The sequence below is a fragment of the Bufo gargarizans genome, chromosome 6 (assembly GCF_014858855.1).
Source record: "Bufo gargarizans isolate SCDJY-AF-19 chromosome 6, ASM1485885v1, whole genome shotgun sequence".
In the NCBI taxonomy this organism is placed as follows: Eukaryota; Metazoa; Chordata; class Amphibia; order Anura; family Bufonidae; genus Bufo; species Bufo gargarizans.
In genome coordinates, this window is record NC_058085.1 from 161,350,407 (window position 1) to 161,422,495 (window position 72,089).

Here is a 72,089-nt window from a genome sequence, read left to right on the forward strand (position 1 = left end):
TGGCCATTTCAGTACCCGGATCCTTCTCCTACGCAGCCATGATGTTGTGATTGATGCAGAATGTGGTCTGGCATTATCTTATTGAAAAATGCAGGTTCTTCCCTGAAAGAGATGACGTCTGGATGGGAGCATATGTTGTTCTAGAACCTGAATATATTTTTCTGCATTGATGGTGCCTTTCCAGACATGCAAGCTGCCCATGCCACACGCACTCATGCAACCCCATACAATCAGAGATGCAGGCTTCTGAACTGAGCGTTCATAACAACTTTGGTTGTCCTTGTCCTCTTTGGTCCAGATGACATGGCGTCCCAGATTTCCAAAAAGAACTTCGAATCGTGACTCGTCTGACCACAGAACAGTCTTCCATTTTGCCACACTCCATTTTAAATGATCCCTGGCCCAATGAAAACGCCTGAGCTTGTGGATCTTGCTTAGAAATGGTTTCGTCTTTGCACTGTAGAGTTTCAGCTGGCAACGGCGGATGGCACGGTGGATTGTGTTCACTGACAATGGTTTCTGGAAGTATTCCTGAGCCTATTCTGTGATTTCCTTTACAGTAGCATTCCTGTTTGTGGTGCAGTGTCGTTTAAGGGCCCGGAGATCACGGCCATCCAGTATGGTTTTACGGCCTTGACCCTTACGCACAGAGATTGTTCCAGATTCTCTGAATCTTCGGATAATGTTATGCACAGTTGATGATGATAGATGCAAAGTCTTTGCAATTTTTCGCTGGGTAACACCTTTCTGATATTGCTCCACTATCTTTCTGTGCAACATTGTGGGAATTGGTGATCCTCTACCCATCTTGGCTTCTGAGAGACACTGCCACTCTGAGAAGCTCTTTTTATACCCAATCATGTTGCCAATTGACCTAATTAGTGTTAGTTGGTCTTCCAGCTCTTCGTTATGCTCAAATTTACTTTTTCCAGCCTCTTATTGCTACTCGTCCCAACTTTTTGGGGATTTGTTGACACCGTGAAAATTTGAATCAACGTATTTTTCCTTTAAAATGATACATTTACTCGGATTAAACTTTTGATCTGTCATCTACGTTCTATTACAAATAAAATATTGACATTTGCCATCTCCACATCATTGCATTCAGTTTTTATTCACAATTTGTTTAGCGTCCCAACTTTTTTGGAATCCGGTTTGTAGAAATACAGCCATAATTTTCAGTTTTTTAAAAAACACACTTTTTTTTGGCCAAAAACCACTATTTTACAGCAAGTGTGAAATTCAAGTTTAATATATACAGCTTTCATATTCTTTTAGTAAAAAAAACACACCACTTTTTTGGCAATATACAACATCTCTATTAGTTAGTGTGCAATTTAAGCTAGAAAAACAGCCATAATTTTCAGGGTTTTTAAAAACAAACTTTTTGGCCAAAATACACCATTTTACAGCCCTTGCAGCATCAGCACGTGTGAAATTCAAGGGTTATATACTGCTGTCATATTCAGTCATTAAACAAATACCCGTTAGGGCAAAAAAGTTTATTTGGCAGCCTTTGCTGCATATGTCATTGTGAGATACACTCTTTATATATTTGGGTTATATTCAGATATTTGAAATACCGCCATTTGATGCACAAATCATTAATTGAGACCTAGTGTGGGTCAGGGCGTGTGAGATACACCCTTTAAATACAGGGGTTCTATTCAGGTATTTGAAACAGCCATTTTGTGCACAAACCTTTAATTGCGGCCTAGTGTGGGTCAGGGTGTGTGAGATACACCCTTTATATACAGGGGTTATATTGCTCTATTAATAAAACACTCTTTTTTGGGCAAAATACACAATTGTTGCGCCCTTGCAGTATTAAGACATTTGAAATTCCAGGGTTATATACTGCTGTCATATTCAGTTAATAAACTAACACCCGTTTGGGGAAAAAAAGTTTATTTGGCAGCCTTTGCTGCATATGTCATTGTGAGATACACCCTTTAAATACAGGGGTTCTATTCAGATATTGGAAATACCGCAATTTTGTGCACAAATCTTTAATTGCGGCCTAGTGTGAGTCAGGCCGTGTGAGATACACCCTTTAAATACAGGGGTTCTATTCAGGTATTTGAAATACAGCCATTTTGGGCACAAATCTTTAATTGAGGCCTATTTTGGATCAGGGCATGTGAGATACACCCTTTATATACAGGTGTTATATTGTTCTATTAATAAAACACCCTTTTTTGGGCAAAATACACAATTGTTGCACCCTTGCAGTATCAAGACATTTGAAATTCCAGGGTTATATACTGCTGTCATATTCAGTTGTTAAACAAACACCCGTTTGGGCAATTTTTTTTTATTTGGCAGCCTTTGCTGCATATGTCATTGTGAGATACACCCTTTAAATACAGGGGTTCTATTCAGGTATTTGAAATACAGCCATTTTGTGCACAAATCTTTAATTGCGGCCTAGTGTGGGCCAGGCCGTGTGAGATACACCCTGTATATACATGGCTTATATTCTATTAATAAAACACCCTTTTTGGGGCAAAATACACAATTTTTCAGGCCTTGCAGCATCAAGACATTTGAAATTCCAGGGTTATATACTGCTGTCATATTCAGTTATTAAACTAACACCAGTTTGGGCAAAAAAAGTTTATTTGGCAGCCTTTGCTGCAGATGTCATTGTGGAATACACCTGTCACGGAAGGTGTGCAGGAAACTAGAAAACACAAAATGAATATACGACTGACTGGATCCAAAACTAAGGAACAAAAAGGGAGAGCCCTGCATCAGACCTGGCTCTCTCCCTGACTGCTCAGCCTATGCGAAAATCCCAATGGTAGATGATCGCATATCCTCGTACCTCGACTGTATAACACCTGAACACCCTATAATAGTGAGGGGACACGACAACCGGCTTCCTACTCTAGATACGGAGGGAGTCAGGGTCACCTGGGATCCAGCAAACAGAAAGACACAAATAAATGAACAAAACTTATCTTGTAGAAGACTCACAAGTAGGAACAACATGCACACACTCCAGGAAGTTGTATAAACCGCAAAGTGATGCACTATGGGAAAAGGATTTAAAGGGATGCAATCAGTGCAACTACATGACAGCTGAGAGAGGCTAACGAGATGAGAAAATGAAAGCAAAGCAAAGGAACCTCAAGGAGGAGGTTCTAGACGTCTGTCAGAGCTTCTCAGATGTCTGGTGGTGACAACACTCTTTAAATACAGGGGTTCTATTCAGCCATTTTGTGCACAAATCTTTAATTGCGGCCTAGTGTGGGTCAGGCTGTGTGAGATACACCCTGTATATACAGGGCTTATATTCTTCTGTTAATAAAACACCCTTTTTGGGGCAAAATACACAATTGTTGCGCCCTTACATCATCAAGACCTCTGAAATTCCCTTTAAATAAAGGGGTTTTATTCAGGTATTTGAAATACAGCTATTTTTGGCAAACAAATTTAATTGAGGCCTAGTCTGGTTCAGGGCGTGTGAGATACACCCTTTAAATACAGGGCTTCTATTCAGGTACTTGAGAAATACAGCCATTTTGGGCAACAAATTTAATTGAGGCCAAGTCTGGTTCAGGGCGTGTTAGATACACCCTTTACATACTGTCGTTCTATTCTACTATTTATTAAACACCCATTTAGGGCAAGATCCTAAATTCGAGAAATATGAGCAGAGCGTCAAATAAGGGCTGTGGCCCAGGTCGTGGTGCTGCTGGTGGAGCTCCTGTTGCAGGGAGAGGACGTGGTCGATCTGTGCCAGCTACACGCACAAGTAAAACCCCTTTCTCAGGTGCGAGTAGGAGACAGAACCTGCAGCGGTATTTGGTCAGGCCTAATGCGGCTCTACGAATGGTGAGGCCTGAACTACAGTAGTACAGGCGATAGTAGATAAGATAAGATGCCTTTATTGTCACTGTACAATACAATGTAATACAATGTACAATACAATGAAATGTTGTTTGGAGCAATCCTAGATGCCATGGACAGAGGAACAAGAACAGACATTTAAACTAAAGCATTACACTAGAAAAAAAAAAAACATTGCACTAGAAGGCATTGCTATTCACAGTTCACAGCATATATATAGTAAGTGCTTTTGAGTGTATATATATACACTGATTCAGAAACCACTGCAGACAAGAGGTCATCATGGGTTTATGAATGCAGCAGTCACTTTCAGTCTGTGGTAGTTTCTATCCTAGGAAGGGGCAATAATCTCTGAGCATTTAGGAGACTGATTGCTTAGGGGTAAAAGCTGTTCTTCAGCCTAGTGGTGCGGGCATGTAGGGCTCTAAGACGCCTACCAGAAGGTAGGGAAATGAAAAGGCTGTGGCCGGGGTGAGTTGGATCCCCGCAGATAATTTTTGCCCTGTTGCTGCAGCGAGCAGTGAAGATGTCATCCAGTGATGGTATTTGAGTACCAGTAATTCTTCCAGCCATTCTGATGATGCGCTTGAGGGTCTTCTTGTCCTCAGAAGAGCAGCCAGAGTACCACACTGTGATGCAGTATGTGATAACAGATTCTATGTTGCACCTGTAAAAATTGTCAAGCAGCTGTTTTGGGAGTTGTGCTTTCTTCAGACTCCTCAGAAAATAAAGCCTCTGAAGGCCTTTTTGGTAATTTCTGTTGTGTTTTTTATCTATGACAGGTCCTGACTAATATGAACTCCCAAGAATCTGAAACTTTGAACTATCTCCCCGTTTCCACCATTAATGCTAATGGGATGGTGTCCATTTTGTTTCTTCTTCCTAAAATCCAGAATTAGCTCCCTTGTTTTCTTGGTATTGAGTATGAGGTTGTTGTTCTTACTCCATCTCTCTAGGTTCTCAACCTCTTTCCTATAGGCTGTTTCATCATTGTTGGAGATTAGGCCTATCACAGTCATGTCATCTGCAAATTTTATAATGTTGTTGGTATTGTGAATAGTTGCTGACAACATAGTTGTCTCCCACCCAGTCTCATGCTGAAAGACCACAGTTGGCACCTGCAGCCAATGTCCATCAGTCTTTCATCTCACCCCCTTGCAAATCAGCCAAGCAGTCTGAGCCCCAAGTCATGCAGTAGTGTCTTCTGCTTTTTGATGACTCTGTTAGCAGGGCTTCCCAGGGCCATCCACCTAGCCCTGCCCCAGAAGTGGAAGAGATTAAGTGCAACGATACCCAACCACTTATCTTTCAAGATGAGTACATGGGAGGACCATCGCAGCACGTCTTGGATGATGACGAAACACAAGTGCCAACTGCTGAGGCTTTTGAAAGTGTGCAGACCGAAAAAGAGGGCAGGGGTGAAGACTGGGTGGAAGAGGATGTGGAGGACGATGAGATCCTCGACCCCACATGGAATCAAGGTCATGCGAGTGACCTATGTAGTTCGGAGGAAGAGGCTGTGGTCGCACAGAGCCACCAGCACAGCAGAAGAAGGAGCAGGGTGCAAAAGCGGAGCGGCCATCCTCTAGACAGTACGCCTGCTACTGCCCACCGCAGCAAGGGACCGAGCACATCGAAGCCAGCTCCAAGGAGTTCCCTAGCGTGGCAGTTATTCAGACAATGTGCTGATGACAAGACACGAGTGGTTTGCACGCTGTGCAATCAAAGCCTGAAGCAAGGCATAAACGTTCTAAACCTGAGCACAACCTGCATGACCAGGCATTTAAGTGAAAAGCACGAGCTGCAGTAGAGCCAAGAAAGGTCTCTGGCTCCTCCTGCTTCCTCTTCTGCTGCAGTCTCGGCCTCTTCATCCACCTCTGGAGTGATAGTGCCACCAAACAGAGGATCTTCCAGCAACACCACCACCTGGGTCACCAAGCATCTCCACAATGTCCCACGGAAGCGTTCAGCTCTCCATTTTCCAAACGCTGGAGAGGAAGAGGAAGGACCCCCCTACCCACCCGCGATCACTAGCCCTGAATGCCAGCATTTCTAAATTACTGGCCTTTGAAATGCTGTCATTCCGTCTGGTGGAGACGGATAGTTTTAAAGACCTTATGGCGGTGGATGTCCCACAGTATGTCGTGCCCAGCCGACACTACTTTTCCATGGGACCCTTCCCTGCACAACCAAGTAGGGGACAAAATCAGGTGTGCACTGCGCAATGCCATCTGTGGCAAGGTCCACCTGACTACGGATACGTGGACCAGTAAGCATAGTAAGGGACGTTATATCTCCATAACAGCACACTGGGTAAATGTAGTGACGGCTGGGCCTGAGGCGTATAGCAGTTTGGCGCATGTCCTTCCACCACCGAGGATTTCAGGGTGCTTCAGTTTTCCTCCTGATGCTTCCTCCTCCTACTCTGCTTTCTCATCCTCTACCAGCTCCTCATTCGGTCAGCAAAACACCTTCACCACCAACTTTAGCACAGCCAGGCAGTTTTAAAACTTATCTGTTTGGGGGACAAACAGGAGCTGTGGATGGGCCTTGAACAACAGACCGATGAGTGGTTGGTGCCAGTGAGCCTCAAGCCCAGCCTGGTGGTGTGCGATAATGGGCTAAATCTCGTAGCAGCTCTGGTACTAGCCGGTTTGACGCACATGCCTTGTCTGGCGCATATGCTGAATTTGGTGGTGCACAGGTTCCTTAAAAACTACCCCGATATGTCAGAGCTGCTGCATAAAGTGCGGGCCGTCTGTGCGCGCTTTCGGTGTTCTCCCCCTGCTGCTGCTCGCCTGTCAGCGCTGCAACGTAACTTCGGCCTTCCCGCTCACCGCCTCATATGCGACGTGCCCACAAGGTGGAACTCCATCTTGCATATGCTGGCCAGACTGTGGGAGCAGCAGCAGGCGATAGTGGAGTTTCAGCTGCAGCACGCACGGATGAGTCGTTCGGCGGAACAGCACCACTTCACCACCAATGACTGGGCCTCCATGCGAGACCTGTGTTCCTTGTTGCGCTGTTTCGAGTACTCCACCAACATGGCCAGTGCTGATAACGCCGTTCTCAGCGTAACTATCCCACTTCTATACCTCCTTAAAAAAATGCTGCTGGCGATGATAGAAGAGGATGTGACACAGGAGGAGGAGGAGGAGGAGGAAGAGGGATCATTTTATAGGGTTTCCGGCCAGTCATTCCCAAGTGGCTCCGAGGGTGGGTTCCGGCACCCACAAACCCAAGGTGCACAATTGTCAAGCCAGGGCACAGTTCTGGAGGATGACGAGGTGCAACATGAGGAGGAGGAGATGGAGGAGGAGGAACCATGTTCACAGCAGGGTGGCACCCAGACCAGCTCATGGCCATCACTGGTGCGTGGCTGGGGGGATACAGAGGACACAGACGATACACCTCCCACAGAGGACAGCTTTTCGTTGCCTCTGGGCAGCCTGGCACACATGAACGATTACATGCTGCAGTGTCTCCGCAACGACCGCCGAGTTGCCCACATTCTAACTTGTGCTGATTACTGGGTGGCCACACTACTGGATCCCCGTTACAAGGACATCGTACCGCCCGTAATTCTGTCACTCGAGCATGATCGTAAGATGGCGAGTACAAGCGCACGCTGGTAGACGTGCTGCTTGTGGCATTCCCACCTGACAGCGGGGGCACAGTGTAAGCACAAGGCGAAGGCAGAGGAGGAGGAAGAGGTCGCCAACGCTGTTGGGGCACTGCCAGCACCTCAGAAGGCAGATTTAGCATGGCCGAAATGTGGAAAAGCTTTGTCAGCACGCCACAACAACCAGCACCACCAGCTGATATGGAACGTCTTAGCAGGAGGCAGAATTTCAGCAATATGGTGCAGCAGTATGTGTGCACACGGCTACACGTACTGAATGACGGGTCTGCCCTCTTCAACTTCTGGGTCTCCAAATTGGGCACATGGCCTGAGCTTGCCCTTTACGCCTTGGAGGTGCTGGCCTGCCCTGCGGCCAGTGTATTATCTGAATGTGTGTTTAGCACAGCAGGGGGCATCATCACAGACAAGCGCAGCCGCCTGTCCACAGCCAATGTGGACAAGCTCACGTTCATTAAAATGAACCAGGCATGGATCCCTCAGGACTTGTCCGTACCCTGTGCAGAATAGACATGTATACCGGCACTAACCAGCCATTGTTATACTGCAGCGCAATTGCTAATTCTTGTATTTTGTATATTTCACACTCTTTTGGAGTGTACCCTAATTTAAAAAATGTTAAATTAAAACCAAAAACCTGTGTTGGCTACCTCGTCCTCCTCCACCACCGCTTCCACCTACACCGCTACGTCCACCGCCTCCTCAAACTCCTACTCCATATGGAACTTCACCTCATAAATAAAAAAAACAAATTTTTTATTTGTACGTATTTTATTTTATTTCATTTCACTACTTTGTCAGTTACATTTTCTGGTGAAATTCACCAATTTTTGGGTGTGAAGTACCACTGCTATACCTGGTAGACTGGAAAAAAAAAATATAAAGTTTGTCTGTTATATTTTCTGGTGAAATTCAACAATTTTTTGGTGTGATGTACCACTGATATACCTAGTAGACCGGTAAAAAAAATACAAATAAATTGGTCAGTTACTTTTTATGGTGAAATTCACCAATTTTTGGGTGTGATGTACCACTGCTATACCGAGTAGACAGGTAAAAAAAAAAAAAATGTCTGTTACATTTTGGGGTGAAATTCAAAATTTGTTGAGTGTAATATACCCCTCCTCTACCTAGTTGACAGCTTAATACATTTCAATAATTTTTCTTTAACATTTTCGGGTGACATTAAACAATTTTTTCCTGTCATAGACCCCTGCTCTACCAAGTAGACAGGATAATAAATTTCACTATATTTTCTGTTACATTCTTGGGTTGACATACAATTTTAGACGTGAATAAACCCCTGCTCTGCATAGGTGACAGGGAATAAAATATCTGAAATTCTTCTTTAATTGATGTGCGCCACCTCCTTTTATTCAATGCTCAAACTTTAACAAGTTGTACCATATTTGCGCTTCAATAATTTGTCCCACAATTCCGCTTTACTCTTTTAGCCAACATTTGTTCTTCAATACTTTGTCCCACATTTCCGCTTTACTCTTTTGGCCCACATTTGGGCTTCTGTAATTTGTACCACATTTGCGCTTTACCAGCTTTTCCCACATTTCCGCTTTACTCTTCTGGCCCACATTTTGGCTTCTGTAATTTGTCCCACATTTACGATTTAACGTTTCCACATTTCCGCTCGATCCCCCTCCCGAAAATTATAAATTTATCTCCCTTAAATTTGGTCTCTTTTTCTCACGCTCCCTCTCCGGCGTGGAACCCTGATTTGCCGATAGCCATGATCAACATTGTAGGCTCAGAAAAGAACATTGAAAGTTGATAGAGAAGATATCGAAATGGATGGTGGATGTCACTGGGGCACCTCTACATAGGTGACAGGAGCATAAATGTAAAAAAATCGTCAATTACATTGTCAGGTGACATTTTTCAAATTTTGCCGGATAGAAACCCCTGCTCTGCATAGTTGACAGGGAATAAAATATAATAAATTCTTCATTCATTAATGCGCGGCACATCCTTTCATTTAATGCTTAAACTTTAAAAAATTGTCCCACTTTTACGCTTTAATAATTTGTCCCATAATTCCACTCTATAATTAAAATTTGAAAAAATTAATCCTCCCTTGGATGTGGTCTCTCTTTCTTATGCTCCCTCTCCGGCGTGGAACCCTGATTCCCCGCCACCCGTGATCACCATGGTAGGCGAAGAAAAGAACATCCAAAGTTGATAGAGGAGACATTAAATTGGATCGTGAACATCACGGGGACGTGCAACATGGTGGGGCAGTAAGTGTGCACAGGCCTACACGAACTGACTGACAGGGGTCAGCCCCTGCAACTTCTGGGTCTCTAAATTGGGCACATGGCCTGAGCTTGCCCTTTACCCCTTGGAGGTGCTGGCCTGCCCTGAAGCCAGTGTATTGTCTGAACGTGTGTTTAGCACGACTGCAGGGGGTTATCACAGGTTATATTTCCCAATGTTTTGGGGTGTACCCTAATTTAAGAAAATAAAAATAATTTTAAAACCAAAAAGCAGTGTAGGCTACCTCCTCCTTCTCCACCGCCGCTTCCACCTACACTGCCACATCCACCACCTCCTCAACCTCCTACTCCATATGGACCTCGTCCTCCTAGATCAAGATTATAATTTTTTATTTTTATGTATTTTATGTTATTTAAAGTCATTTCCCTATCCACATTTGTTTGCATAGCGCTTACCATGCTCTTAACCACATTTTGATGCCATTTGCAGCCCTCTAGCCCTTTCCATGACATTTTTACAGCCATTTTAATGCTCCAAAGTTCGGGTGCCCATTGACTTCAAAGGGGTTCGGGTTCAGGGGTCAAGTTCGGCTCAAGTTCGGGTCCCGAACTCAAACTTTTTTCCGAAGTTCACCCGAACCCGTCGAACCTGAACATCCAGGTGTCCTGGTAGTAAGGCTGGGTTCACACCTGAGTGTTTTACAGCGCGTTCCTACACGCTGTAAAACGCTCAACAAGGAGAAACCAATGATTCCCTATGGGAATGGTTCTCACCTGGGCGTTTGCTTGTCTCTGTATGCGCGATTGCAAACGCCGGTACAATCGTGCATACAGAGCGCTCCTTTCAGAACACTCTGGTGTGAACCCAGCGTTAGGGGTAGGCAATAGAGTGCATTCCGTGCATAATAGAGTGCATAATGTATTCGGTAATAGAATTGCGTTATGGTCCGTGGTAACGGAATCCATAACACAATTCACCTTTTATCACCAAACAAAGCGTGAACGAATTTTATAAGTGAAAATTCATTCATCTCTAGTGTTAAACATGGATAAAAAGTATGCATCTGACACATGCCTTAACAGATGCCTCCCATCTGCATTTTTAGATAAGGATGACCCTTGGATTTGGGCCATTTGTGTGCTGTTTGCACAATGGGGCTAATCTGCATGTGGCTACCAAGCATAGTTTCTGCCACGGTTTTTGTGCAAAATCCAGACCAAGAAAGCAAATACCCTTTTTCCCCCCCTGTAAAGGGGGAATATTAATCACCAATATTTATGTAAATATCGATAATTACTATTCCTAAATAGGAGGAATCGTCTATTGATGACTCTGCCTATTTATACCTTTATATAACAATAACACAATACTTTCGCTATGCTTTACACTAATTACTACGCTAACTGCATGCGCCTTACTAAACTAACTATCGTTAATAACAACACGTTACACGGATAGTTATACATAAAACACAGTATTTATTAATACCTAATACACTAAGCACGCAATACACTAACAATACAGCACTAAATATACAGTACTCAACTACACTACACGGTTCCCAAATTCCACCCACAAACTAACTATACAATACACACACACATTTATATTAGCAGCCCACCCACCTGGTTCTACTTACTGTCCCTATTGGGTACGACAAGGGAATAGGGGTGAGGTACAGTGGGGGGGTGATCAGGGCGTTGGTGGGACAGGGTAGGTAAGGGTTGACAATGGGGGTGTTCAGGGCTGTACAGCAATGCAGGGTTTAATACCCTACAAGTGTACGGTGAGGAGGTGTATGCAGGCCACAGACACAAATACCAAGGCTGCACAGCAATGCAAGGGTTAACCAGGGGGGGATATTCATACAAATATGGCACTGCAGGAGTTAATACATACAGGCCAAGGAACACGGGGTAGTAACTATGCAGGGGTTAACCGGGGGGGGGGGGGTATAGGGGTAAACCGGGGGGGGGGGGGGATAATCGTAATCTAATTATACGCTATATCTATATATATTTATAGATCAATGGTTATAAATATATATATACATATAGACGTACACACCACAATACAAACCTAGCTACACTAGACAATTCCCAATTCCACCCCACACTCTAGCTGTACATACATTCCTTAGCAGCCCACCCCAAAACACACACTCAGCTACTACTGGAGTAAGCAGGCAGCAGTGAAGGGATAAGATTACAGGGCGTTTCCAAGAGACCGCACCTCTGTCCGGTTTGGGTTATTATAGCCCAAAAACAGCCCCCTCCTCCTTCCTCAGGCATATGACATCATAGTGTGCCTTCCTACAATCCCAAAAGTCCTCCCCCTACTCCCAAAAATGCTGGGAGTAGGGGCATGGAGTTTAGCCATGGGCAGAGGTGTGGAAAACAGGTTTTTGATGTCTCTGGTTAGAAAGTCCCCTCTCAAACGGTGCCAGAGAGTCTGATTGTTTGGGGCCTGAACAAAAGAGGACTAGATGCTAATCAGCTGTTATCCTACAGGCTATCAGCACAAGTTTTTTTCTAAACAACTCTGTTGATAAGAGTTGGAATTGCATATATACATAGTACATATTACATATATATATCCATAGATGCTTGGGGCACATCTATAAACACATACACATACAAAACCGGGGGTATGAATGGGCAGCAATAAGCCCACATACATGCTGTCATCAGGGCCGGCGTCATAACCCGGCATCCCCGGGCAAGTGCCGGGGCCCAATGCTCCTGGGGGGGCCCACTGAGCTGCTATGAGCACTTCCATCAATACAGATGGGAGCTCTCACTGCTGTCGATTCACTTACGCAGTACCCCCTGGTGGGCCCCCTGAGCTGCAGAGACTCAGAACACGCCCCCTCTACACAGGACATATGCTGTCTGAGGAGAGAGACCGGAGGGCTGGAGCTGGAGCAGAGAAGTGTGTAGACAGTCTGTGAGTGAGTCTGCACTGTGACTGTCTCTTGTCTGTGGGACAGAAGGGGGGGGACTCTTCGATCGGCTGCTTAATTCTATTTAGTTGTATTACTGTTTCATTAAGCAGTTTGTCTCCATGACACCTGCCCCCCCCCCCCCACATATCCTGTCCTATCTCAACCTCATGGGGCCCCTGCTGTCTCCTTTCCTCCCTCACGTATCCAGAGCTCCTGTTTCACCCTCCTATCTCCTATTGCTGCCCTGCACAGACCTCCTGCCACTACTTGTTGTATGAATCCCCCTCAGAGCCCCATCAACCTACTTGCTGTGTCCACCCCTCCTGTCCATCCAGGGCCCCTGTCTCACTCCTCTGCCTCTCATTATGGTGGCATCTGAACAGCATTCACCATAAGGACCTTCTAACGTCACAGGGTCATGTGACTGTGCCCCCCACCCCGTACTGTGCCCCTTTATACCCTGCATTGTGCCCTCTTACCACACCCTGTGCAGTGCCCCTAGTCATTCCCTGTACTGTGCCCTCTTATACCCTTTTATCCGGTCACTGTATGGTGGTTTTATCATTGTATGGCGGTGTTATCACTATATGGCGGTGGTATCCAATAACTGCATGGCCATAACTGTATCCCCTTCCATGCCCACACCACTTTTTTTAGACCTGGCATGAGCGGGAAAAGATACAGATTGCGGTGCTAAGGACCTTTGCGCCACAATCTGTGTCAGAAATACGCCTAATATAGACGTATTTCTATATAATAAATGACCCCCTAATTGTATTATTATTTGGGGGTACGGCTAATATCTTTATAATATATAGATTCTAGTGTATTATACTGTGCCCTGTATTTCCCTGTAGAAAATGATCCTTGGGAAGCAGTTCTCATCCCTCACCACCAGGTAACCAGGTAGCGCTCTGTCAGTACATAGCGGCCTCCCCTCTCCGCCACGCTGCTCCGCGTGTAACTCTGCTTATTCTGACAGTAGGGCTGAGTTCACATCCCATTTGTGCCATCCATTTAATGTATACCAATGTATGCGTTAACAGATGCCTCACACTGATGCCGTACAGTGGCGTTCGTTCACCGTACAGTTCCATTGTAAAAAAACATGTAGGTTAACGTATGCATTTTTTACTTGACTCTGCAGGATACAAAAACATGGAGTGCTGCACATTTGTATACATCAAACCGATAGGAAAAACGTGATGTGAACACACATTGGAGGGGAGGGGGGCGTACAAAAATTTCCTGTGGGGCCCAGTCAGTTCTAGCTACATCACTGCACATCTCCTTCTCTCCTCCAGGCCTGGCTCACTGCTGCAGCGGCCGCCGGAGAGAAGGAGCGCAGGGAGCTGCGGTTAGTGAATGACAGGACCACCAGCTCCCCTGCAATGATAGGTATGTGAGGGGGCTACTGGGGGGGTCATTCATCACACTGTGAGGGCCCCTTACACAGTATAAAGACTCCCAGTGCCCCCATTTAGTATAATGCCCCCATAGACCCTCTATTTAGCATAATGACCACCAGAGCCCCCATTAAATATAGAGCCCCCTCCATACAGTATTCCCCCAGTGTGGGGGCTACTGGGGGGTCATTATTCTGAATGGGGGCGACTGGGGGTTATTATTCTGAATGCAGGGCCACAGGTGGTCATTATACAGTGGGGGGGGGGGGGAAATTGGGGGTTCATTATACTGTGTGAAGGGCCACTAGTAGTCATAATACTGTGTGAAGGGCCACTAGTAGTCATTATACTGTGTGAAGGGCCACTAGTAGTCATTATACTGTATAGGGGCCACTGGGGGTCATTATACCAGTGTGGGAGCCACAGGGAGACATGTCAATGTAAAAAAATGCCTCATGGGGGCCTACTGGGATTTATCGCCCAAGGGCCCACATGAACCTGGAGCCGGCCCTGGCTGTCATGCTGACATAAGTGTATATACATAGACATGTGTGCAAATACATACACACATATCCATATATACACACACCCTCGCATATATCTGGGGCATCACATACAGGGGACATACATATGTCCCCACTTGCCATACAGGGCCGATATATACACGGTCATACAGGAAATATATACTAACTATAAGTGGACACATATAAGGGGGCACATATATATATATATATATATATATATATATATATATGAAAGGGACATAAAGACATAAAGGGGGCACATTTTCCCCACAGGGGCCACATATTTCCCACAGGGGCCACCATGAGCCCCTATGGGCCACTAAGGGCAGATGTGCGCAGATGCTGGGCACATCCGCGCACATCATCCTATAAAGTGACCATTAATGCATGTATATATATATATCATACATGCATGCATGTGTTTGCATGCATATATGTATATATATGCATGCATCTCAACCCTTCCTCAACACCCCCAAAGTTGATTTAAACTATGAACTATGATGTGGATTCCAATTTAAAACAGTAGGAGGCTAATGTTAAAGAGAACCAGTCATCATCATAATGCACCTGCATTGTGCAGGCACCAAAAAGTGCAGAGGATGGCACATGTACTGGATCTCAGGCACATTGCATCTGAAGCATTGACATGAACCTCAATATTGGTGTTACATAATACCCTTCAGGAACATTAAAATATACAAAAAGTCACAATTTAGACCCTGTGGTGTCATCTGTGATGCATTTTACCTTCCTTTATTTTATACAGTCCTAAAATATTCTGCAATACAATGTGTCATTCCATAAGAAGCATCTTGACCTGTTATTATTTGCATTATTTGTGGCAGGGCTCCATAGGAATACAGTGCTAATGCACTGGAATGAATGAGAAAAGCAATCTGATGATTGCTTGTTATAGTTCACAATGGTAACTATAAAAAAGTGTAAACAAATATTTTAAAAAAAAAAATAATTAAAATTCAATTCAACTCCTTTTCTCCAAAATCAATATAAAAATACATAAACAATAAAAAAATACACATTATGGGAATTGCCATGTGTGAAAGCGTCCGTACCATTAAAATATAAAAATATTTATCCAATATGGCAAAAGGGAAATGGGAAAAAAAAGTCAAAAGCCGATACACAGTTTTTTGGTGCCTCATCTTCCACAAAAAAATTTAATAAAAAGTGATCAAAATGTCTCACACCCCCCAAAATAGTATCAATGAAAGCTACAGAAAACATAACAAAAAAAAAGTTATAGGGGTCAGAATATGGCAAAAAAAAAAAAACATTTGCAGGGTTTTTATTTATTTTTTGTATTAAAACGCAAAAACAAACTATACATTTGTGATATCACTGTAATTGTACTGACCTGGAGAATAAAAGTAACAGTCAGTTTTACCGTATAGGGAACGCCGTAAAAATAAAACCCATAAAACTGTTGTGGAATTGCGTTTTTTTCCAATTTCACTCCATTTCGAATTTGTTTCCAGCTCCCCACTACATTGTGCACAATATTAAATGATGGGATTAGAAGTGCAACCCTCAGAAAACAAGTCCTCATATTGCTATGTGAACCGAAAAATAAAAAAGTTATGGCCCCAGAAAGGCACGGAGTGAAAAACGAAAAAACCTCTGGGGCTGAAAGGGTTAAAAATCAGCCTTTAAGTCGCAGGTAACTCTTATGCTAGCTATACACATTAGATGTATAGTGGCCGAATTTGTGGTTTTGACTGGACCAGCTGCACGTCTGATGCATGCTGTGGCCTCTCGACTCTCCTATGATGGCAGATGGCAGGAAAGATAAGCTGATGAAGGGTGTCTGGCAGTAGCTTTGTCCATTCTGCTTTAGAGAAGACATGCATACTCCACTGAGCATGCATGTGTGTGGAAGGATCGGAAGTCAAAACTGTTGGCCAAACAAGCGTTAGGAATAGTTGTAGTTAAAACTGATCATTTATGATCGGAGTAGACAGTTTTTCTTGACTAAAGATGAAAAATCTATTTCACCAGCTTTAGAAAACTTCAGCTGGGTTTTCAATGGTGGTCAGTAAGATTTTATGGTGATTATATTGTCTTCTCTGTAATCATTAGTGGAATGCCTTTCTTGTTGCTTTGAATATGTTTTCTGAAGTGCTGTCCCTTTATGGTTGACTCCGAATTAAGTTGCTTTGGACAGTAATCAAACTAATGTGATGTCTCCCTTATTGAAATAGTTTGGCCTGAGTCTGAAAGGTTAGACGTATTTGAGAAGATCATGGAGGTCTTGGTGTGTTCAGTAAGAGAAAAGGCTTCCTCTGGGTGCAGCTGCCTGCTGCATGAAAAGTTCCTCTGCTCCCCCAAGAGACAACTGGATTCTATTTGAACTGAATGGGCACCCACCAATATAAATGACATTTTCATTGCCACCTAACAAGGGGAGAAATCCAATTAAATCACAAAGGGGACTCACTAATAGACTATTTTCTGTGTGTGGGGTTGTGTTGTTGAGCTTAAACACTGGATGCAGATAGCACATTGCAGAAGTAATCAATCAGAGACACAAAGCAGAAAGAGAAAAACCTTATATTCGCATTTGTCACGGCTTCTAAGTAAAAGAACAACATGCCGTTTTGTGAGCCTATAAAAGGAGATATGACCACATGGTACAAAGAGATCAAAACCAACTTGTATTTTTCATAACTTTGGGAAAACTTTAAACTATATATTATTGGTATAGATGCTTAGAAATGCATTCTACCTCCATACAGTTTGGTAAGACATGAAGAGATGTGTAGGAATTACAGGATTTGGGGTTTAAATTGACTTTTAAGAATCAGCAGCCCAGTAATGTAATGTGGTGATGTGTACAGTATAAGTGCTGGGAGGCGTGTATATCCCACCTAGATACCTCAGCTGGGTGAAATCCAGAAAGCAGCAGTGGTTTCAGAAAAGTGTAGTTTGCTGAGACAGTTTTGTCTAGATGTTGTTCTGGGCTGGATTTCATGTGGACTGGGGGATAGGTTTGTTGGTGGGATCTGCCAGTCCACATCTTTCCACTACATGTATTGTCTTTTGCCAGAGGTGATCGCAGGTGAGGCCTGCTGCTGTAATCAAGGAGAGATAAAACAACCCTCTGTGTATGACTTGGAGGGAGAAAGGCTGAGGAAGCCTGAGAGGCTCTATGTGGTTTTAGCCAGCAGGGCTGAGGGGCCACGAGGCTTTGTAAAGCCTGAAGTTTTGGGGGGCCAAGCGATGCCTACGGAATGAGGGTCGCTCGGTCAGAGTCGGGAGGACTTCTGGACCATGTCCCCCAAGGGTGCTGGTGTGGTCACAGCCTGGAGGCTGCTGGACCATACATGGCTGTGGAAGCCGGATCTAATCCCGTGTGTGAACGGCGCTCTATAGGTGAAGTAGAGACAACACATGTATTAGGTAGAGCCCAGACGGGCAGGTGTTTACTTTCAATGTTTATGTATGTGATGGTGCTGAAGTGCCAAAATGAAGCACCTTTAGGACTTGAACGCCGTTGTCAGTAGAGATGTCGCGAACATAAAATTTTCCGTTCGCAGACATTGACAGACCAAACTCCCCTTTTAATGCACCGCAAACAGTCCATTTGTCCAACAGCAAACCTCCCATTTGCACAAGGTTGGATACCAAGCTAGCCATGTCCCATTGATGTCATTGAAGGTTTCTTCCTCCACCCAGCCACGTACAACACCAAGGGTCCCCGAAAGGTGAATTGAATTGATTTTTAAATGGGGAGATGGTTAAAAAAACGCTGGCTCCCTCCCCTTTGTTTGAATCCATGCCACGGTCACTGCGTCTGCGCCGTGCAATTTATTGTCACGCCCGATATGAGTGGTATTTTCTGTAGTACTATTCTCATCAGTTTAATCCCTGTTACGTGACGTCCCCAATCTGGGGTCCATTTATTAAATAGATTTTTCGAACGGGGAGATGGTTAAAAAAATGCTGGCTCCCTCCCCTTTGTTTGAATCCACGCCATGGTCACTGCGTCTGCACCGTGCAATTTACTGTCACACCCGATATGAATGGTATTTTCTGTAGTACTATTCTCATCAGTTTAATCCCTGTTACGTCCCCTATGTGGGGACGTGTGTCGAATTGATTAATCATTGTCGAATTAACGACATCCTGAAATAATTTTGTTCTGAGCTCTGTACTTGCTTTGTATTGGAATTGATGGGGATTTTTTAAATTGTCTGCATTATTTCTAATAAAAAAATTATAATAAAGTCTCTTAATAGTTTATTTTATGTATTAAAAACCCATACAACTTAAAAAAAAAAAAGAAAAAAAAAAAGAAAAATAATGTTTTTTCTATGAAAAATTATCCAGCCGATCGCTTTCAGTCTGATCATAATGAAGCAACGGCCTTATCTGGGGTGTGATAACATTGCCAACACACTCATAGAGGTAATGATCGCTTCATTGTGATACGCAAGCCCCTTCACCACAACAAGGTACCGATCACGAAGGGGAATTGACACATGTATGTGCCTTTTTTTAGTTTTGTTTTTGCAGCCACAGTCAGCACTAGAGGCCAGAAAAATTAGGCATGTACACATGCCTGAAAAATTAGGTATTGTTGCAGCCGCTGCTGTACTAGCGGCCGGAAAAATTTATGTTTTCCAGGCAGAAAGGTGACTAAAACATTGCGGCTTCAACCCTAGTTGGTGGCGGAGAATCCATGAAAGTCATCCGGTATGCAGACATTAAATACAGCAGCGTGGGGACCATTTTGAGGCCAAGGCATGTCATCAGGCCTTTTGTTAGTCAAACGTATCCCCCACTGTCAGTCCCTTCGGGATCCATGCCTCATTCATCTTAATGAAGTTGAGGTAATCATCACTTTTTTGACCGAGGCGACTTCTTTTGTCAGTGACAATGCCTCCTGCTGCACTGAAGGTCCTTTCTGACAGGACACTTGAAGCGGGGCAGGCCAGAAGTTCTATCGCAAACTGGGATAGTTCAGGCCACAGGTCAAGCCTGCACACCCAGTAGTCAAGGGGTTAATCCCTCCTCAGAGTGTCGATATCTGCAGTTAAGGCGAGGTAGTCTGCTACCGGTCGGTCGAGTCGTTCTCTGAGGGTGGACCTCGAAGGACTGTGGTGATGCGTAGGACTGAAAAAGCTCTGCATGTCCTCCATCAACAACACATCTGTAAAGCGTCCTGTCCTTGCCGCCGTGGTCGTGGTAGGAGAAGGATTACTTTCACCTCTTCCCCTGTTAGATTCCCGTTGTGCTGTGACATCCCCCTTATACGCTGTGTAAAGCATACTTTTTAACTTGTTTTGGAACTGCTGCATCCTTTCCGACTTCCAGTAATTCAGTAACATTTCAGCCACTTTCTGCTTATACCGGGGGTTTAGTAGGGGGGTCTAGTAGGTTGTTCTCCTTCAGCCTTTTTATACGAGAGTCCCTCAACAGGCATGACAGCATGAAAGACCCCATTTGCACAAGGTTGGATGCCGAGCTACTCATGTCCCGTTCCTCGTCCTCACTGATCTCATTGAAGGTCTGTTCTTCCCCCAGCCACGTACAACACCACGGGTCCCAGATAGGTGACAACGAGCACCCTGGGATGCCTGCTGTGGTTGGTCTTCCTCCTCCTCAAAGCCACATTCCTCCTCTGACTCCTCTTCCTCAGACTCCTCTTCCAGCGTTGCCGCAGGTCCAGCAAGCGATGATGATAAGGCTGTTTCTGGTGGTGATGGTGACCACAACTCTTCCTCTTCACGCTCATCTACGGCCTGATCCAGCACTCTTCGCAGGGCACGCCCCAGGAAGAAAATAAATGGGATGAGGTCGCTGATGATGCCTTCGGTGCGACTGACTAGGTTTGTCACCTCCTCAAAAGGACGCATGAGCCTACAGGCATTGCGCATGAGCGGCCAGTAACGTGGCAAAAAATACCCAGCTCTGCAGAGGCTGTCCTAGCCCCCCGGTCATACAAATACTCGCTGACGGCTTTTTCTTGTTGGAGCAGGCGGTCGAACATTAGGAGTCGCAAATCATGGGCCTCACTGGCATGTTTCACCGCTGAATATCGGAAAAGTGCGCCATGGCTGTGTAGGAACGCCTGAAGTGGCCACACACCTTCCTGGCCTGCTTGAGGACGTCCTCTAAGCCTGGGTACTTATACACAAAGCGTTGTATGATCAGATTCAACACATGTGCCATGCACGGCACATGTGTCAACTTGCCCAAATTCAATGCCGCCAACAGATTGCTTCCGTTGTCACACACCACTTTGCCAATCTCCAGTTGGTGCAGCGTCAGCCACTGATCCACTAGGGCGGACAGGAGTGCTGGTCCGGTGTGACTCTCTGATTTCAGGCAAGTCAACCCCAAGACGGCGTGGCACTGTCGTATCCGGGATGTGAAATAGCCCCTGGGGAGCCGGGGGGGTGCAGTTGATGTGGAGCAAGACGCAGCAGCAGAAGAGGACTCAGCCGAGGAGGTTAGCGAAGAGGATGGAGTAGGAGGAGTAGAGGAGGTGGCAACATGCCTGCCTGCAAGTCATGGCGGTGTCACCAACTCCGCTGCAGAGCCACGCATTCCATGCTTGGCAGCCATCAGCAGGTTTACTCAATGCGCAGTGTACGTGATATACCTCCCCTGACCGTGCTTTGCAGACCAAGTATCAGTGGTCAGATGGATCCTTGCCCCAACACTGTGTGCCAGACATGCCATGACTTCCTTTTCCACAATAGAGTACAGGTTGGGGATTGCCTTTTGTGAAAAAAAAAATTCGGCCGGGTACCTTCCACTGCGGTGTCCTAATAGCTAAATTTTTTTTGAAGGCCTCAGACTCCACCAGCTTGTATGGTAAAAGCTGGTGGGCTAAGAGTTCCGACAAGCCAGCTGTCAGACGCTGGGCAAGGGGGTGACTCTGTGACATTGGCTTCTTACGCTCAAACATTTCCTTGACAGACACCTGACTGTGGGCAGATGAGCAAGAACTGCTGAAGGTGAGAGGCGGAGTGGCGGGTGGTTGAGAGGGGGCAAGGAGGACAGCAGTGGTTGACGTGGCTGAAGATGCTGGACCAGGAGGAGGATGGTGGTTTTGAGTTTGTGTGCTGCTTGTACTCATCATGTGTTGATCCCATAGGCGTTTGTGATGTGAGATCATGTGCCTTTGCAAAGCAGTTGTACCTAGGTGGTTGTTGGACTTCCCACAACTCAGTTTCTTTTGGCACAGGTTGCAAATGGCATTGCTGTTATCAGAGGCAGACACACAAAAAAAATGCCACACTGCTGAGCTTTGCAATGACAGCATTCTGGATGGTGGCAACAGCATGCGTTGATTGGCGTGCTGTCTGGCTGACCCCGGGTGCCGATACATGCTGTCTGACTGTGCCACTAGCTCCTTGCGACGACTTCCCCCTGCTTCCAACTCGTCGTCTCCTCCTCCTCTCTGTCTCCCTATCTGAACTTTCCCCCTGTTCTTCTTCTCTTAGAGCGGGCACCCACGTGACATCCACGGACACATCGTCATCATCAAACGCTTCACTTGTGTCTGACAACTCAGCAAAGGAAGCAGCAGCGGGTACAACATCATCATCATCATCACACCGTACGTACATGTGTGTAATGCTGCCTGACTGAGACATATCCCTGTTATCTACATCCTCTGGCAATAATGGTTGCGCATCAATCATTTCTTCCAACTGATGTGTAACTAACTCCTGACAGATCAAGTGAAGCGGCTGTGGTGTTGGTGGTGGCGGCAGGCGGGCGAGTGGTAACTTGAGAGGTGCCCGAAGCTGAGCTGAAGGAGGATTTTGCGTCAAGGTTCCAAGCGGAAGCTGTAGAAGATTGGTTGTCCTGTGTAAGCCAGTCAACTATGTCCTCAGAATTTTTCGAGTTCAGGGTACGTGGCCTCTGAACACTGGGCATTATTCTAGGGCCAAAGTAAGTCACAGCACCACGACGGCCACTGCGGGGTGGCCTGCCTCTGCTTGTCATTTTTTTTTTATTAGTGGTACTATGCGTGCAAGGTACTCTGCCACCCTATATGAGTGGTGGGCAGTGGGCACAGTACAGTCTGTGGGCCTGACACACACTGGCAGGCAACTGCAATTATATTACAGAGGGAAAATTAAATTACTTTTTTATCTGCAAGGTACTGTGCCACCTTATATAAGTGGTGGGCAGTGGGCATAGTACAGTCTGTGGGCCTGACACTCACTGGCAGGCAACTGCATTTATATTACAGAGGAAAAATTAAATTAATTTTTTAACAGCAAGGTGCTGTGCCACCCTATATGAGTGGTGGGCAGTGGGCACAGTACAGTCTGTGGGCCTGACACTCACTGGCAGGCAACTGCATTTATATTACAGAGGAAAAATTTAATTAATTTTTTTAATAGCAAGGTGCTGTGCCACCCTATATGAGTGGTGGGCAGTGGGCACAGTACAGTCTGTGGGCCTGACACTCACTGGCAGGCTACTGCAATTATATTACAGAGGAAAATGTAAATGACTTTTTATCTGCAAGGTACTGTGCCACCCTATATGAGTGGTGTGCACACAGTACAGTCTGTGGGCCTGTGGCCTCTCACACACGGGCAGGCAACTGCAATATATATATAAACAAATAAATAAAAAAGCAGAGTGATGTACCAGCACTAAAAAGGGCTTTTTGGGGTGCTGTCAGGATGCTGTCCTTACAGCAGATGAGTCTTTGAGGACTGGAGTGGACACAGAACACTTGCCTAGCTAACGATTTCCCTATTAATTCAGCAGCAGCAGCACTCTCCCTGCTCTAACTAACACTGCAGCTTCAGAATGAATTGCTTTTTTAGAGGAGGTGGGAGGGTCTGGGAGGGAGGGTATGCTGATTGGCTGGAATGTGTCTGCTGACTGTGAGGTACAGGGTTAAAGTTTGCTCAATGATGGCGTATAGGGGGCGGACTGAACATCGCATATGTTCGCCCGCCGCGGCAAACGCGAACAAGTGATGTTCGCCGGCGAATGGTTCGGGACATCTCTAGTCACAGCTATTTGGGATGCGCAAAAGTTATGCAGGAGCTGTAGCGCAGGTAATGTAACTGTCCGCAGCAGACACCGTCTACGGAAAAAGTACACTGGATGTCACAGATATTTTTAGTATGTGCACACGTTAAACAGGAGATGTAGCGCAGGTAATGTCACTGTCAGCAGCGGACACCATCTATGGAAAAAGTACACTGGATGTCACAGATATTTTTAGGCTGCACACACGTTCCACAGGAGATGTAGCGCAGATAATGTCGCTGTCTGCAGCAGCCAAACAATTGCACGCAATTTAGCGCAGGTTGCACTAAAAATATATATTGCTGCCAGACACAACAATAGTCCTTAAAAGGACTTTTGGGTCTCTAACAGCAACCCTGCCTAACAAAAAAATTAAATTAAATTCCCTATACTATCTGTCCCTTCTACAGCACAGCTCTCCTTGACTAAGACTGGCCGAACCAAGTGTCATCGTGATGACGCATTCCGGCCAGCCAATCACTGTAATGCCAGTAACCAACATGGCTACGGCATTACAGTGAGTGGCATCACTTACTTGGCATGTTTATTGGCTGCGTAGCACAAACAAACAAACGTGCGGGGAGGAGGCTCAAGGATCAAGCTTGAGCATATGCGGTATTCGGCCGTATACCGTGATGTGCCGAGCATCGCAATGATCGAGCCGAACTGGTGTCCGGCCGAGCATGCTCAATCAACACTAGTGATTTTTTAAATTGCATTAATAAAAAAGTGCCTGAATTTGAATTCAATACATTGGGCCCCAAATTTTTTTTCTTATTGTGGTGAACGGTAACAATGAGGAAAACATCTAGTAAGGGACGCGGACATGGTCGTGGTGGTGTTAGTGGACCCTCTGGTGCTGGGAGAGGACGTGGCCGTTCTGCCACAGCCACACGTCCTAGTGTACCAACTACCTCAGGTCCCAGTAGCCGCCAGAATTTCCAGCTATATTTGGTGGGGCCCAATGCCGTTCTAAGGATGGTAAGGCCTGAGCAGGTACAGGCATTAGTCAATTGGGTGGCCAAAAGTGGATCCAGCACGTTCACATTATCTCCCATCCAGTCTTCTGCAGAAAGCGCACAGATGGTGCCTGAAAACCAAGCCCATCAGTCTGTCACATCACCCCCATGCATATCAGGGAAACTGTCTGAACCTCAAGTTATGCAGCAGTCTCTTATGCTGTTTGAAGACTTTGCTGGCAGGGTTTCCCAAGGGCATCCACCTAGCCCTTCCCCAGCGGTGGAAGACATAGAATGCACTGACGCACAACCACTTATGTTTCCTGATGATGAGGACATGGGAATACCACCTCAGCACGTCTCTGATGACGAAACACAGGTGCCAACTGCTGCTTCTTTCTGCAGTGTGCAGACTGAACAGGAGGTCAGGGAGGAAGACTGGGTGGAAGACGATGCAGGGGACGATGAGGTCCTAGACCCCACATGGAATGAAGGTCGTGCCACTGACTTTCAGAATTCGGAGGAAGAGGCAGTGGTGAGACCGAGCCAACAGCGTAGCAAAAGAGGGAGCAGTGGGCAAAAGCAGAACACCCGCCGCCAAGAGACTCCGCCTGCTACTGACCGCCGCCATCTGGGACCGAGCACCCCAAAGGCAGCTTCAAGGAGTTCCCTGGCATGGCACTTCTTCAAACAATGTGCCCGAGTGGTTTGCACGCTGTGCCATCAGAGCCTGAAGCGAGGCATTAACGTTCTGAACCTTAGCACAACCTGCATGACCAGGCACTTGCATGCAAAGCATGAACTGCAGTGGAGTAAACACCTTAAAAACAAGGAACTCACTCAGGCTCCCCCTACTACCTCTTCTGCTGCTGCCGCCTCGGCCTCTTCCTCCGCCTCTGGAGGAACGTTGGCACCTGCCACCCAGCAAACAGGGGATGTACCACCAACACCACTACCTCCGTCACCAAGCATCTCAACCATGTCACACGCCAGCGTTCAGCTCTCCATCTCACAAACATTTGAGAGAAAGCGTAAATTCCCACCTAGCCTCGATCCCTGGCCCTGAATGCCAGCATTTCTAAACTACTGGCCTATGAAATGCTGTCATTTAGGCTGGTGGACACAGACAGCTTCAAACAGCTCATGTCGCTTGCTGTCCCACAGTATGTTGTTCCCAGCCGCCACTACTTCTCCAAGAGAGCCGTGCCTTCCCTGAGCCGTGCCTTCCCTGCACAACCAAGTATCTGATAAAATCAAGTGTGCACTGCGCAACGCCATCTGTGGCAAGGTCCACCTAACCACAGATACGTGGACCAGTAAGCACGGCCAGGGACGCTATATCTCCCTAACTGCACACTGGGTAAATGTAGTGGCAGCTGGGCCCCAGGCGGAGAGCTGTTTGGCGCACGTCCTTTCGCCGCCAAGGATCGCAGGGCAACATTCTTTGCCTCCTGTTGCCTCCTCCTCCTACTCGGCTTCCTCCTCCTCTTCTTCCACCTGCTCATCCAGTCAGCCACACACCTTCACCACCAACTTCAGCACAGCCCGGGGTAAACGTCAGCAGGCCATTCTGAAACTCATATGTTTGGGGGACAGGCCCCACACAGCACAGGAGTTGTGGCGGGGTATAGAACAACAGACCGACGAGTGGTTGCTGCCAGTGAGCCTCAAGCCCGGCCTGGTGGTGTGCGATAATGGGCGAAATCTCGTTGCAGCTCTGGGACTAGCCGGTTTGACGCACATCCCTTGCCTGGCGCATGTGCTGAATTTGGTGGTGCAGAAGTTCATTCACAACTACCCTGACATGTCAGAGCTGCTGCATAAAGTGCGGGCCGTCTGTTTGCGCTTCCGGCGTTCACATCCTGCCGCTGCTCGTCTGTCTGCGCTACAGCGTAACTTCGGCCTTCCCGCTCACCGCCTCATATGCGACGTGCCCACCAGGTGGAACTCCACCTTGCACATGCTGGACAGACTGTGCGAGCAGCAGCAGGCCATAGTGGAGTTTCAGCTGCAGCACTCACGGGTCAGTCGCACTGCGGAACAGCACCACTTCACCACCAATGACTGGGCCTCCATGCGAGACCTGTGTGCCCTGTTGCGCTGTTTCGAGTACTCCACCAACATGGCCAGTGGCGATGACGCCGTTATCAGCGTTACAATACCACTTCTATGTCTCCTTGAGAAAACACTTAGGGCGATGATGGAAGAGGAGGTGGCCCAGGAGGAGGAGGAAGGGTCATTTTTAGCACTTTCAGGCCAGTCTCTTCGAAGTGACTCAGAGGGAGGTTTTTTGCAACAGCAGAGGCCAGGTACAAATGTGGCCAGCCAGGGCCCACTACTGGAGGATGAGGATGAGGATGAAGCATGTTCACAGCGGGGTGGCACCCAACGCAGCTCGGGCCCGTCACTGGTGCGTGGCTGGGGGGAAATGCAGGACGATGACGATACGCCTCCCACAGAGGACAGCTTGTCCTTACCTCTGGGCAGCCTGGCACACATGAGCGACTACATGCTGCAGTGCCTGCGCAACGACAGCAGAGTTGCCCACATTTTAACGTGTGCGGACTACTGGGTTGCCACCCTGCTGGATCCACGGTACAAAGACAATGTGCCCACCTTACTTCCTGCACTGGAGCGTGATAGGAAGATGTGCGAGTACAAGCGCGCATTGGTAGACGCGCTACTGAGAGCATTCCCAAATGTCACAGGGGAACAAATGGAAGCCCAAGGCGAAGGCAGAGGAGGAGCAAGAGGTCGCCAATGCAGCTGTGTCACAGCCAGCTCCTCTGAGGGCAGGGTTAGCATGGCAGAGATGTGGAAAAGTTTTGTCAACACGCCACAGCTAACTGCACCACCACCTGATACGGAACGTGTTAGCAGGAGGCAACATTTCACTAACATAGTGGAACAGTACGTGTGTACACCCCTCCACGTACTGACTGATGGTTCGGCCCCATTCAACTTCTGGGTCTCCAGGGGGCGTCATTACAGACAAACGCAGCCGCCTGTCTACAGCCAATGTGGACAAGCTGACGTTCATAAAAATGAACCAGGCATGGATCCCACAGGACCTGTCCATCCCTTGTGCAGATTAGACATTAACTACCTCTCCTTAACCATATATTATTGTACTCCAGGGCACTTCCTCATTCAATCCTATTTTTATTTTCATTTTACCATTATATTGCGGGGCAACCCAAAGTTGAATGAACCTCTCCTCTGTCTGTGTGCCGGGGCCTAAAAATATCTGACAATGGACTGTTCCAGTTTTGGCTGACATGAAGCCTGATTCTCTGCTATGACATGAAGCCTGATTCTCTGCTATGGGACCTCTCTCTTCTGTCTGGGTGCCGGGGCCTAAATATATCTGACAGTGGCCTGTTCCAGTGGTGCGTGACGTGAAGCCTGATTCTCTGCTATGACATGAAGCCTGATTCTCTGCAATGGGACCTCTCTCCTCTGTCTGGGTGCCGGGGTCTAAATATCTGACAATGGACTGTTCCAGTGGTGGGTGACGTGAAGCCTGATTCTCTGCTATGACATGAAGCCTGATTCTCTGCTATGGGACCCCTCTCCAATTGATATTGGTTAATTTTTATTTATTTTATTTTTATTTTTATTAATTTCCCTATCCACATTTGTTTGCAGGGGATTCAACTACATTTTGCTGCCTTTTGCAGCCCTCTAGCCCTTTCTTGGGCTGTTTTACAGCCTTTTTAGTGCCGAAAAGTTCGGGTCCCCATTGACTTCAATAGGGTTCGGGTTCGGGACGAAGTTCGGGTCGGGTTCGGATCTCGAACCCGAACATTTCCGGGAAGTTCGGCCGAACTTCCCGAACCCGAACATCCAGGTGTTCGCTCAACTCTACTCACTTGGACTGCCTCTGAATGCGGCTGGTACGCACCAATCAGGCCACACCTCTTATTGCTCATTATGGACTGCCTCTGAGTACAATTATAAAACTAACGCTCCTCGTCCTTAAAAGAACCGAGTGGTTATGTACCAAGCAGGGTTAAGGGTGACCTGCTGCTAATATGTGTTTTTGAGGGAGTAATTAAACCTTAAATGGAGAGAAGGGACGATACCGGCTCCTCTTAATTTGTACCTTGTGTTTAGCCAAGGTTGTGTATGTCCTAAGGCCTTGTGAGAAATGTTTTGCTACCTGTTTCATTCATCAAGGCGATGTAGCGTAAAGCATAATTAGGCTTTGCTGTTGGAAGGGAATACATGATGAAGCCACAGTTTCCTATTTCCTCTCAGTTGGCGTTCCTAAGAGTATGTGATAAGGTGAGTTTCACACCTGTTCACATGGTGCAGTGCTGCATGGTGGCCATTGTTGCTTTGGTGCTGTGCTGGTGGGTTGGTGGGGCCCAGTGCCAGGGTGGCTTTGCCAGACAGCAGGGGCGCTGTTTGACTGCTGGGTCCGCATTCAAAGACACTTGGTTGTCTTGGTGAATGGGCCTATGCTTTTTGATCAAATTATATACTAATGCCTCATGTACAGATTGCCACATAGGGGTAGGTATACGATATATTGCGCTGAGAAGCTATGTTAATTATGCTGAGAACCAGTTATTAGATAAAAGCATAGTATTGAGGATGTGCGATCCAGTTTCACTCTTATATTTTACACAATGTGCATATTTATTCCTATGAAACTTGTTATGTTAAACTGTAATGTGCCTGGTTCACCAGCAGATGGCGGCATCTAAGGCAGAGATAGTTACCCTGGAGAAGAACCTTCTGGTTCCTTCCAGCCCTCTCTAGAGAGGGAGGAGTTAGTTAGTGTGGGTAAGTCTAGCCTATCCCCTCCTGGGGAAAGTTTGTGTGTTGGCTAGCAGAGCACTGTCTTCTCTTATAGTCCCAGAGGCCCAGCCTCTGAAGTCCACATGGTTGCTTGTCCCTCTCCTAGGCTTGCATTGCCTTAACTCCAAGCTAAGAAAGCTTGATGCCAGGAAGAAGTTCCTAGGATTGAAGTAAGAGACAGACTACAGACCACTAAGCTAAGCTCCAGCAGAAGAGAAAAGTTCCTATTTACTCCAGCTAGTATAGCAGAGCTGAGAAAGCTACAGCATAGCAGAGCTGAGATAGTTGCAGCAGTGTTTGCCTGCCAGAGTTAGCCAATACCTGCTGATGACCAAGATACCGTTTGGAAACAGTTTGGATTACCGTTTATGCCAAGTAAAGTTGTGTTCAACGTTAATACAAAGTCTAGACTCCGTTTATTTTACCCATTCATCACCCAAGTTCAACAACCCTTTTTTGCACTTTCTTCGGAGTACACCACATCTGGGATCCAAGAATATCCAGGTAGGAGCACCGTGACACGTGCATACAACATCTACAGAGACATTGTAGGCCACTCTACACCACTCTGGCAATCCTACCCTGGGCACCAACACTAGAGTCTACAAAGGGGACTCCATGTCCTCGTTGCTTAACCGAAACTGGTGTCACGATTACTTGCTCTATAAGAGGAACATATTTCTTAGAAACCTCCTAAGGGGCAAGGGATACCCCAGATGCGGGCAGTGGGCCACTGCACAATAACCCACAAAAAACAGATCCTGTCTGTGGAGCATTCGCCTTCACTCGGTCAGCATTTGGTCAGTAAGCCATTAGTATTGCTAATACCAAAAAAAAAGTTGTGGATCCAAAACAGAGATGACATGTGAACGGAATATTTGCAAGTCTTCTGTGCTTTGTACCCACTCCTGCTTTTGGGAACCATATCACAAGCCAATTCTGATTGGACCATACAGGCCTTACAGCTGCTACACAGACAGGATCCGTTGTGCGTCTCATTTTACCTTCCTTCTGACAGATCAGAGAAAGGGTCAAATAAATGATGTCAGCCAAGCCAAAAAGGCTAAATAGTGGCCCAGCAATGAAGTAGGGAGGGTGTGAACAGCATGAGAAGTCCACAGAGTGGCCTTATGACATTGTGGTGAGGTGGCAGCAGCATGAGGAGGCCACAGAGTGGCAATGTGACAGTGTGGAGGTGACAGCATCATGAGGAGGTCACAGAGTAGCAAGGTGACATAATGTTGAGGTGGCAGCAGCATCAGAAGGCCACAGAGTGGCAAAGTGACAGGGTGGAGGTAGGAGCAGCATGAGGAGGCCACAGAGTGGCAAGGTGACATAGTTTGGAGGTGTCGGCAGCATCAGACATAGTGTGGAGGTGGCGGCAGCATCAGGAGGCCAGAGAGTGGCACAATTACAGAGTGTGCAGGTGGTGGCAGCATGAGAATACCACAGAGTGATAAGGTGACATAGTGGTTAGGTGAAAGCAGCACAAGGAGACCAGAGTGTGGAGGTGTCGGCAGAATCAGGTGGCCGCAGAGTGGCAAGGTGACATAGAGTTAAGGTAGGAGCAAAATGAAGAGACCACATCACAGAGTCTGTAGGTGGCGGCAGCATCAGGAGGCCGCAGAGTGGCACAATGACCGAGTGTGGAGTTGGGTGGTAATACCAGTACCCCCTAAAGATGGTGGGTGGTGAAAGAAGGAGTACTTGGCATCAGATGTGTGGCATCAGGCGGGTGGCAGCATCAGAATAGTAGCTGAGGCAGGTAGCCAGTGGAAACCAGTCTATTTTGTCAAAGTGTTGGTGTGGCACCAAGGATGATCTAATATGATGCATCAGGAACTAGTGGGTGGAAATCCTGGCTGATCCACGCCAGATTCGTCTTGACAAAAGGTCAGTCTCTCCGCCTTTTGGGTGGACAGGCGAGTTCTTCTTGGGGTAACTATGGCCCCCGCTGCACTAAACACCCGCTCGGATGCCGAACTACTGGCCGGGCAGGACAGCTTTTTCAGGGCAAACTCGACCAGTTGCGGCCACAAATCTAGTTTGGCTGCCCAGTAGTCTAGCGGATCTTCAAGGTCGGCTGGCAGGGTGCACTCCAAGTATGCCACCACCTGCTGGTTTAGTTTCTGCTCTACGTCTATCTGCTGGTGAGTAGTTTCTTCACTATGCGGGTGAAAAATGCTGCTCATCAGCGACTGTAGACTCAGACTGCTGCTGATGGAGCTGGTACTGCTCCTAACACCCCACCCCTCCCCAGCAGCCATGGCAGTGGAATGTGAGCGCAGAGGGCACCACCGGTCAGACCTGCAAGAGGATGGACGATGGCACAGATAGGCAGCGGCCAACTGACTACATAGGATGTCTCTATAGTAGTTCAGTTTGTCCTCCCTCTCAGCAGGTGTAATAAAAAGGCCCCCAGTAGCGAGGGTCCAACAAGGTGGAGAGCCAGAAGTCATTCCTCTGCCGAATGGTGACAATTCGGCTTTCACTACACAAGCAAGTGAACATGCAGCGGGCCATTTGCGCAAGTGACTCGGAGGGACTCCCTGCCTCCATCTCCACTGCATACTGCCACGATTTTTCTGGGTCATCTGCCTTGTCTTCCTCATCTCCCTCTTGCTCCTCCTCTCCTGTCACCTGAGTAGCAAAACCACCCATTTCGCCTGACATTGCTTGAGCTCCAATGTCCTGCTCCTCCTCCTCCAGTTCAGCCCCCACAAGGCTCATGTGGCTGTGAGATCTAGGCTCCACGTCTCCAGCCCCCTGACCAGCATCTATAGTTCATCCCGTAGTCCTGGTGACTGACAAATAACATGGCCACCTCAAAGGGCCTGAGCAAATGGCAGGTGTCACGTATGAGCTGCCACTGGCTGACATAGAAGTTACACAGGGGCGTACTCCTGTCCACTTGGATCATCAGGAAATTGTTTATGGCCTTTCTCTGTTTGTACAGTCGGGCCAACATATGGAGGGTGGAATTCCAACAGGTGGAAACGTTGCATATCAGCCTATGTTGGGGGGCCGCTGCAGCTCAAGGAGGGTGTGCTTTGTGGTGTATGAGTGGCTGAAGTGCATGCAAAGTTTCCTTGCCATTTTTAGGATGTCTTGCAGATGGGTGGAAGACTTCAGGAACCGCTTGACAACCAGATTGAACACATGTGCCATGCAGGGCGCATCATGGCTCATCATCATCTCAAAGTGCCCCTGTTGCCACGGCCCGTTACTCTGCTGCGACCTCTGCCTGCGGTAGAAACATTTAGGCCTCTGCCACTCCCCTGTGCAGGGCCTGGCACTTCTCTGCCTGACATACTGTTAGATCAAATAACCAAATGTTAGATCTAATATTTTTTATTTCACCACTAATACACATACAAGCGGCAAATAGGCCAAATTTTTTTCTATTTTTGCACAAAAGGCTTTTCAACAAATAACTGCAACAATGAAAGGCGAATATATTTGTATTTCGTCAGTAATACACAGCAAACTGGGCTGTAAAATATCTCACTGCACCGCTGAACAGCAAATAGGCCCTCATTTTCTTCTATGTTTACACAAAAGGATTTTCAACAGATAAGTGCAGCGATGAAAGGCGAATATAGTTGTATTTCGCCAGTAGTACACAGCAAACTAGGCTGTAAAATATCTCACTGCACCGCGGAACGGCAAATAGGCCCTAATTTTTTTATATTTTTACACAAAAGGCTTTTCAATAGATAAGTGCAACAATGAAAGGCAAATATATTTGTATTTCGAGAAAAAGAAAGGTTGGTGGAGCGCCCAATTGTCAAAGTCCAGTGTAAAGGTGGCAGGAAAATTAAAATAAGGGGGGAGGTGAACACCCCTTATGGTTCTAGTAAACCACCCTATATATCATAGAGGAAGACTCTATCTGTGAACCTATGTATTCGGAGGGAGAGGCTACATAAAGGAATAAGTTATATGAACTAACATGTGGCTGTAGCCTTAAAATCAACTACTATAGTCTTCAGTAGGTGAAAATACAAACAAACAATCTTGTTTGTTACTCACATCACCAGGGAGGGGGGTGCAAGATACCGTAAGCACATAACACTTGAATCCAAGTCCTCCCTCGCCGAGGTCGCCTATACGGTGGTAGTTCCTTTGTCGTCCAATTGATAGATGACCCAATGGACTTCCAAGTATCTGAACAATTCCTCCGGACTCGTTTCATTTGTCCATAGGGAATGTTCTTTTTCCATTTATGAAAGTGGCAACTACTGAAATCTTAGTAGCTGTTTGCATCTAATTCTTTGAAGTGTGTACTGGTTATGATTTTACCCTCTTGGACTTGGAGATGAAGGTCTAGGAACACTACGGAATTTGGGTCTGAATGAGCATTGAAAGATATGTTCCAGTCGTTATGATTTAATTTTTGAATGAGTGTGGATAGGGCGGACGGTTCCCCTTTCCAGATAAAGATGACGTCATCAATAAATCTTTTATAAAAGATGATGTCCTTATGATCTAGAAGACCCTCTTTGCTTTCAAACGTCCCCATGAACAGATTGGCATATGACGGGGCAAACTTAGTGCCCATCGCTGTTTTCACACTACTGGAGATAAAACTCCCCTTTGTATTGGAAGTAGTTATGTGCAAGTGTGAACTGGATGGAGTGCAGGATGAATATTTTCTAGCGGGGGGGGGGGGGGGGGGGGTAAAAACATGTCTTCAATGAGAAAGCCCTCCACTGCTCTGATGCCCAGGTGATTTTGAATATTGCTGTATAGGGCTGATACATTGAGCGTGACCCAAAGCATTCCTGGTTCCCAAAAAATTTCTCGGAGTAGTGTGATCAAGTGACTAGAATGCCTTAGATAGGAGGGTAGGTGTTTCACATATCTCTGGAGTGTCTGATCTACATACGCAGATAGGTTCGAGGTTAGAGAGTCGGCCCCCGAAATAATCGGGCGACCAGGGGGGTTTATCAGAGTTTTATGAATTTTGGGTAGGAAATAAAAGTACGGGGTGGACGGGAATGTTATTTTGAGAAATTGGGTTTCTTTCTTGGTGAGTATTTTGTTGATATGCCCTCTATCAATAAGGGAAGCTCGGGTCTTCTTAAATTCGTCACATGGATCCCCTGGAAGTTTTGTATAGTAATTTTCGTCCAACAGGATCCTTAGGGCCTTGTCGTTATAGGCACTGGAGTCTAAAATGACTATCCCCCCACCCTTGTCCGCACTCTTTATCACTATATCCTTATTGGATTTTAGGGAAGTGATGGCCTTCATTTGTGCACCAGTGAGATTAAGTGGTGGTCTTATCGCCACCTGACCTGGACCAACTAGAGTTTTTAGGTCAGCAAGGACCATGTTATAGAAAGTTTCAAGATGTGGTCCCCTATTCTCTAGTGGATAGAATGTGGATTTCGATTTAAACTGGAATGGGACTGTCAAAAAGTTCCTCTATCAAAATATCCACCACATCTTCCTCTACCTCACCATCACGAGGGTGGGTGGTGGTCGTTGCAATGGGGTTAGGGGCCAGGTCCATAATACAAAGTGACGTTTTAGTGTTAGTTTGCGGATGTAATGATTTAAGTTAACAAACAATTTGAACATATCTGGGCCCTTGGATGGAAAAAAAGACAGCTCTTTACTGAGTACTTCTATCTCACTATGACTAAGATTATAACCGGACAGGTTAAACATACCCTTCTCTTTTAGACATTCTATGGGTTGGTTTCTGGTCGTAATTTTTTGTTGTTTGGGCCTACATCTCTTTCCTCCTCTACACCCTCTTCGCCAGTCATTTGTCTTTTGTTTTTGCGGGAAAGAGGTTGGATTGGACTGAAGAATTGTGTTTTAAATTTTGCTGTAAGCGTAGATTCCAAATAGGATGAGGTTGAGCTGGTGAAAATAACTGAATACTGGAAAAGACTGGTCTCTGTCCAATAGGGGTACCCGAAGACGAGGATAGATGATTTTGGGACGATTGGTACCCCAAATTTGAGGGTAGGGCTAGAAAGGGTTCCAGACCGAATAGGTCATTGCTATAGACTGTCATGTTATCGAGTAGGTTAGAGGGGGAGAGACTGGTGAGTACCAAGGTTCATGAGGATCTATTGGGAGTAGAGGTTACATCATGAGGTTGGATCAGTTGAATCTGGGAGGCCTCCATGGTTGGTAGAATTTGGGATACGTTCTCTATAAGGACATTTGGGGAAGGTGTCCCTGTTTGGAATGGTGTTTTAGCTTGTGGTGGGAAACCACTGTCGCTATCACTTTGGGGAAGGCTGATGTTGGTTCTCTCCATAATAGCTGGGGAATCTTTTCCTATGGGTTTTAAGTGATCTGAATGATTGAAGGGTTTGGTTTTACATTTCATACCCGGAGGGATAATGGAGATACTGGACTAAGAGGTAGAGGATATGACTGGGCGGTCAATTGGAGGGAGGTGGATGTTGGATCTATCCTCGGTGGGTGGACAAGCCGACGTTCTTTGATGTATTGGTTGGGAAAGAGGAGCCGTTGTGGATTCAGACACTCGGAAGTGGAAAGGGCGCTTCCTGGTGTCTTTACTGGTGGATACCAAAGATGTGTCCCATGTGTAGGGGACCGCTCAACACAGATGTTCCATGTGGAACTTGTGGTAATCTCCAGGATGGATTGCATGTTATTATTTTGGATTCTGTCCTCTAGTTTAAGGGGTTGTTGATTATATTCCCACCGTCTAATGCAATTATTTTTTATAGTCACTGATGTTCCGTAAAAGTTTTTTTAGATTCCTTTCTGACCTCGCTGTATTCTAATTTTCTAAAAAAGTGCCTGGATGTTAGTGTGTGAGCTTCCAAGTAGGGGGAATTTGCAATGTGCGTTGCCAGTCCTCTACAGAGGGTGCAGTGTTTATTTATAAGTGTAGTTATGAGGGATCTAGAACATCTATCAATATTTTCGTACCATAAATTGGTGAAGTCCACATCATTCGTAAAAACAGGTCTAAAGGAAATCCGTCAACCCCTAGGTATAATCTCTAGGTGTGAATATAAACTGAGAAAGTACCAGTCAATTTCATGATGTATGAAGTCCTTCACGTCTTTAGAGAGGATTGTGGTATTGCCTAGTTGAGGATGTTCTCTGGCATTACTGTTCATGAATGATTTTCTATCATGGAGTTCCTGCTTCCATGGATCCAAATTATAAGAAATGTTGAGGTTTTCAATTTCTCTGAAAACCCTCTTGGATAGATCTTTTAAATCATTTTGCAGGTAGAGGTATCCCAAGTTAGCACCACAGGCTCCAGCCAGTGCTTCCATGATGGAGAACTGGTTCATGATGAAAAAATATAGAAAAAAGGAGCATAGGTAGGGGTAGGGGTACTGGTAGGGGTACTGGGGAAGAAGAAAGGAGTGGTATAGAATACCACAGAATAAAGGAAAGAGGGGTGGATGGGAGGGAAAGAGGGATGGGTGAAGAGAAAAAGAGGCACCAAGGGATACCCAAGAGTATCAAGAAAGGTAAAGGTAGATAAGGCTGCTCACACTAGATTAGACCAGAGGTCCAGGCCAACCTGACTAGCAGGTCGCAAGGAATTCCTTGTTAGAAATTACAATTTACACCTATCTGATGTTATGGTACTGAGGCTGCTCGTGTTAGTTTTTTTTACCTTTTTCTATTATTATTAAATTGTCTTTAGAAATCACAATTTACACCTACCTGTCCTTATTGTTGACTAATATTGAGTGCCTCCCACTGACTATCTCTACCCCTATCTTTCATCCTCTATCAGCATCGGGAGTGCTGAGGGGTCGTGCACCTGCCCATCTGCGGGTAGGCTGAGTGAGCCACTAATTTTATCTTTATTTATATTTCCGTTGATGGAGCTGTGCGAGATCCCTCTTTCTTCATTCAGCAGGACCTTCGCTGACACCACCGCGCTCACCACATGGTGAGCACGATTACGTCATCAAAGGTCCTTTTGCAGGCCCTGAAAGAAGAAGAAAGAAGACATGCCAACTGCGAGAACAAGAGGATGAGGCGAGTTAACTGTTTTTTTATTTTTTAACCCCTCAAGCCACATTTTATTAAGCATTCTGTATTAAGAATGCTATTATTTTCCCTTATAACAATGTTATAAGGGAAAATAATACAGTGATTAAACTTTAATGGGGTTGCTCATCCCTATCATCTCCTAGCAACCATGCGTGATAATCGCACCGCATTCGCACTTGCTTGCGGATGCTTGCGATTTTCCCAAAGACCCATTCATTTCTATGGGGCCTGCATTGTGTAAAAAACACAGAATATAGAACATGCTGCGATTTTCACACAACGCACAAGTGATGAGTGAAAATCACGGCTCATCTGAGGGTTGTGCGGGTGCAATGCGGTCACCTCACGCATTGCACCCGCGCGGAAAAATCGCCCGTGTGAAAGGGGCCTTAGAGATTATAGAGATCAGGTGTCCCAAATGCCTGGCCTTGTCATCTCATTTTAAACCAGTATTTGGAGTTAGGGTGGGTTCACATCTGCGTTCTGGATTCAGTTATGGCTTTCCGTTATAACATGGTTATAACGGAAAATAACTGAATCGATAAGACAGAAGTCATTCCGTTTTGATCCTCCATAATACAAGTCTATGGGCAGCAGAACGGATCCGTCCTGCTTTCCATTATGCAGGAGTCCAGTCCTGCATAACGGAAACGGGACGGATCTGTTTTGCTGCCCATAGACTTGCATTATTATGACGGAATGCAAAAGGCATTCCGTTGTGATTTCCGTTTTAATAGAAGTCTATGGAAATCATAACGGATCCGTCCCGTTAAGCAGAATGGAGAAAAAAGTCCTGTTGACAGGGCTTTGTTTTCCGTCTTGCATAACGGGAACCAGACAGATCAGTTATGATAATAATGGAAAGCATCCAAAGATCCGTTCTGCTGCCCAGAGACTTGTATTATGGAGGATCAAAACGGAATGACTTCCGTCTTATCGATTCTGTTATTTTCCATTATAACCATGTTATAATGAAAAGCCATAACGGAATCCACAATGCAGATGTGAACCCACCCTTAGGGTGATGCATGATGATGGTGAAAAAAAACCTTTAGTTCTGTTACATTTAAGAAATTCAGTAGTTTGTAGGCCTTTCTTCCACTCGCCATCTAGTGTTCAGAGTGATCAATGATTGTGGTGAAAACTCGTCCTTTTACAGTTAAGAAATTCTAAAATCTGCAGACCTTGTCTCCATGCGCCATCTAGTGTTCACATTGTATATTGCATTTTTATAATTGTATTCAGCTTATGCTTCCTTCTCTTTACACTTGTGCACAAAGTTTCCTGAGATATTTAATTCCTTGCTTACAAATGTATTATGCATGGCAGAAAATTATGTTATGCTTTTTCATTTTAATATATGCACATATAATCTGGTAGGTAGCCTCTAGCTTTCCCACAACTGCAAGATTTATAAACAAATTAATTTAAAAAATCCACTATCTAGTGCTGGACCCTCTGTCCTCCTTGCAGCCGGGACTTAAAATGCTGCTGGCATATGTAAATGCTCTTAATGATTGTGCATTTCCATTAATTTGCCTTGCAATAAGGCATGTCTCATGGCACACTGCAATTCTTATATGTGATGTCATGAATCTGCATTTTGTGATCACAAAAATTAAAGAAAAAACTGATAATTCTTTTGCAATTATCCCTCAAATTCCATCAAACACAGTTATCAAATTGCATTTAAATTTGCGTCGTTGAAATCTTGCATAAGACATCACAGACTGTATGTCTGTAGGTTAGTGTTTTTTCCTATAGTGTGCAAGCACGGCCACCGCTGATGGATTGCAGGGTGGCCATAACCATGGAAACCTGCAGTGTATAATGAGATGGAAAAATAAATCCAGCCAGCAAAGGAAGAAATATGGATAATAAAAATATATTAGTAAGGCTACTTTCACACTTGCGTTCAGAGCGGATCCGTCTCATTATATTGTTAAAATATTTCTAAGTGTGGAAATAGCCTCAGACGGATCCATCCAGACTTTCAATGTAAAGTCAATGGGGGAGCCATGAAGATTGAGCCATAGTGTGACATCTTCAAACGGATCCGTCCCCATTGACTTACATTGTAAGTCTGGACGGATCCGCACGCCTCCGCACGGCCAGGCGGACACCCGAACGTTGCAAGGCTGAACGCTACCAGACTGATGCATTCTGAGCGGATCCGCATCCACTCAGAATGCATTAGTGCTGGACGGAAGCGTTCGGGTCCGCTTGTGAGCCCCTTCAAACGGAGCTCACAAGCGGACACCCGAACGCTAGTGTGAAAGTAGCCTAAGTGGCTTGTATTAACTTCCTCTACATAATACATGCTATTTGCTGAAGTGAGACAATCCCTTTAAGGTGGCCATAGACATTTGCTGAAGTGAGACAATCCCTTTAAGGTGGCCATAGACAAATTGATCAAAGCAGATTATTTCAACCAACTACTTGTTTAGCCAACCGATGGTAGACCCTTATTGTTTAAAAAAAAGTCAGCTGTGTTTATTAAAACCCAGTGGTGGGGATCAGGTCAGTATGATCATCAACATGGGTCCGACCATGCTGGAGGGGTCCAAAAAAAAAAGCTGGACCACGCCTTTATTAATAGAATCTCTTAATAGGTCCCAAACAGCAGTGACAAAACCCCACAACTAAGTCAGCAGTGCTGACTGAGTTTTGGTGTGCTGTCTGTCTGCACTTTCAGACCAGTAGGCACTATGCACTGACCTATATGTCAGTGACAGAGACAGGAACACACTGCCCCTACGTACACAGCGGGGGGCTTCATCAAAACTGGTGTAAAGGAAAACTGGCTTAGTAGCCCATAGCAACCAATCAGATTTCACCTTTCATTTTCCAAAGGAGCTCTAAAAGTGAAAGGAGGAATCTGATTGGTTGCCTTGGGCTACTAAGCCAGTTTTCCTTTACACCAGTTTTGATGAAGCAGTTTTGATAAATCTCCTGCAGTCACTTCAGTCCTCAGAGACTCAGCCTCCTGATGCCCAGACTCTGCTCAGTACACACAGGAAGACAGTGTGCTGCTGATGTGCTCCTCTTCAGGTCCTAAACTGTTTATGGGTGGGGCAGGTAAAGAACTTCATAGCGCTGGCTAGTGTCATAACGTTCTTTACCAGCGCCAAATCCTCCTGAGTCCTGACGCTTATTAGCTCAGCCTACAGGAGTCTGTCTAAGATAAGATAAGATAAGATAAGATGCCTTTATTGTCACTGTACAATACAATGTAATACAATGTACAATACAATGAAATGTTGTTTGGAGCAATCCTAGATACCATGGACAGGGGAACAAGAACTGACATTTAAACTAAAGCATCACACTAGAAAAAAACAAAACATTGCCCTAGAAGGCATTACTATTCACAGTTCACAGCATATATATAGCAAGAGCAAAGTAGGAAGTGCTTATGAGTATATATACACACTGATTCAGACACCAATGCAGACAAAAGGTCATCATGGGGTCATGAATGCAACAGTCACTTTCAGTCTGTGGTAGTTTCTATCCTAGGAAGGGGCAATAATCTCTGAGCATTTAGGAGACTGATTGCTTTGGGGTAAAAGCTGTTCTTCAGCCTAGTGGTGCGGGCATGTAGGGCTCTAAGACGCCTACCAGAGGGTAGGGGAGTGAAAAGGCTGTGGCCGGGGTGAGTTGGATCCCCGCAGATAATTTTTGTCCTGTTGCTGCAGCGAGCAGTGAAGATGTCATCCAGTGATGGTAACTGAGTACCAGGGATTTTGCCAGTCATTCTGATGATACGCTTGAGGGTCTTCTTGTCCTCAGAAGAGCAGCCGGAGTACCACACTGTAATGCAGATTCTATGGTGCACCTGTAAAAATTGACAAGCAGCTGTTTTGGGAGTGCCACTATAGGGTACATGGGCCTGAAAGTAAATAATTTGTCCTAGGGTGGCCACTTTCATAACCCCAAAAAGGAGGAAATCACCCCCCCCCCCAAAAAAAAAGAAGAAAGGAAAAAAAAAAAAAGGCCATCACACCTAGGACAGTGGGGCATCATACTATAAAACACAGAATGGAAACCATAATCTATATAACAGAGTCAGCCAAAGCTAGAAATCTATACTATAAATGAGAGGAGAGGAATACAAATCCTAGCATATCCAGGCCTTTATGTTATGTGATATCAAAACACATTACGGGTCTGAGAGAGAAGGACTACAACTTCCAGCATGTCAAGGCAGTTATGTGATATCAGAACACATTAAAAGGAAGAGGTTTGAGAGAAGAGGACCACAACTCCCACCATGTTCAGTATGTTTTTATGTGATATCAGAAAACATTACAGGGAGCAGGCATAGAAAGAATGAACTACAACTCCCAGGATGCCCAGGCTGTTATTATGTGATATCATAGTGCAGTGATGGCTAACCTTGGCACTCCAGCTGTGGTGAAACTACGACTCCCAGCATGCTCCATTTATTTCTATACAGTTCTGAGAGCAGCCAAGCAAGGGGGGCATCTTGGGAGTTGTAGTTTTACCACAGCTGGAGTGCCAAGGTTAGCCATCACTGTCATAGTGCAATGCACAACATGCTGCTAGGGTCCTTTTAAGATGTGATAAATCAAATTTTTCATGACGCCAGTTGCATTTCAGCAACGAGGGACAAGGTCCCCCTATGTAGAAGGTGATGGTGGAACCCAGGTGTAGGAATGCCAGAGTGGTATGAGGGTGGCCTAAGATGTTCCTCTAGGTGCAGCTTTGCACTTGTCACGGTGCTCCTACCTGGATATCTGGGAACCCCAGGCGTAGTCGTTTGAAGCAGAGCAAATAGGGTGAATAGGTAGTGGAGAGAACTTCCAGACTTTGTATGAAGTTCAACTGCAGCTTTACTTTGCATAAACGTTTCTTCAAATGGTTTACAAACTTGGTCTTGGTTTCCAGCAAGTTTTAGCATGAAAAGGGCAGGCAAACCCTCTCGGCTCTGCTATGCTGACAGGTTTGAATAGGAACTTTTATGGCAAGGCACAGGGCAACTTCTTCCCGGCTATTGAGACTTCTAGAAGTGGTCTCTCTGCTCCAGCAGAACTGAAGGTGTTCTGGCTGGTGTGGGCAACACATCAACACATGTCCAGGAGGGACGCAGCACTGCACACCTGCTTCCTTAGCAGGGAGTCAGCAAGAGCTAACTAACTGGAACTAATTGGTCCCCACCCTTCCTGCAGGACATGGGACTTGCCCACTCCTCCACAGGGGTGGAGGGGGGGGGGGGTTAGAATGGACTGGAAGGTTCTATTCTATTCTACATACTGCTCTGCCATATTTGCTGCCACCTGCTGGTGAACCAGGCACATTACATTTGAACATAAACAGATGCATAACAGGAAATGCACAATATATGGGACCTGGAATAGATGAATCAAATGACATTGAGATTGCATATCCAGATAAAAACAGGGCGTAGCTGTGGTAATGCCACTCGGGGCGTTACATTCCTCCTTACTTAAGAGGCAAGCCTTGTGCCTTGGCTTGTGCTTAGAAGGTGCTCCAAGGGTACCAAATAAAAGTTTAGATGCTGCAGTAAACTATGTACTATTACTAATTGATGAATCAACGGCTACCAAAAGGTCTCTGCCCATATGAGTAGGGTGTCCGTTCACTGTTTTCCCTCTCGGTATAAACCAGAGAATCAAAAGGTGTGCAAAAAGCGCTCATTACTGGCTTTCTTTTGAGTACTCTGGCCATCAATACCAAAGAAAGCACGGGGGTATTTTTACTCTGTAATCCCACCACTATGCAATGAAACGCCCGCAAACAGAAGGGTGGCCTAATCCTGTACTCCCTTCCAGCACCAAGGTCTAATCATGCTTTACGCTTTGTCACCTTGATGACTGAACTGGTAGCTAAACATTTATGTCCACGAGGCGGTGCACAAGGCCTTAGGACACACTAAACTAGGAGGAGGGGCCGTTTCCCCCCCAAAACTCCCACGAGGGCTAAGTACTCCCCCTGAACACACATTAGCAGCGGGGTTACCCTTGACGTTATTAGACCTGCTATGTTAACGTCCTCAGAGGCAGTCTGTATGAGCAATGAAGCAAGGATGCTAGCTATCTGGCTAACTATATTAAGTCCATAGTCCATTTAAAGTGCATAGTATCACATTGTTGTACCTGCAAAAAAGTACACATGAATGCATTAATGCAAAAACAGTGCAAAAATATGATAGTAGTAATCACAAAGAGCTCAGGTATACGTTTGAGTCTATTCCTTGGGTGCGTAGCTTGTAACGTTGCAAAAATAGAACCTATAACGCAAAAAGTTATTTGTAATCCACATAAAGTAATTCCCACATTGGGTAGTAGGGATCAACCCATTATCGGATTTACTGATGTTATCGGACAATATTCATGATTTTCTAAGTTATTGGTATCGGCATCTAACCTTGCCGATAATAACGATAATGCGTCCAGTGAGCGGGCCCCCAATCTGTCCTAAAGTCTCGTGGCTCCGAGCGGCGAAACAAGGCTTGCGCACGAATCGCAGGACTTCTGGAGAGGAGCTGAAGTCCCGGCCCTGAACTAGTGCTGTCCGAAGGAGTGGCTGCAGTGCCGTGTGCCATCCAAGTCTGCTCTGCCGCTTGTGTGCCAGCCCAGTTGGACCGATTGGTTTGCCAAATTGCCACCTTTTCTTCTGGTCTACCAAAAAGGTCATTTTATTTTCTTTCATCTAATACTATGTTGATTATTGGAGTAGTTACTCACTCAGTCACTGAGGTGGGGGAAATTGGCATTTGGCACTAGTATATTATAAATGTAAATTATAAATCAATCAACTATACTAAATAATAAAAAGCAAACAGGCCATGGTAGTCAGTGAGGGGGGGGGGGGGGGGTGCTGCTGCTGGATATGTGTCATGGCCTTTGGTGTGCACTGTGACACTTATGCCACGCTTGCTGTTGCCTGTGGCAACGTGTTGCTGTTTCAGCATGCGGGGGCAGTGTCACGGCCTTTGTGGTGTGTGCTGTGACATGGTTGCCTTGCATGTTGTTGCCTGCGGCAACGTGTAGCTTTTTTTGCTGGTGTGTACACTTCCCCTTTCAGTTGTTTCCTCATCTGTCCTGTGCTGGAGGGGTTAACCACCTTGTTGGGCGTGGTCACTAGGTGCTTCATCTTACCTGTGGCTAGAGGCCAGGAGTCAGTGGTACTCCAGCCATGGTGTGTGTTGGAGTTATGCTCCTGGTCTTCATGTTCCATCTCCCAGAGTGAGGGCCTCCTAGTGGGACATCGAGGTCTCCAGCGATGTCTTCCCTCCCTTACATGTGTTGTATGTTTGGTGTGGGGTTATGATTTGGTATGTTGTTATTGAACCACAAGCCTGTATGCAGTGCCGCCTGGGACTGCCATGCACCTTGCGGCATGGGGGTCCTAGCGGAGTCTGGTGTGCTGGATACCTGTGAGAGTTGCTGGTATGGTGTCCTGTTTGGTGTTAGGGCTCCAGTACGTATTCACGGGTTCCAGTTGTCGTGGCAGCGGCAGGTATGTGTGTTGTATTGTTTTCTTACCTGCCGTTTCTCTTCCTACATATGGTCTTTTCCTTTCCCTGCTTCTAGGCCTTTTGAGACTCCTGTTCTTCCGTGTCCTGGAAGAACAGGGCGCCTCTCAGCTCCTTTGTGAGGGATTCTCAGGGCGACTCAGGGTCCTACCATCCAGGTCCACTCATACAGTACGGAGTTAGGGCTAGGTATAGGGACGCATTAGGAGGTGACCTGCTCCCTTATACTTGTGTTCAGGCCTAGTTGCTTTCCTTATCCCCCAGTCATCGTACGGTGGGGGAGGGGGGGTTTCCCCACTCCCCATCGTGACAATATGGCACTATATATTATAATAAAGCTCTGGGCGTAATTGTTTGCATTAGATTTATATTATAAAACATGTTCATTATTTTATTTTTTATGATAAGCACAGAATATCAATATAAGTTATCGGCTATCGGCCTGAAAGTTCACAGGTTATCGGTATTGGCTCTAAAATCCGGAATTAGTCTTACCGATAATTCAATTTCCATGAGATCACCAGGACGGCACACAAGGAGATTGACTCCTGACCTCTGTACGGGCAGGAACAGAGAAAATCCCCCCCTCCCACCACCAACACCATTGTTTCCAAAATTACAAAGAGCAAAAGGTGGTGGAGTTAACACATAGTGAGACAAAGGAAATTATAACCTAGAAGGTATTACCTCATACCCACCAGAAAGTCCTGAAAAAAAAAAAAAAAAAAAAAAACTGGGAGGGAATAATGTGCCATCAGGTAAGACTAATTCCAGATTTCCATATCATCACCACGACAGCACACAAGGAGATATAGAAAATTATATAATCAGGCGACTGCCTGAAGGACTTTACATCCAAATGATAAGTCTAAAGTTTTGGAAAAATCTAGTCTATAGTGCTTCATGAATGTATGTACACTAGACCATGTAGCAGCCCTGCAAATGTCTTTTAAGGATGCTCCTGCTTTCTCAGCCTGAGAAGAGGACATAGCCCTGGTTGAATGAGCTTTTAAGTTGTCAGGACAGGGGAGGTCCTGAATCTCATAGCAAAGGGAAATAGTGTTCCTAATCCATCTGGCTAATGAAGATTTCAATTTTTTTTACCCTTGTTTCTCCCTGAGGATTGAACTAGAAGGCTATCAGACTTTCTCAACCTTTGGTAACCTCAATATAATTCAAAACTGTATTTCTGATGTCCAGGGTATGAAAAACAGATTATTTGTTGTTTGAAGGGTTATTACAAAAAGATGGTAAAATTATCTCCTGTTCACAATAATAATTTGACACTACCTTTGGGGGGAACTTTGGACCTAATCTGAGTACAATTCTATCCTCCATAATTCACAGGTAAGGTTCTCTAATGGAAATGGTTTGTATCTCACCCAGTCTTTGGGCTGGCGTAATCGCGATTAGTAGTGCTGTTTTAAAAGATATTAGTTTGATAGAACAATCATCTAGTGGCTCAAAGGGAGATAGTGTTAGGCCAGTAAGAACAATATTAAGGTCCCGGGAGGGGAAGCAAGATTTTCAAGTCAGTCGAAGCCTGGAAGCTGCTCTCATGAAGCTTTTTATCCATCTGTGGTTTGCAAGATCAGAGTCGAAGAAACAGCCGAGAGCTGACACCTTGACTTTGAGGGTGGATAGTCTAAGCCCCAGCTCAAGCCCCTGCTGTAAGAACCCCAAGATTATCTGGATGTTTGGTCCTTTCAGGTTTGGGGACAGGTTTCCCAACCAGGAGCATAATTTCTTCCATATCTTCAGGTAGATGGCAGAAGCAACTTTTTTCCTGCATGCTCTAAGCGTGGTTATTACTCTATCTGAAAGACCTTGGTACTTCAGTATCTGAATCTCAGGATCCAAGCTGTTAGTCTCAGGAACTCTGGATTGGGATGTAAAATCGGTCCCTGATGAAAAAGGTCTTTCCTGGATGGAAGAGGCCAAGGATCCGAGATGGAGAGTTTCTTGAGGGAAGAAAACCAGCTTCTCTTCGGCCAGAATGGGGTTATTAGAATTATTGTTGTATTGTCTTGATTGATGTTTTGAATCACTTTTGGAATGAGTGGAAGCACTGGAAAGGCCTAACTGAGACCCTAGTCCCATGCTAGGGCAAATGCATCTAATGCCCAGAGATTGTCCCAGGGGTTTAGGGAGCAGAATCTTACCACCTTCGTATTCTCCCTTAAAGCAAGCAGTTCCACGTCTGGAACGCCCCATTTATCTACTATCATTTGAGACCATTCTGTCTGGTCTAACTTCCTCCAACTGAGATAGTCCGCCTCTAGATTCAGCGAGATGGATCGCTAAAATGGATCTTATGTTTTGTTCTGCCTAGTTGAAGATCTTGGTGGATAAGGACAGGAGATTTTTAGACTTTGTTCCTCCCTGATGGGAGAGGTAGGCAATGGTCGTTGTGTTGTCTAAAATAATTTTTAGGTGGGAACCCTGGATATTTTCTTCTGCCATCTTTAGGTATTCCCATACTGCCTTCAGTTCTCTGAAATTTGACGTCTGAAAGCCGATCAACTGGGGCCAGGAGCCCTGATAGTAATAATCTCCCACTTTCACTCCCCATCCTGACTAACTTGCATCCGTCATGATTTGTACATAGGGATTTCTCTTCCATACTACTCCCCTGGAGAGGTTCCTTGAGACTGTCCACCAATATAGTGATGTTTTACCATGTGAGGAATGGACACTCTAGAGTAATCTGTTACCTGTTCCAAACTCTGAGAATCCAAGTCTGTAGAGGTCGAAAATGCAGTTGACTTGAAGGTAGTGAGGGTATGCATGATGTGAGTAGGCCCAGTAGACTCATTGCTTCCCTTATGGAGATCTTTTTCTTTTGAAACATTCTGACTTTCTCCAACAGTGATTTGATTTTGTTTTGGGGAAGAAAAGTGGATTGAATATGAGAGTCTAGAATGATCTCCAGGAAACGTATTTTTGTTGATGGTTGTTGATGTTCACTATCCACCCTAGTTTTCCCAGTGTTGACAGGAAGGTGTCTAAATCTGCCAATTGGTGGTCTGCAGTATCGCCATTAGGAGAAAGTCGTCTAAGTATTAGTCCTCTTCCCCTCAAATATGCCACCATATTGACTACGAGTTTGGTGAAAATCCTTGGAGCAGAGGAAATTTCAAAGGAAGGGCCCTGAATTGATAATGATGTATTAACCCTCTGTGGTCTAAGTCCACCGTTCCCATTAAGGTGTATTTTCCTATCAAGGGTATTATGGACCCTAGGGACTCCATCCAGAATTTTCTGTAAGATATGAATTTGTTCAGGGATTTTAGATTTATTATGGTTCAAAATGAGCCCTCTTTCTTTTTTACTAGGAATAGATTGGAGTAGAATCCTCCTCCTTAGGCCTCATGCACACAACAGTATTTTTTCACGGTCCGCAAAACGGGGTTCCGTTGTTCCGTGGTCCATGTCTGTTTTTTCTTCTGTGTGTCTTCCGTGATTTTTGGAGGATCACCAGACATAAAAGAAAGTTAAAAAAATAATCGTTTTGGTGTCCACCTGGCCGTGCGGAGCCAAACGGATCCGTCCTGACTTACAATGCAAGTCAATGGGGACGGATCTGTTTGACGTTGACACAATATGGTGCAATTGCAAATGGATCCGTCCCCCATTGACTTTCAATGTAAAGTCACGAGTCCCTATCAGAGTTTTCTCCAATCCGATGGTATATTTTAACTTGAAGCGTCCCCATCACCATGGGAACGCCTCTATGTTAGAATATACCATCAGATTTGAGTTACATTGTGAAAACTCAGATCCGACAGTATATTCTAACACAGAGGCGTTCCCATGGTGATGGGGACGCTTCAAGTTAGAATATACTAAGAACTGTGGACATAACTGCCCCCTGCTGCCTGGCAGCATCCGATCTCTTACAGGGGGCTGTGATCCGCACAATTAACCCCTCAGGTGATATATACCTCCCCCCAGCCCCCTGCACTTCCTCTTGTCCGTGGAAGCCAAGTTGAGCGATATGTACCCATCTAGCTCTGTCCACTCCAAGATGACCGCAAGGGACGCTTCCCTTAAGGATGCCCTCTTGGCGAGATATAATGAGGAAGGCGAGGGATGGCTGCGTTCATTTCTCAGAGTGCAAGAGCAACATGGCGGATGGCTCAAGCACAGTGGGTGAGAAACAATCATCTCCCATGCCTAAAGTATGCAAGACTGCAGCCAAAGACAAAAAGGAGAAGGTGAGGACTGATAGTAAGCAACTGTTGGTGGGCGATTCCATCATAAGAGGTGTGAAGTTTGAGGAGAATGGTGCTGTAAGATGTCTCCCTGGTGCTACCGCTAGCAGGGATAGACGATGGATCCTTAATATTGTTAGGCAAGCAAAACAGGAAAGGGAAGTGGATGTTATTGTCCATCTGGGGACAAACGATCTGGCTTGCAATGAGGTTTCAAAGGTGAAAGAAGCTTTTCACACACTTGGAAAGGATATACGGGAGGTTGCATCAACTGTTTCATTCTGTGCAGTATTGCCTGTGCATAACCTTCAGCATGACAGGAAGATGCGCATTAAGGGATTCAATGTATGGCTTGGTGAATGGTGTCGGAACCAAGGGTTTGGCTTTGTGTCTCATGTTAGCTCTTGTTGGAATGGAAAAGAACTGTACAAGAAAGATGGTTTGCATCTTTCTCTCAAAGGAACGAATGTTCTCGGTGAACAGTTCCAAGTATTTGCTAAGGAGCATTTAAACTAGGAAAGGGGGGCAAAAGAGTTATAATCCAGCAGTCCGACTGCCCCCCGGAACAATGCCAGAAGATGCCAGTAGCACAAAGGTTAAGAAATGACAAGCTCAGATTCTTATCTACAAATGCTCGCAGTTTAGGGAATAAGATCAATGAACTTGAGGCTATAATGGCATCTGAGAATATAGATGTAGTGGCTGTTACTGAGAGGTGGTTCAAGGGGAGTAATTACTGGGATATATCAATACCAGGGTTCTCTCTATACAGGAAAGGCAGAGAAGGCAAGAAGGGGGAGGGGTGGCCCTGTATGTGAAAGACAGCATAAAATCTAATTTGATACAAGTTAGCGAGAACAATTTAGAGTCAGTTTGGGTTACCTTGCAGCTTGATAATCATAAGGTAACTCGTGTAGGTGTGATATATAGACCACCTAGCCAATCAAAGAATTAGATGATCTACTAGTTGAGGAAATGGCTAAAATGACATTGAAGGGGGAAGTTATTATTATGGGAGACTTCAATCTTCCTGATGTAAACTGGAAAACCAAAATAGCTAGTTCTGCCAGGAGTACAGATATTCTAAATTCCTTACTGGGATTATCTCTACAACAAGTAGTTGAGGAGCCAACCCATTTTAGATTTAGTATTCACAAATGGGAATTTGGTATATGATATTACTGTAGGGGAAAGCTTGGGATCTAGTGATCACCAGTCAGTGTGGTTTACTATAAGTACAGTGACTGAGTCACACCACACAAAAACAAAAGTTTTAGATTTTAGAAAAACTGACTTTTCTAAAATTAGATTAGTGGTATACGAGTCCCTATCAGATTGGAACAGTTTCATTGGAGTCCAGGAGAAATGGGACTACTTAAAAGAGGCACTATTGAAGGCAACAGAAAATTGCATTAGGCTTGTCAGTAAAAGCAAAAAAAGGAAAAGACCACTGTGGTACTCAGCAGAAGTGGCTAAAATCATTAAAAACAAAAAGATAGCATTTAGGAATTATTAAAAAAAAAAAAAAAACGAGGATGACAGGCTAATTTACAAGATTAGGCAGAGAGAGGCCAAACAAGTTATAAGAGCTTCTAAAGCACAGGCAGAAGAGAAATTATCTCAGTCAGGGAAAAAAGGCAATAAGGCCTTCTTCAGATACATAAATGAAAAAAAGAAACTCAAACAAGGAATTACAAAATTAAAAACAAAAGAAGCAAGGTATATAGAAGAAGATAAAGAACTAGCTGACTGTCTCAATGAATACTTCTGTTCAGTCTTTACGAAGGAAAATGAAGGAAAAGGACCTCAGTTAGGAAAGAAGACTAATTAATCTTTTGATCCATGTGTCTTTACAGAGGAAGAGGTTCTATGTCAGCTGTCTAAAATCAATACAAATAGGTCACAGGGGCCTGATGGGATACACCTAAAGCTATTAAAAGAGCTCAGCGGTGAACTAGCAAAACCATTAACACATTTATTTAACCAATCACTGGCAACAGGAGTCGTCCCAGAAGATTGGAAATTAGCAAATGTTGTGCCGATTCACAAGAAAGGTAGTAGGGAGGAATCGGGCAACTATAGGCCAGTAAGCCTGACATCAATAGTGGGGAAATTAATGGAAACCATACTTAAGGAGAAAATTCCATGGATTGAAAGATGAAAAACAGCATGGGTTTACTTCAAGGAGATCATGTCAAACTAATCTTATTGATTTTTTTGATTGGGTGACTAAAACAATAGATGGCGGAGGTGCAGTAGACATCGCTTATCTAGACTTCAGTAAGGCTTTCAATACTGTCCCACACAGAAGGCTTATCAATAAATTGCAGTCTTTGGGCTTGGACTCCCATATTGTTGAAAGGATTAGGCAGTGGCTGAGGGACAGGCAACAGAGGGTTGTAGTCAATTGAGTATATTCAGACCAAGGTCTTGTTACCAGTGGGGTACCTCAGGGATCTGTTCTGGGACCCATATTGTTTAATATCTTTATCAGCGAAATTGAAGAAGGCCTCGATGGTAAGGTGTGTCTTTTTGCTGATGACACAAAGATTTGTAACAGGGTTGATGTTCCTAGAGGGATACACCAAATGGAAAAGGATTTAGGAAAACTAGAGGAATGGTCAAAAATCTGGCAACTAAAATTTAATGTGGATAAGTGCAAAATAATGCACCTGGGGCGTAAAAACCCAAGAGCAGAATATAAAACCAGTGATACAGTCCTAACCTCAGTATCTGAGGAAAGGGCTTTAGGGGTCATTATTTCAGAAGACTTAAAGGTAGGAGACAATGTCATAGAGCAGCAGGAAATGCTAGCAGAATGCTTGGGTGTATAGGGAGAGGCATTGCTAGTAGAAAGAGGGATGTGCTCATGCCGCTCTACAGAGCACTAGTGAGACCTAATTTGGAGTATTGTGCTCAGTACTGGAGACCATATCTCCAGAAGGATATTGATACTTTGGAGAGAGTTCAGAGAAGAGCTACTAAACTGGTACATGGATTGCAGGATAAAACTTTCCAGGAAAGATTAAAGGACCTTAACATGTATAGCTTGGAAGAAAGACGAGACAGAGGGGATATGAGAGAAACTTTTAAATACATAAAGGGAATCAACAAGGTAAAAGAGGAGAGAATATTTAAAAGAAGAAAAACTGCTACAAGAGAACATAGTTTTAAATTAGCGGGGCAAAGGTTTAAAAGTAATATCAGGAAGTATTACTTTACTGAGAGAGTAGTGGATGCATGGAATAGCCTTCCTGCAGAAGTGGTAGCTGCAAATACAGTGAAGGAGTTTAAGCATGCATGGGATAGGCATAAGGCCATCCTTCATATAAGATAGGGCCAGGGGCTATCCATAGTACTTAGTATATTGGGCAGACTAGATGGGCCAAATGGTTATTATCTGCCGACACATTCTATGTTTCTATATGTTTCTATCTTGCCCCCTCTTCCCAGAAACCAGCTCCAGTGAGGCTCCAGTGTTACCGGGGGTCCTAATGTTTGGGGCCACGGAGGAATACAATACCTGTGACAACCACGTGTTATCAAATTTCAACTATTATCATTTGATTTTTTTTCAAGAGGGGGGGATTTTGTTTTTAATGTTTTTAATCCAATTTTATAATTTTAGTTCTTTTAAACATATGTATTTGACATATATTTGTAATGGCCTGCAGTAAAATTGTTATCCAATGACCGTCTAATATACCTCCAGCCACATAATTACTTGATGTTTTCTGTCCGGTGAATGAATAATGTTTTGGGCCTGTAGTCCACTGGCCTGCAGTAAAATTGATATCCATCGACTGTCTAATATACCTCCAGCCACACAATCACTTGATCTTTTATGTACGGTCAGGTTTTTTTTTCTGGCGGAACGCCCCGGAACGGCGTTCTGCCACCTATTTTCCTCGTCCCGCCCCATTTAGTACAGACAGTTTACATCAGCAGTCCCCAACCACCAGGCTGCGGCCCAGGACCGGGCCCTGGAGGATGGTTTGTCGGGGCGTGGTGATCAGGGCAGTCTTTAACGCTGTACTAATGAAGCGCTTCCATTATGGAAGCGCTTCATTAGTACAGAAGGACCAGGAAGCGGTGAAGGATCTGTACTCACCACTTCCTGGTCCACAGCTCGGCTATCAGCTGTGCATGGCTGCGCACAGCATAAGGTCTCTCTGTGACCTCACACTGTGAGCCGCTATACACAGCCAGCCGACAGCAGAATGAAGATGATCGCAATGGTGACTAGGAGCAGGAGAGGTAAGTGTTTTTTTTATTTTATTTTATTTGCACTGGGGGCTGATGGCTGACCTGGGGGACATTGGGCAGACATGAGGGGCTTATGGCTGACATGAGGGGCTAATGGGGGGCTTATGGATGACATGAGGGGCTAATTGTAGTGTCCCACTAGGTAGGAGTGAGCACTACACAAGGGTTAATTGGGTCACGTGTTACTTCTGCTCACAAGGAACAGTGATATTATATTCCTATATGCATTTAATGTATTTTTTGTGTGTTTTTACATTTGTATGGTTCCCCTGTTATATGCTCAGCAGGCCTATTTGGGTGTAGTTAGACATCCTAGACACTAGAGGGAGATAGGGAGCCCCTAGTATAAATGTCCAGGCCCAGACAGGGAGGGGTAGGTCATTGTCAGGAGTCTGTGGAGACAGAAGTGAGAAGGCACCAGCCAGAGATATGCTGAGGGCCTCCTCCTGACATGCATCTGGATAGTCCAGGCTTCTAGTTGCCCCCAGGAGGCTAGTGAAGGAGTACAGCCTGCCTGGAGACCAGTAATCCTACAACCACAGAAGAAGTAACCCCAGTAGTAGGGATGAACCTCCTGGGAGAAACCTGCAGCTTCCCTCACAACAGGAACAATTCAACCAGCTCAGATAAGTAAGCTGATAGGGCAGAGGTACTTTAAGATAGAAGCAAGGGACAATACTGGAGGAAGAATTATTACCAAGGATTAAAGCCAGCATTTAGGCATCCGGGCCTTGGGATCCAGCCAGCTAGAATAGCTGAGGGGATAGTGCAGCCTAGTTCTGCGAAGCATTAACTGTATACCCTCCAAGTATCTTGCAAGATTGTTACCTGCCATATAGTGAAGTAAACCTGCTTGTGAATTATATGATTCAAGGGACTGCATCATAATCAACTGTCTGTATAAAGTTGGACTGTTTTCCAAGTAAAGCAACGTTTGGTTCACCATACCATCTGTGTACCTCAATTACTACTGCTATCAATCGGTGTGCCACTGTTACCGGCACTGGCGTCACGATCCTTAAAGGGACCTTGCCTCAGGCACTCAAAATACCTGCAACATCCAGGGCACCTCATCCACCATAAGGCCTGGTCCCTATTTACAGAGTGTGCCCCAGAGGAACTTGTGTCTACCTCTCCTTCACTGTCGCATGCCTGCCCAGGATTCTCCTCTAAAAAGTGAGTAACCCTCGATTGCCCATAACCGTGACCTCTCTATCGCAATACCCTGCAGGTCTGGCGTGCTGCATAATGGGGTGCTTATGGCTGATATGAGGGGCTAATGGGGGGCTTATGGCTGACATGAGGGGCTAATGGGGGCTTATGGCTGACATGAGGGGCTAATGGGGGGCTTATGGCTGACATGAGGGGGTAATGGGGGGCTTATGGCTGACATGAGGGGGTAATGGGGGGCTTATGGCTGACATGAGGGGGTAATGGGGGACTTATGGCTGACATGAGGGGCTAATGGGGGGGGCTTATGGCTGACATGAGGGGCTAATGGGGGGCTTATGGCTGACATGAGGGGCTAATGGGGGCTTATGGCTTACATGAGGGGGTAATGGGGGCTTATAGCTGACATGAGGGGGTAATGGGGGGTTTATGGCTGACATGAGGGGCTAATGGGGGGCTTATGGCTGACATTGGGGGGGTTTATGGCTGACATTGGGGGGGTTTATGGCTGACATTGGGGGCTGATAGATGGCTAAAGGTTTGAGGGTTTATCTGAGCCATTGGTGGTCTGATTGCTGGTCTGACTTGAGGTGTAATGAAAAATATGTTTTTCTTATTGTTCTTCTCTAAACTAGGTGCATCTTATAGGGCGAAAAATAGGATACAGTGCAGCAGAGACCAGTGCAGCAGAGAGCATAGTCAGTTTATATAGTCGAAATATAGTGTTATATATTTTAATATGCACTTTGTGCTTTGTTATGCGCGTGAATCAGTCAGCCCCTGATTAGGGATGAGCGAACCCGAACTGTATAGTTCGGGTTCGTACCGAATTTTGGGGTGTCCGTGACACGGACCCGAACCTGAATATTTTCGTAAAAGTTCAGGTTCGGTGTTCGGCGCTTTCTTGGCAAAAGCAGCCAATCAACAAGCGTCATACTTCTTGCCCCAAGAGGCAATCACAGCCATGCCTACTATTGGCATGGCTGTGATTGGCCAGTGCAGCATGTGACCCAGCCTCTATTTAAGCTGGAGTCACGTAGCGCCGCACGTCACTCTGCTCTGATCAGTGTAGGGAGAGGATGCAGCTTCTGCTGTTAGGGCGAGATTAGGCAGGGCAGAGATTTACTCAGCAAAAACACTTAATGAAGTGATCGATCTACAGCTGTGGATCATTCAACTGCTGCTATTCAATTGCTCACTGTTTTTAGGCTGCCCAGAGCGTTTTTCTGTCACTTTTTTCTGGAGTGATCGGCAGGCACAAGCTGCCACCAAATACATTTAACCATCAATAGTGTTTCTTTTTTTTTTTGCTATATCCTACATTAGGTGCTTGGCTGTGCTTGCTATTTTATTGAGGGGTGAAATACAATTGTCAAAATAGCAGTACCCTAAATCTGGTGTTTCAGCTGTGGCTAGCCAATTGTAATACTGTCTGCTGTCTGGCAAAGGATATATTTTTGTTCTGGGTTGAAATACAATTCCCAACTTAGCAATTCCCTAAATCTGTGGTTTCTGCTGTATCAGGCCAACTTTAAATCTATCCATAAAAGGGTATATTAGATTGAAGGTGCGGATAGGGTCAGCCTCAGAAACTTCACACGCTACCGTGCATTTCCAAGTCTAATTCTGTCCGTAAACGTATACCTGTCATCCAGCGCCTAAATAATAGGCCTACAATTTATATTCAGCTAAATCTGTGGTTATTGCTGTGGCTGGTCAAGTTATTTAGTGTCCGCCAAAGCACAGTTTTTGTTCTGGGTTGAAATACAATTCCCAACTTAGCAATTCCCTAAATCAGTGGTTTCTGCTGTATCAGACCTACTTTAAATCTATCCATAAAAGGGTATATTAGATTGAAGGTGCGGATAGGGTTCTCCTCAGAAACTTCACACGCTACCGTGCATTTCCAAGTCTAATTCTGTCCGTAAACGTATACCTGTCATCCAGCGCCTAAATAACAGGCCTACAATTTATATTCAGCTAAATCTGTCGTTACTGCTGTGCCTGTATTAGTGTAATACGGTACCTAAATAGATTGCCAGATAGTGTTAGGTGTCTGTAAAAAAAAAGGCCTGAATTTGAATTCAATACATTGGGCCAAATAATTTTTTTCTCATTGTGGTGAACGGTAACAATGAGGAAAACATCTAGTAAGGGACGCGGACATGGTCGTGGTGGTGTTAGTGGACCCTCTGGTGCTGGGAGAGGACGTGGCCGTTCTGCCACAGCCACACGTCCTAGTGAACCAACTACCTCAGGTCCCAGTAGCCGCCAGAATTTACAGCGATATTTGGTGGGGCCCAATGCCGTTCTAAGGATGGTAAGGTCTGAGCAGGTACAGGCATTAGTCAATTGGGTGGCCGACAGTGGATCCAGCACGTTCACATTATCTCCCACCCAGTCTTCTGCAGAAAACGCACAGATGGCGCCTGAAAACCAAGCCCATCAGTCTGTCACATCACCCCCATGCATATCAGGGAAACTGTCTGAGCCTCAAGTTATGCAGCAGTCTCTTATGTTGTTTGAAGACTCTGCTGGCAGGGTTTCCCAAAGGCATCCACCTAGCCCTTCCCCAGCGGTGGAAGACATAGAATGCACTGACGCACAACCACTTATGTTTCCTGATGATGAGGACATGGGAATATCACCTCAGCACATCTCTGATGATGACGAAACACAGGTGCCAACTGCTGCGTCTTTCTGCAGTGTGCAGACTGAACAGGACGTCAGGGAGGAAGACGATGCAGGGGACGATGAGGTCCTAGACCCCACATGGAATGAAGGTCGTGCCACTGACTTTCAGAGTTCGGAGGAAGAGGCAGTGGTGAGACCCAGCCAACAGCGTAGCAAAAGAGGGAGCAGTGGGCAAAAGCAGAATACCGCCAAGAGACTCCGTCTGCTACTTACCGCCGCCATCTGGGACCGAGCACCCCAAAGGCAGCTTCAAGGAGTTCCCTGGGATGGCACTTCTTCAAACAATGTGCTGATGACAAGACGGAGTGGTTTGCACGCTGTGCCATCAGAGCCTGAAGCGAGGCATTAATGTTCTGAACCTTAGCAGAACCTGCATGACCAGGCACCTGCATGCAAAGCATGAACTGCAGTGGAGTAAACACCTTAAAAACAAGGAACTCACTCAGGCTTCCCCTGCTACCTCTTCTGCTGCTGCTGCCTCTGCCTCTTCCTCCGCCTCTGGAGGAATGTTGGCACCTGCTGCCCAGCAAACAGAGGATGTATCACCAACACCACCACCTCCGTCACCAAGCATCTCAACCATGTCACACGGCAGCGTTCAGCTCTTCATCTCACAAACATTTGAGAGAAAGCGTAAATTCCCACCTAGCCACCCTCGATCCCTGGCCCAGAATGCCAGCATTTCTAAACTACTGGCCTATGAAATGCTGTCATTCAGGCTGGTGGACACAGACAGCTTCAAACAGCTCATGTCGCTTGCTGTCCGACAGTATGTTGTTCCCAGCCGCCACTACTTCTCCAAGAGAGCCGTGCCTTCCCTGCACAACCATGTATCCAATAAAATTAAGTGTTCACTGCGCAACGCCATCTGTAGCAAGGTCCACCTAACCATAGATACGTGGACCAGTAAGCACGGCCAGGGACGCTATATCTCCCTAACTGCACACTGGGTAAATGTAGTGGCGGCTGGGCCCCAGGCGGAGAGCTGTTTGGCGCACATCCTTCCACCGCCAAGGATCGCAGGGCAACATTCTTTGCCTCCTGTTGCCTCCTACTCGGCTTCCTCCTCCTCTTCTTCCACCTGCTCATCCAGTCAGCCACACACCTTCACCACCAACTTCAGCACAGCCTGGGGTAAATGTCAGCAGGCCATTCTGAAACTCATATGTTTGGGGGACAGGCCCCACACCGCACAGGAGTTGTGGCGGGGTAAAGAACAACAGACCGACGAGTGGTTGCTGCCGGTGAGCCTCAAGCCTGGCCTGGTGGTGTGCGATAATGGGCGAAATCTCGTTGCAGCTCTGGGACTAGCCGGTTTGACGCACATCCCTTGCCTGGCGCATGTGCTGAATTTGGTGGTGCAGAAGTTCATTCACAACTACCCCTACATGTCAGAGCTGCTGCATAAAGTGCGGGCCGTCTGTTCGCGCTTCCGGCGTTCACATCCTGCCGCTGCTCGTCTGTCTGCGCTACAGCGTAACTTCGGCCTTCCCGCTTACCGCCTCATATGCGACGTGCCCACCAGCTGGAACTCCACCTTGCACATGCTGGACAGACTGTGCGAGCAGCAGCAGGCCATAGTGGAGTTTCAGTTGCAGCACTCACGGGTCAGTCGCACTGCGGAACAGCACCACTTCACCACCAATGACTGGGCCTCCATGCGAGACCTGTGTGCCCTGTTGCGCTGTTTCGAGTACTCCACCAACATGGCCAGTGGCGATGACGCCGTTATCAGCGTTACAATACCACTTCTATGTCTCCTTGAGAAAACACTTAGGGCGATGATGGAAGAGGATGTGGCCCAGAAGGAGGAGGAGGAGGAGGAGGAGGAGGAGGAGGAAGAGGGGTCATTTTTAGCACTTTCAGGCAAGTCTCTTAGAAGTGACTCAGAGGGAGGTTTTTTGCAACAGCAGAGGCCAGGTACAAATAGTGGCCAGCCAGGGCCCACTACTGGAGGAGGACGAGTATGAGGTGGAGGAGGATGAGGATGAAGCATGTTCACAGCGGGGTGGCACCCAACGCAGCTCGGGCCCATCACTGGTGCGTGGCTGGGGGGAAACGCAGGACGATGACGATACGCCTCCCACAGAGGACAGCTTGTCCTTACCTCTGGGCAGTCTGGCACACATGAGCGACTACATGCTGCAGCGCCTGCGCAACCACAGCAGAGTTGCCCACATTTTAATGTGTGCGAACTACTGGGTTGCCACCCTGCTGGATCCACGGTACAAAGACAATCTGCCCACCTTACTTCAAGTGGAAGCCCAAGGCGAAGGCAGAGGAGGAGCAAGAGGTCGCCAACGCAGCTGTGTCACGGCCAGCGCCTCTGAGGGCAGGGTTAGCATGGCAGAGATGTGGAAAAGTTTTGTCAACACGCCACAGCTAACTGCACCACCACCTGATACGGAACGTGTTAGCAGGAGGCAACATTTCACTAACATGGTGGAACAGTACGTGTGCACACCCCTCCACGTACTGACTGATGGTTCGGCCCCATTCAACTTCTGGGTCTCCAAATTGTCCACGTGGCCAGAGCTAGCCTTTTATGCCTTGGAGGTGCTGGCCTGCCCGGCGTCCAGCGTTTTGTCTGAACGTGTATTTAGCACGGCAGGGGGCGTCATTACAGACAAACGCAGCCGTCTGTCTACAGCCAATGTGGGCAAGCTGACGTTCATAAAAATGAACCAGGCATGGATCCCACAGGATCTGTCCATCCCTTGTGCAGATTAGACATTTATAACTACCTCCCCTTAACCATATATTATTGTACTCCAGGGCACTTCCTCATTCAATCCTCTTTTTATTTTCATTTTACCATTATATTGCTCTCTCCTCTGTCTGGGTGCCGGGGCCTAAAAATATCTGACAGTTGCCTGTTCCAGTGTTGGGTGACAGGAAGCCTGATTCTCTGCTATGACATGAGGCCTGAATCTCTGCTATGGGACCTCTCTCCTTTGTCTGGGTGCCGGGGCCTAAAAATATCTGACAGTGGCCTGTTCCAGTGTTGGGCGACATGAAGCATGATTCTCTGCTATGACATGAAGCCTGAATCTCTGCTATGGGACCTCTCTCCTCTGTCTGGGTGCTGGGGCCTAAAAATATCTGACAGTGGCCTGTTTCAGTGTTGGGTGACATGAAGCATGATTCTCTGCTATGACATGAAGCCTGAATCTCTGCTATGGGACCTCTCTCCTCTGTCTGGGTGCCGGGGCCTAAATATCTGACAATGGCCTGTTCCAGTGGGGGGTGACGTGAAGCCTGATTCTCTGCTATGACATGAAGCCTGATTCTCTGCTGACATGAAGCCTGATTCTCTACTATGACATGAAGCCTGATTCTCTGCTATGACATGAAGCCTGATTCTCTGCTATGGGACCTCTCTCCTCTGTCTGGGTGCCGGGGCCTATATATCTGACAGTGGCATGTTCCAGTGGTGGGTGACATGAAGCCTGATTCTCTGCCATGAGACCTCTCTCCAATTGATATTGGTTAATTTTAATTTATTTTTATTTTTATTCATTTCCCTATCCACATTTGTTTGCAGGGGATTTACCTACATTTTGCTGCCTTTTGCAGCCCTCTAGCCCTTTCCTGGGCTATTTTACAGCCTTTTTAGTGCCCAAAAGTTCGGGTCCCCATTGACTTCAATGGGGTTCGGGTTCGGGGCGAAGTTCGGGTCGAGTTCGGATCCCGAACCCGAACATTTCCGGGAAGTTCGGCCGAACTTCTCGAACCCGAACATCCAGGTGTTCGCTCAACTCTACCCCTGATCTCTAAAGGGGCGGTTTTAGGGGCGGTCCTAGGGGTGGATAGGGGTGTAATCAAATCGTGAGGAGAGGGCACACGGAGAGGAAGGAGGAAACCAGCAGGGATATCCACGAAGTAGGCGGCACAGGACCAGCAGACACAGCAGAGGCATGAACAGGAACGGCAAAGTCTGACAGATGGGGAGCAGCAGAGGACGGAGTATTATACATATAATAAAATACTCCAAAATACATTTATCAAGTAAACCTAGTACTCCATAGAATAAAACATTTAAAGCATAAAAAAATAATGATGACATAGAAAAATAATAAATGAAAAGGTTAAAAATGAAAAGGTTAAAAATAAAATAAAATAAATCAATGTTCACTTCTGGTATTTAATGGGGTAATAGGGGTTATCTATACTGCATGTGTCCCCAAAAATAGGTTTTCAAAAAAACAGCTTTCCTTTCTGTTGTTACAATGTCTTGTAGTTCAACAGCTATAACGGGGTATCCATATATTGTATTAAAATGATTGTGCAATATTTGATAATGTCACCACAGTACTTATATGTCCAGGTGGATACAAGCACTGCTTCCACAATATATGTATTGGTAACAGTCCTAGTAATTATATGCACATCTGCCACATGATAAGTATTTTCGTCCAAACTTGTCACAGCTCTATAATGTATTGCTAAATTGGAGAAAATCTTATTAGATGCACGTTACCACTTCTGTAGGTGTGATGCCTCTCACTTAGATGTGGCCGTACTGTACCACTTGTATGTCCATGTGTACGCTTGTTACTTGGCGAGATCGTGTGGTGTCCCACGTGATCTGAGTGCTCTGCCGATCTCTTTACAGCCCGTCTGGATGTTATGTGGCTGCTGGCTGTGGTCCTTCGCTGGTGAGTTCAGTCGCCTGCTAGCTCCTCGGCGTCACACATGTTTCCAGACAATACACCGCTATCAGATTAGGAAAATTGGGCTGTGCACTGGAGAACCGCCTCTTGTGCGTGACACCAAGTTGTCCGAGACAATCAAAGTTGTCGGGGCATGAATGAATGTTATTAATTATTATGTCAGAATCTCTGGATATTTTCACTGCTATACAGCAGACGATTCCACTGAGGGAGGGGAATTAACCCCAAAACGCATCTGGTGTATAGCAGTGAAAATATCCAGAGATTCTGAATTGAGTATTTTGAAAAAGGGCCATTCAAATATTTTAATTTGAGAATATTAAATTCCTTAAAAGAAAAACTATTAAGGAAAATTATATGATAGACAGTAATTTTTGCTGTTTACAGCATTCTAACCACCTGTGCTTTTTTGTTTCAAAACCAATCTGGAACAGGATCCAAAAGAACAAATAAAAGATAAATAGCAGCCATTATTTTTATTTTCTCTTGTTGGGCTCTACTCCCACTGACTCTAAACCATCTGCTGTGATCCATACATTTTCTGGAAAGAGCAGTAGAAAATGGTTCATTCCCGATGATTGTTCTGTCTGCTTGTGTAAATGGGCTTATAAGCATATATACGTATATCACAGACATCATATAGTATATGACAGCATCTTTCTAACAAAGCTAGAACCAGCCCTGTACCTCACATGGATCCAGAGATCTCCCCATGTATTGCTATGTTATATTTGTATATTTTGCTATACAAAATGTTTAATTACATACAATGACAAATGTATTCAGATCCAGGTGCTGGTTTGAAAACTATAGAATATTTTTTGTAGGACAACCCCTTTAAATTAAAATTTTTAACAAAAAAAAGCTAATTTTTTTTTTTCCGCACTACTTTTCATACACTAGGCTATCTATATGTTCTATCTTTTGTTACATTACAAGATACATGTAACAAGCGCCAACATCACTGGGCTAACACATTATCCCACTAGTGTAACTCGATACCAACTCTAAAGGGGTTCTCCAGGAATAAAAAAAAAATGAAAATACTTAAATATTATTTTATAATAAATATATTCACAAATACCTTTCATTACTTAGAATGGCTTGTTTTGTCTAGAGAACAATTAAGAGAAATAAAATAGCAGCTGTCCTATTAGTACACAAAACCTGTCCTAATCACACAGGAGGATAAGTTACTTCACCACAATGAGCTATAGTGCTGCTTCATCCTTTGTCACGTTCCAGCGGGTGTGAACCCACTGTGCCATGTATCCTACCTCCTCTAAGGGTGTTGTCTAAGTGAACCCCTCGATCTTCACAGTACCCCTGATGATGGGGATAGACTTTCCCAAGGGGGAACTCCAGGTCACTACCTCTTGAGGAGGATTGGCACACAAGGCAGCTGGTCCAGGCAGACCAGGAAGATACAGACGTAGTCAGCAGGCCGAGTTGTAACCAGAAACAACAATGCAGGACCGAAGGATGAGGCAGAGGCGAAGTCAAACAAGCAATTGGTCACGGCAGGAGGCACCGGTACAGGTCAGGCAATCCGGTTCGGCAACAGGAGAGTCAAGGCAAGCAGGCAGGGATCAAATAGGTAGCGGAGTCCAGAAACACAAGCAGAAGTAAGGTTCACAGGAACGCAAGCAGAGATAACAGCAACCTAGCAAGACCCAAGGACCTTGACGCTGATGCATCTGGGAAGGGGGCTGAGCCACTTATATACATGCAGGAGGGCTAAGATTGGTCAGCAAGGTCACATGATCTAACCCATAAAGCACAGGAAGTGATGCGCGCTGGCCCTTAAGAAAGTGCTGAAGGGAATATGGCCAGGGCTGAATGGAAACTGTGGAGCGGATCCCAGAACAGTACCTACCTGGACAGAGCCCAGGACTGCAGCGGTGAATGGGGAAGCACTGGTGTAGTGTCCCACTAGGTAAAGGTGGGCACTACACAAGGGTTAATGTGTTTATTGCATTTACTGTCATGTGTATGCATTTCCCTGTGTTAACTGGGTGTCAGGCCTGTCAGGGTGCAGTTTAGCCTCCCAGACGCTAGAGGGAGCTAGAGAGCCCTAGTTATATATAGGACGGCCCAGACAGGGGAGAGTTAGTGAATGCCAGGGGACTAGAAGTGCAACCTAGTCAGCCTGAAGCTCCTGAGACTAAGCTAGCTCAGTTGAGACACCCCAGTAGTAGGAGAGGACCTCCTGGGAGAAACCTGCAGCCACCTTTCCAATCCAGCAGAGAAGCCAGCTAGGAAACAAAGGTATTGTAACCTAAAGCAAGTGCCAATACTGGAGGAAGGATTATATATACCAAGGATTCAAGCCAGCAATTAGGCATCCGGGCCTTGGGATCCAGCCAGCTAGAATAGCTGTGGGGATAGAGCAGCATTGTACTGCCAAGCATTAACTGTTTGCCCTCCAAGTATCTTGCAAGATTATACCTGCTGTTCTATCAAGTAAACCTGCTGTGCTTATGTACTGTAAAGGACTGCATTATACACCCCTGCAACTGATTGTATAAAGTTGGACTGTTGTCTAAAGTAAAGCAACGTTTTGTTTACAAACTGTGTACTCTATTAATCCTCCTGCACTGGCGTCACGATTCTTAAAGGGACCTTACCTAAGGCACTTAAAATCATCATCCAGGGCACCTCACACACCATCAGGCCTGGTCCCTATTTACAGAGTGTGCCCCAGAGGAACTAGTGTCTACCTCTCCTTCACTGTCACATGCCTGCCCAGGGTTCTCCTCAGAAAAGTGAGTAACCCTCGATTGCCCATAACCGTGACCTCACTATCGCTATACCCTGCAGGTCTGGCGTGCTGCATAAATTGGCTTCACGAACAGAATATAATCATTCCTGCGCCATTGCGGATACAAAAACTGTGTGCCATTATTTGCCTTAAAGTGACCAAGCCCTAATTGCTTTATTAAAAATTGCTGGGCCAAAGAGAACTGTAATAATTTGTGGTGTGAAGATTATATTGCATGGACTGTTTGCTGCTTATTTAAAGAGGACCTTTCAAACTAAAAACTAACTAGATCAGTGGGCAGAGCGGCGCCCAGGGGTCCCCCTGCACTTACTAGTATGCCTGGGCGCCGCTCCGTTCGCCCGGTATAGGCTCCGGTGTCTGCGCTCCCTCTGACTGATTTTTTGTAGGAGGCGTGCCCACTGATCTAGTTAGTTTTTAGTTTGTAGAGTAGTGAAAGGTCCTCTTTAAGCCACCGCTTGCTGTCAGTGAATAGACAGCGATTTGTCCAAAGATGGCCGCTTAACCTGACTGGATTGCAATTGCGCCTCGTGGGACCCGTTTGGCGCGAAAAAAAGGACTTTGGCGCGAAAAAAAACAAGGAGGAAGATCGCCGCCCTGTCTGGAAGAAAAGGTGCCGCCTACCTGAGTCCCGGAGCTGCGAGAGGCCACGCCCACCTGCTGACGCTGTACACAGGACGCTCAGCACACGTAGCCACACATCTCGCGAGATCTGGAGCGAGCATCACCGGAGTAAGTACAGACTTTAATCTTTTGCTGGCTCCTTCCGATGGCTTTACTGGAACATTCCCGACCCCTTCCAGGGCACCGGAGAGGGTCCCCTATTAGTGACCAAAGACTTTACCTGAAAAAAAAAATTAAATTACATTGCCGCTCCGGTCCGCTCTGCTACATTTAAAGGACCATACCCGCCTATTAACGCCATGTCCGCTCCTGAGGAAATCGGGCAGGTGGCCCTAGTCGTGCCTTCTGAAGTTCCCACAGCCGACCCTAGGGCCCCTGCCGCCGCGGCACCGCCAAGCCTGATGCCGCTAACCATGCCATATTATTTTGGGGCCCCCTGGTTCCCACGTTATTCAGGGGAAGCCCATAAGTTAAAGGACTTTAGGGATCAGATACTGGCCTTGTTCCGGCTTTATCCCATATCTGCCTAACAACAAATGGAAATCCTCCTAGCTCAGTTAGAAGGGGCCGCCCGCAGGGAAGTCATGTCATGGCCCCGTTCTGAGAAGAGTAGCCTGGAACAGATTTTTGATCGCTTGGGCACCACATTTGAGGCCAGAACGGTGTCAGAAGTTAAAATGCGTTTCTTCAGCAGAAAGCAGCAGCCTGGAGAGTCGCTCCGCGATTTTGCCCTGTCCTTACAAGAGACACTGAGAGCTGTGGTCCAAGTGGATCCCAAAGAGGCTGAGGACCAGGACAGGACTCTTAGAGAGCAGTTCATTGCGGGCATAAGTACTTGTCACGGAAGGTGTACAGGTAACAAGACAATGCAAAATGAATGCATGACTCACTGGATCCAAAACTAAGGAACAAAAGGGAGACCCCTGCATAAGACCTGGCACTCTCCCTGACTGCTCAGCCTATGCGAAAATCCCAATGGTAGATGATCGCATATCCTCTTACCTCGACTGTATAACACCTGAACTCCCTACAATAGTGAGGGGACACGACCACCGGCTCCCTACACTAGACACGGAGGGAGTCAGGGTCACCTGGGATCCAGCAAACAGGAAATCACAAAAGAATGTAACACTTATCTTGTAGAAGACTGGGAAATAGGATCATAATGCACACACACTCCAGGAAGTTGTATAAGCCGCACACTAATGCATTATGGGGAGGAATTTAAAGGGATGCAATCAGTCCAACTGCATGACAGCTGAGAGAGGCTAACGAGATGAAAAACTGAAAACCAAAACAAAGAATAGCTCAAGGAGGAGGTTCTGAAAGGCATCTGTCAGAGCTTCTCAGATGTCTGGTTGTGACAGTACCCCTCCCTCTACGAGTGGACTCCGGACACTCAGAGCCCACCTTCTCAGGATGGGACCTATGGAAAGCCCTGATGAGACGAGTGGCCTTAATGTCCGTCACTGGGACCCACATCCTCTCCTCAGGACCATAACCCTCCCAATGAATGAGGTACTGGAGAGAACCGCGGACAACACGAGAATCCACAATCCTGGAGACCTGAAATTCAAGATTCCCATCAACCATAATCAGAGGAGGAGGCAAAGGCGAGGGTACAATGGGTTGAACATAAGGTTTTAATAAGGACTTATGAAAAACATTATGGATCTTCCAAGTCTGAGGAAGATCAAGACCGTAGGCAACAGGATTGATGACAGCCAGGATTTTGTAAGGCCAAATAAACTTAGGACCCAACTTCCAAGAAGGAACCTTCAATTTGATATTCTTGGTAGACAACCACACCAGATCACCAACATTCAGGTCCTGACCAGGCACACGTCTCTTATCTGCCACACGCTTATATCTCTCACTCATGCTCTTTAGATTATCCTGAATCTTTTGCCAAATAGATGAGAAAGACGAGGAGAATCTGTCCTCATCAGGTAAACCAGAAGACCCCTCTCCCGAGAAAGTCCCAAACTGCGGATGAAACCCATATGCACCCAAAAATGGTGACTTATCAGAGGACTCCTGACGACGGTTATTTAAAGCAAACTCAGCAAGAGACAAAAAAGAACACTAATCCTCCTGATTTTCCGCCACAAAACAGCGCAGATATGTCTCCAGATTCTGATTGACGCGCTCTGTCTGGCCATTCGACTGCGGGTGGAAAGCAGAAGAGAAAGACAACCGAACCCCCAAGCGGGAACAGAAAGCCTTCCAGAATCTGGAAACAAACTGCGTGCCCCTATCAGAGACTATGTCTGAAGGAATACCATGCAATTTGACAATGTGATCAATAAATGCCTGCGCCAGCGTCTTAGCATTGGGCAAACCAGGAAAAGGGATGAAATGCACCATTTTGCTAAAACGGTCCACCACCACCAGAATCACAATCTTCCCCGAGGAACGAGGCAGGTCTGTTATGGTCCATGGACAGATGTGTCCAAGGACAGGAAGGAATGGGTAAGGGAAGGAGAGGACCTGATGGCCATGAATGAGGGACTTTGGCACGAGCGCAAGTCTCGCAGGCTGCCACAAAACCCTCAACCGACTTATGAAGCGCAGGCCACCAGAATCTCCGAGCGATGAGATCCACTGTGGCTCTTGCCCCCAGGTGCCCAGCAAGGACCGTATCGTGGTGTTCCTTAAAAATATTGTGTCTTAAAGCGAGAGGCACAAACAACCTCCCAGGAGGACAAAGATCAGGAGCCTCTGACTGGGCTGCCTGCACCTCTGCCTCCAATTCAGGAAAAAGAGCAGAGACCACCACACCTTCAGCCAAAATGGGACCCGGGTCTTCAAAATTCCCACCTCCCGGAAAACAACGTGACAGGGCATCTGCCTTCAAATTCTTAACCCCAGGGCGGAACGTGACAACAAAATTAAACCTTGAAAAGAACAAAGACCATCTGGCCTGTCTCGGGTTCAGACGCTTGGCTGACTCAGAGTAGGCCAGATTTTTATGGTCAGTAAACACAGTAATAGGGTGTCTGGCTCCCTCTAGCCAATGGCGCCATTCCTCAAAAGCCAACTTGATGGCCAACAACTCCCTATCTCCCACATCGTAGGTTCTCTCTGCGGAGGAGAGTTTCTTCGAGAAAAAGGCACACGGTCGCCATTTGGCAGGAGAGGAACCCTGAGACAAGACACACCCCCACCTCAGAAGCATCAACCTCAACTATGAAGGGTAGAGAAATATCAGGTTGTACCAAGATGGGAGCGGAAGCAAAACTCTCCTTGATATTAGAAAAGGCCTTACGCTCCTCTACCGACCAGGAAGAAAAATCTACCCCCTTTCTAGTCATATCAGTGAGTGGTTTAACAACAGAGGAATAATTCAAAATAAACTTCCTGTAATAATTGGCAAAGCCCAAAAAACGCATCAGCGCCTTCTGATTCTCAGGAAGCTCCCACTCAAGCACAGCGCGGACCTTCTCGGGGTCCATGTGAAAACCAGAAGCGGAGAGAAGAAACCCCAGAAATTGAATTTCTGGAACCGCAAACACACATTTTTCCAGTTTTGCGTATAATTTATTCTCCCGCAGGATGAGCAAGACCTGACGTAAATGTTCCTTATGAGTTTTGAAATCAGGAGAAAAAATCAAAATGTCATCCAAATACACTAATACAAATTTTCCCATTAAATGATAAAAAATGCTGTTCACGAAATGCTGAAAAACGGCCGGGGCATTCATCAAACCAAAAGGCATAACCAAATTCTCAAAATGGCCCTCAGGGGTATTGAAGGCCATTTCCATTCGTCTCCTTCTCTGACCCTGACCAGGTTGTATGCCCCTCTTAGATCTAATTTGGAAAAGACTTTAGCCCCAACAATCTGGTTAAACAGGTCCGGGATCAGAGGAAGCGGATAAGGGACACGAATAGTGATACTGTTCAGCTCCCTGAAATCCAGACAAGGTCTTAAAGAACCATCTTTTTTCTTAGCAAAGAAAAAAACAGCGGCAACAGGTGACTTCGAGGGTCATATGTGTCCTTTTCTCAGACTCTCAGAGATATAAGCACGCATAGCGAGCCTTTCAGGTTGGGAAAGATTGTATAAACGAGATTTAGGTAGCTTGGCGCCTGGGATGAGATTAATAGGGCAATCATACTCCCTGTGCGGGGTCAAATCCTGAACTCCACTCTCAGAGAAGACATCCGAAAATTCAGAGAGAAAAGGTGGTACAGTCTTAGGCTACTTTCACACTAGCGTTCGTCGGTCCGCTCGTGAGCTCCGTTTAAAGGGGCTCACGAGCGGACCCGAACGCAGCCGTCCAGCCCTGATGCAGTCTGAATGGAGCGGATCCGCTCAGACTGCATCAGTCTGGCGGCGTTCAGCCTCCGCTCCGCTCGCCTCCGCACGGACAGGCGGACAGCTGAACGCTGCTTGCAGCGTTCGGGTGTCCGCCTGGCCGTGCGGAGGCGTGCGGATCCGTGCGGATCCGTCCAGACTTACAATGTAAGTCAGTGGGGACGGATCCGTTTGAAGATGCCACAATATGGCTCAATCTTCAGGCGGATCCGTCCCCCATTGACTTTACATTGAAAGTCTGGACGGATCCGTACGAGGCTATTTTCACACTTAGCTTTTATATGCTAAAATAATGCAGACGGATCCGTTCTGAACGGAGCCTCCGTCTGCATTATTATGATCGGATCCGTTCAGAACGGATCCGATCGAACGCTAGTGTGAAAGTAGCCTAAGTAGAAACCTCAGAAACAGATGTCGTGAGGAAATTCTCTCTGCAAAAGTCACTCCAACCATTTATTTGCCTCGCTTGCCAATCAATGGTGGGGTTATGTTTAGTGAGCCAGGGTTGCCCCAACACAAGAGGAGTAGGTAATCCGCTAGGGACGAAACATGACACATCCTCAACATGAGCATCACTCACAATTAAACGAATATTGTGAACTATGCCCTTTAATGATTTCTGAGAAAGTGGAGCGAAATCAATAGCAAAAACAGGAATATCCTTTCCCAAAGTGCATACCTGGAAACCATGAGTTATCGCAAAATGATTATCAATGAGATTGACAGCTGCTCCACTATCTACAAAAATCTCACAAAAAATGTTCTTGCTCTCTAGCGCCACCCTGGCAGGCAGGACAAAACGGGAACTACAAGCAAACGGAAAACCTTCAATTTCCGCCTCAACCCTGCCAATAGTAACAGATGGAACATTTTTAAAGGATTTTTCCCTTTTTTTTCTTTATTACTCCCAGAAAACTGCCTGAATCTCCTAAAGGGACAAACATTTGGCAAATGATTTATACCTCCACAACAAAAACAAACCTTCCCATGCGGGCTGAATCTTCTATTGTCAGAGGCAATCAAACCCAGCTGCATGGGCTCCTGCTCAGAAGGGGCTGACAGCGACTGAGACCCCTGCGCACAGAATGAGACCGCTGCACTGTCCTGGGACTGAGTATGACAGGAAGGAGAGATCTCTCCTCTCTCTCTAAGACGCCTGTCAATACGAACGGCCTGAGACATAGCAGAGTCCAAGGAGATAGGCCTCTCATGAAAAGCAAATGCATCTTTCAATCCCTCAGAAAGACCATGGCAAAATTGACATCGGAGTGCAGTATCATTCCAACCAGTATCAGCTGCCCATCTCCGAAATTCTGAGCAATATATCTCTGCGGATTGTTTACCCTGGCATAACAGACGTAGTCTAGACTCAGCCAAAGCAACACGATCCGGATCATCATATATCTGACCCAGGGCTAAAAAGAATTCATCCACTGAACGGAGGGGCCGTGCCCCCACCGGCAGCGAAAAGGCCCATGACTGAGCGTTACCCCTGAGCAGCGATATAATGATCCCCACCCTCCGTTCCTCATCACCAGAGGAATGGGGAAGAAGGTGAAAATGGAGTTTGCAAGCCTCTCTGAAACGCACAAAATTCTCACTACCCCCGGAAAACGTATCCGGGAGCGAGATCTTAGGCTCAATACAAACTCCATGAACGTAAGCTGAACCGGTCACTAGAAACTGAGAAAGAGTCTTACGGAGATCAGCTACCTCCAATGAAAGACCCTGAAAGCGTTCAGTCAAAAGTAAAACCGGATCCATGCTTGAGACGGTTTAGGCTGCTTATAATGTCACGGAAGGTGTGCAGGTAACAAGACAATGCAAAATGAATGTATGACTCACTGGATCCAAAACTAAGGAACAAAAGGGAGACCCCTGCATAAGACCTGGCAGTCTCCCTGACTGCTCAGCCTATGCGAATATCCCAATGGTAGATGATCGCATATCCTCGTACCTCGACTGTATAACACCTGAACACCCTGCAATAGTGAGGGGACACGACCACCGGCTCCCTACACTAGACACGGAGGGAGTCAGGGTCACCTGGGATCCAGCAAACAGGAAATCACAAAAGAATGTAACACTTATCTTGTAGAAGACTGGGAAATAGGATCAGCATGCACACACACTCCAGGAAGTTGTATAAGCCGCACACTAATGCATTATGGGGAGGAATTTAAAGGGATGCAATCAGTCCAACTACATGACAGCTGAGAGAGGCTAACGAGATGAAGAACTGAAAACCAAAACAAAGAATAGCTCAAAGAGGAGGTTCTGAAAGGCATCTGTCAGAGCTTCTCAGATGTCTGGTTGTGACAGTACTGAGCATTTAAAGGGCCAGCTGCGGATGTTGTCAGCTCAACACCCCCACTGCACATTTTTGGATTTTAAAGAATTGGCCATCAGTATAC